This window comes from Elephas maximus, chromosome 10, assembly GCF_024166365.1.
Source record: "Elephas maximus indicus isolate mEleMax1 chromosome 10, mEleMax1 primary haplotype, whole genome shotgun sequence".
In the NCBI taxonomy this organism is placed as follows: Eukaryota; Metazoa; Chordata; class Mammalia; order Proboscidea; family Elephantidae; genus Elephas; species Elephas maximus.
In genome coordinates, this window is record NC_064828.1 from 52,279,962 (window position 1) to 52,352,050 (window position 72,089).

Sequence of the window (72,089 nt, forward strand, 5' to 3'; positions counted from 1 at the left end):
CAGATACTGATCTGCCTGGCCTAAAACATATTTGTCTTCATTTCCATTCCCCATCTTTCATGCCTTGCTTGGAAAATACATGTCATAATTATCTTGTAGTAATTTATTCAGCCTTGTACTTTGTTTGAAATGCTAAGTATTCTTCTAGAGATTTTTGTTTAGTGGAAATACAATTAGTCTTCTATTTTCTCCTTATTTATATTTATAATGTATTAAAAGATAGTTAAATACTTAGAATCCAATAATTGTTGAGTCTGCATATTTCAGATTTGACAGTTCAGTTTTTTGTAGGATATTTGTATCCTGTCCAGAAAGTAAGTAAAAGAGATAAAGAGATTGATTATGATGATTTTTAGGCCATGGTAATGAGAGAATCAAACGGATTATGGTGCTCTTCTTTTTCCTGGTATAGCTCTGAAAAAATCCGTTGGCTCTTGTTGAAACAGTATATGACTTTGTAGGCAGCCACAGTAGAAATTTGTTGTGCAGACACAGAAGATATCTAGGGATAGAATATAAATTCTTCTGTAGGAGAGGAAAGAAAAACTCTTAGTTGTTTGCCTACATTTTCTCCACCCCGACAAAGTTTACAAAGACTTGTTGGTTAGACTATCATTATCTTCGTTATCTTCAAAGTACAATGTTGCATGGCCCTAAAATTGAGGGTTCCATTACTAACTTCACCATTCCCTTCAAATTGATTAAACACTCTCATGCTTAAATATGAATTGAAAGGATACATTCTTCTTCTAAGCTGTGGAACTCTAACTTGGAGATTGGGTAGTATTTCATTTAGTATACACCCTGTCCTCACTTATCGATATGGTTAGTTTCCAAAGACCAGGTTGGTAAGCAAAATAGGTGATATGTGAAAATGGAAGATGACCATATCAGATCACAAATGGAGGATGACCATATCAGATCACAAATGGAGGCTGACATCTTTACACACCGGCCAAATTACACCATTACGTGTCTACCAAATTATACCATTACATAACTGCTAAACATTGAGAATCATGTCCCATCCAAGTTGACACATAACTTTAAACCATCAGAGCCAGCATTATTCTCTACTCACACCTCTGCATTCATTACTGCAAGATATATGTCATTAATGCACGAAATAGTTGGATGGTAGATTTTTTACTATTGTGGTAAATGTGAAATGTTGGAAAATGAGATAGTTGATAACAAGGTAGTTGATAAATGAGAGAAAGGTGTAATTATCTTAAAGGTTGTGCTGGGCACATGAGTCAAATATCACATTAGTCTCATCACCAAGAAGAATTCAGAATCCTAAATATGTAGTCATGTTCTCTGGGTAGGTCAAAGAAATTGCTCTAGTTATTGGGTTATGATGATTATACTTTAAATGGTTATAAACAATAAATTCTCTAATTTCTGTCCATAGAATTATCATATTTTAATGAAAATGCTGTACCAGTTCTAAACTGATGTATGTTGCAGGAAAGAAGGATAAAAATAAGTTAAGCCAAGCATTATAGTGTTCTCCATGATATTCTGTTCTGCCATCAAGTGATGATTATCCTACTTATTTTTTCAACTTTCTCTATTTAAATAATCTACTAAATCTCAGCTAAAAGCATCCCTAAGCGTTATGATAACCTAACAAAATTCTCAAAATATTTAAGGACAAGAGAAGAAAAAAGATACGGGTACAGGGCACTCTTCTTTTTCCTACTGAGTTCAGTCCTCTACTTTTCAGTTTCTGTTCACCAAATGAAGCTGTTTTATTTAGGAAGATAATGACGTAACTGTAATGTATAAATTTAATCAACATTCTGTGAAAACTAATAAACTTGGGGAACCAAGGTCGTTCATTAGACCTTTTTTTCTATAGTAAAGGGGCACTTCTCAAAAGCACCTTAAATGTGTTTTTGTCCTTTGGGGATGGTATTAAAAGGGAGCAGCACCAGAAGGCAGTTGTGTTGACACAAGAAAAGAGGCTGGGAGCAGGACATGTTGAAAATCAACTCGACTTTAGACTGATAGACAATTTAGTTACCATACCGAGATTACTAAAGAAGGGTATCTTAAAATGGATTTCTAAATGTTTTTAACAGCTCACACCGTTGTTTACATTTTATTATTTTCATTGGTGATGGCTTTGTGTTTTTTAAATTATTTTTGCTTGAGAGTTTTTAAAAATCCCAGCGAAGGAACTAACATAAAGGATTCACAAATAGATGCACTGTATTCTAGGGGCTAGGGGTATAGAGCAATAGGTGAAAGTAAGGGAGATAGGTTTGAAATGCCAGTTTAGCAACCAGCAAGCAATGCTGGAAGATATATAAAATAATTCAACAGGCTTAAACTCAAAGCAAATATTTGATAATCTATAGGCATATCTATTGGCTTGGTTATTTGATGAGGGCATCTGTGGCTTTTTGGAATCTAAGTCTACTTCCGTAATGACATTGACCTTAACCTTGTGTTGCTCATATGATCCTTGAAAAACTGATGAAGCTTGTTAAGTTTTCATCTAATACAATGCCCACTGGGGCATCTGTTCACTTTCATCAGGAGCTGTGGGACTGCTTCTATAGAAAGGAAGTGTCCTGTCTGTTTTGTGCTAAGCCAGCAGAAGCATTAGATCCCAGTTAGCCAAGGTCACTCAATGTGATTGGGGTAATTTAAAAGGGCTAGAAGTCTCAGTTTTTTTTTTTTTTTTTTTAATCTTCTGTCTGTATGCTATGTTAAAAAAAATATATAGTTAATGAAAAGAAAAATGTTAAAGAAAATATTACTTTTTGGTCATTTCAATAGAGGAGTATCCTAAAACAGACCTCAAATAGAGAGGTACCTCACTCATCTAGGGATTGGATGCTGAGCAGTTGTTTGCCGTTGGCTTATGCAACCTTGACACTGTGCTGTGCTTATAATTGAAAGTTCATCTTTATGAGATTTCAGCCGAGCCTGGTCAAAGACGTTGGTCATTAAAAGCAGGAAGCACGGCAACTTTAGTAAATATAGTAGAAAGAAATGAAATTTTTTTAGCAAGGTGTTAAGGCGAGAGAGAGCTTTTGAAATTTACCTTAATTTAGCCTTTGAAAGATACGACCTTGTTCCTACATCTTGCTGTGGAGTTGCCTTTTGATGTACTTGCTTTACATGCTAAGGGAGATGACTGGGTTACCTTAATTGAATTTGTGTTCTATTGCTTTTTCGGTAAATTCTATTTTAGTAGCTTATAAATTGACCATAAAAACCCACACTAGACTGAAATTTCAGGGCCCTAGGAGAAAGCTATTTCTTTAATTTAAAAAGACATTTATTTGTAAGATTCAAGGTCATTTAAGTATTAATTTGCTTATTAACTTAGAGTTTAATGTTTTTCCTCTTCAGAAAATAATATTCTGGAACTTTTAGTAAAGAACCCAGATCATTAGCTAGGTAAGCATGAAATATAATATAACAATATAAAAATCTGATTTTAGAATTCTGGAGACCAGAAATACCTTGAGAAACTGAGTAGTACAGCAATCCCCTGGGAGGTGGGGGCTTCCATGGGCCAGGGGTCTGTGGTAAGCACAGAATTTTACTTCAAAGAGATTTAAATAGCAAATTATGAAAGTTGCTCAGCTAGGAACTGAAAATGGTGCAATGAAAAGAGAAAAACATTTCAACCCAGGTGGGTTCCTTTTCTTTTGTTCTTTAAAAATCTCTTATAAAGCTTTTTTTTTTCCTTCTTTTTTGGCTAATGTCCCAGGACATGAAGCTAAGAGGTGCATTGCTTTATTATGCACATTGTCCCATTCCAGGCCTTTCTTTGCGTCTTTGTGAGCCTTCTATTCCACCACTCATCCTTGCCTTATGCCAATATATTGGTTGAAATACACAACTAAATGTTTCTGTGGTCTGCGGGACCAGTGGTTACCAAATGAAGACAAGATACGTTAGAATAAAACACAAGGGCTCTTTTCTGTTGCTCAGGTGTCTAAGCAGTTGAGCACACTGACTAATCTCAGCTAGATAATTGTTTTTTTAATATCCCTTTCATTTTCAAGTTCCTTTTTGGTTGGAACTGACTCTTAGGGGTGTGGTTTTCCCAGGTCTACAATCAATATACTTACAAAAAATATAGACGTGTAAGTATGCTTATAACAAATACACAGGGAGGATCTGACAGACAGAAGAGGAGGAGGCAATGTAAAGACGGAGGCAGAGATTGGAATGATGTGGCCACAAGCCAAGGAAGCCCAAGAAAGCCAACAGAACACCAGAAGCTAGAAGAGACAAGGTAGGATTCTCCACCAGAGACTCCAGAGGGAATACAGTCCTACCAGCACCTTGATTTTGGACTGTGGCCTCCAGAACTTTGAGACACTAAATTTCCATTGTTTTAAGCCACTCCATTTGTGATAATATGTGTGGCAGCCATAGGGAATTAATACATATTTTGATATCAGGAAGTCAGGTATAACAAATGCAAATACCTAATACAAATACCTAAAAATGTGGAAGTGGCTTTGGAATCGGGTAGTGGGTAAAGCTGGAAGAATTTTGAGGTGTGTGATAGAAAACATGTAGATTCTAGTGAGAGATCAGAGAAAGTGAGGAACATGGCAGAGAAAGCTTCTATTGTATCAAAGAACACATACATTGCTCTGAACAGAATAGTGATAAAAGTATGAATGTTAAAGGTGCTTCTGGTGAGACTCAGAAGAAAATGAGGACCATCCTATCGAACACTGAAGGAAAGAAAGGCAATCCTTGTTATAAAGGGACAGGAAATTTGACAGAATTGTGTTCTGCTGAAGGGTAAAAAGTAGAACATCTTAGCAATGAACTTGGATATTTAATCGAAGAAATTTCCAAGCAAAATGTGGAAGGTGTGGCCTGGTTTCTTGCAGTTTATAGTAAAATGTGAAAAGAATGAGATAAACTGAGGAAGGAACTGTTAAACAAAAAGGAACTAGCACCTAATGATTTTTAAAATTCTCAGCTTCTTCAATAGCATAACAGGAGAAGGTATGCTCACCTTATTCAATAGCAAAACAGGAGAAGGTATGTGGCTGGACAATCTTTTGCTGAAGATATTAGGTATTTGACTCATGGATCTGCACAACCATTTCAGCAAAAGTCAGGCATAAAGATTGGGTTGTCCAGGGAAGATCTATGGAAGACTCTGTCATCTAATGGTATGAACCCCCATGACATATACAGAAGACCCATAAGATTTTTGAGAATGTTATGTAAGCAGAAACATTGCCAGCCTGGACTGAAAGCGATAGAGACAGGATGGGAGCAGAGAACTGTGAGCTGCTGTGGACCCAGAATGAGGAGCTGTGGGCTCAGATGGTAGAACCTCGAGTAACAGAGGATTGTTTTCAGACCTTGAAACATAACGGAATTTTCCCTGCTGGATTTCAAACTTGCTTGGAACCCGTGACCCCTTTATTTCGTCCAATATTTTCCTTTTGCAATGGAATGTCTATAGTTGTTATCCTGTGCCTGTTCCAGCATTTTATCTTGGGAACAGATAACTTGTTTTTCTAGTTTCATAGGTTTACAGATGAGGAAGAATTTTGCTGCAGGGTGAATCATATTCAGAGTCTTAACCATACTTGATTTAGAGGATTTAGGTGATGAGATTTGGACTTTTGAGCTGAAGATAGTTAGATGAGAAATTAGACTGATCTGATGTCATGGATTGAGACTTTTGGGAATGTTGGAATGGGCTGAGTATATTTTTGCACATGGGATGAATGTGAATTTTGGGGGGCTAGAGGGAAGGCGATAGTAGGTCAAATGGTGGCCCTAGGAAAAATATGTCCATATCCAAATTCCTACAACTTGTGGATGTTACCTTATTTGGAAAAAGGGTGTTTGCAGATGTAATTAAATGAAGGTTTTTGAGATGAAATCTTCCTGAATTACCAAGGTGGACTCTAAATTCAATGACAGATGCCCATATAAGAAGCACACATAGAGGAGAAGGTGATATGAAGATGGAGGCAGAGATTGGAGTGATGTGGCTACATGCCAAAGAAGCTAAGGAATGTTGATTGCCACCAGAAAGTAGAAGAGGCAAGGAAGGATTCTCCCCAAGTCTCCAGAGTAAGTGTGGTCCTGCCAACATGTTGGTTTTGAACTTCTGGCTCTCGGGACTGTGAGAGAATACATTTCTGTTGTTTTAAGCCAGCCAGTTTGTGGTAATTTGTTACGGCAGCCCTAGGAGATTAATACAGAAAATCATCTTCAACCTATTGAGGGATGGGTTTTAATTCTCCGGGAATTCAGATTTCTGTGTTCCAGGGAGTTTGGGGTTGCCTACTCAAGTCATTGCGCTGAGGTGTTCTTTTGAACCTTGAAACTTGAGGAAACTGGTTTCTTAAAGTCACCTCTAAGTCAAAATATAGCCTAGTAAAGACTATTTTGCCTTTGGCATTATGCTGTTTATTTATTTATTTATTTTGCATTATGCTGTTTTGAAGAATTATCTCTGTGTAGTTAGTTTGGAGACACGAATGCCAAAGGTCAGACTACAGCTATGTTTTAGGGTGAATGAGTAATTATTTTAATTGTTCTTCGAGACAATGCTCTTTGAAATTCTTTCTGACCACAAACTCTTTTTTATTAGTTCTGTTCTGGTCCCTTTTCCACGGCAGCGTTGATACAATGGGATATAAGAATCTTTGGAAGTTCTTTCCCCTCTGCAATGTTCTTGACTTCCTGGTCAGTAGTGTTACCTGATTTGCAAATCATATAGTAAATAAATGTCAATCAATTTCTATAATTAGTTTAATATGGTTTTAGTGTTAACTACTTTCTCTGAGTCTGTTTCTTGGTTGGGGTTCTAGTTTACTTGTTTGTATTCTGGGGATGACCAGGCTGACTTCGTGGCCTCCACTTCGGGTTGGCCAATATCTTCTGGCATTCCCAGAGGAGCTAAGTCCCTATAGAAGGACTAACTTCTTTCTTCCTCTCTAAACCCATTGCTAGTGAGTCAATTCCAACTCATAGCAGCCCTATAGGACAGAGTAGAACTGCTACATAGGGTTTCCTAGGCTGTAATCTTTATGGGAGCAGATCTCCAGGTCTTTCTTCCATGAAGTGGCTGGTGGGTTTAAACTGCTGGCCTTTTGGTTAATAGCCGAGCACTTAACCATTGCGCCACCAGAGCTCCTTTATCCCTCTCTAGTCTGTGTCAAATTCTCTTCTTCCTAGGCTGTTTGAGCACGTTCTGGTTAGCTTATACTTCTTCCACATTTTTTTTCCTGGTTTTCCTTCTCAAAAAGCACATCAGTTTAGTCTAGCATCCACCCCTTTCCTGTCATCTGGCCACAAGGATCGGGCTGTTGCTTCCCATGCGCTCCCCAACTCATTCCTTTTTGTAATGTACCCCTGCAGGAATTCAAACAGGCATTTGCATTTTAATGGAAATATAATTGACTTTCACTGAACATTTAAATAATTAAGACCTCACATTTACATTTTAATCCAGATACTTTATAGCCCCAATTTCCCCCAACTTTTGGGGAAAGAGATGCCTTCTAACAGAAAGTGATTGAAGCTATCATGCTTACAGCACCTACTGTGTGCCAAGCACCATGATAATCAATTTGTAGATGCCACAGAGTTTAATCCTCATATTAGGCTTATTCCATCCCCGTTTTCACAATAGGAAAAAGGCAGAGACGGTAGGTGACCTGAACAAGGTCACATGGCTGAGAGAGCCAGGGTGCAAACTGAGGGACCTGTGATTTTTGCCACAATGGCATTCTGTTCCCTGCTTATGTTTTAGATTTTATATCTTCTGCTTTTATCACCTGTCAGGTAGAGATTTTTTTAAACCTATTTTCTCCCTTTGTGGACCATTAGTGTCTCAAAGATAGAAATAATAGTAACTCGCAGTTAGCTTTTTTGAGCACTTACTATTGTCCAGACTGCTGGACTTCTTACATTCATCATCATATATGATCTTGAATTAGGTGCCTACCAGTAACCTGATTACAGATGAAGGAAATAAATCTCAGAAACATTAAATACTTTATCCAAAATCACACAGCTAGTTTGAAGTAGGACCTATATTTGAACACAGGTAAGTCTAATCTGATTCCATAAAGATTACAGCCAAGAAAACTCTATGGGGCACTTTACTCTGTCACATGGGGTTACTATGAATCAGAATCGGCTTGATGGCACATCGCAACAAAAACAACATGTCTAAATCCAGGGACTGAGCTATTAACTACTATAGAATACAATGTCTGAAGAACTTCAAAGATAAATATAATGTCTTATTACATATGAGATCCCACATTATAACACAATAGCATAACTTTGTAGTAAATAAATTGATGCTCAATAGAGGCTTTCTGTCACACATTTCAGATCAAAATAAACATCAGAATGTTCGGTTTATATATCACAAACTTTTGAAAATCATTTCAGTTTTCAATTTAAAGGTAAAAAAAAAAAAATGCCAACTCCTAACACATGTGTAATAAGGGTCAAGCATTTGGAAACACAATAGAGGAAGTGGCCATTATAGTTATGTAGATACTTGACTGGATAGTCACCACTTAAAAAACACCACTTAGATGTGTGCAAATGTGGAGTGTTCTTATTTGAAACACTCCAAGAACTGTTCTTGGACTGGAATCATTTAATCTTCCTGAAGAAGGAAGCTTGTGTTTTTGCTTCATTCCAATTTAAATATCAGTCCAATCCTGTGATTTTTCTTTTTTAGCTGAATGTTAGCCACTTTCCGATTTACAAGATCCATCTCAAGGTCAACATAGTGTAGATGAATATAAGGGGGCATTTCCTGGAGTTACTCAGCATTACTTTCTCACACTGCTTTCCCATACCTGGCCTAGACTGATGATGTGGCCTGATGTGTGTATAGGGGATGGATGGTTGGTGATACATGCATGCATGTGGCCACAAATCAGTAGGAGGCAAGTTCGCCGTTCACTCCCTTTTAATCACTGTGGCACCTATGTGAAACTGATTGGCCATTGGCTTCTGATTGTGCAGAGCTCATACTCTGACTCTCAGCTCCAGTGCAGTTATTGATCCTATGGGGACTCTGCTCAGCTTTGATGTGTACAGTTCCATAGTAAGTTATCATTTACCAAAGATGAAAACAATGAGAACTCTTGTTTCTAGGGTCCTCATGCTCTGTTGAACACCCACACAACTTCCTCCTGACTGAAGAGAATCTCATAAATCCTAGCCACACCTGCTCTCAGTTTTGCTTACTTTTACCTGCATCTTTCCTGCTATGCTGGCAGCTTCTGTGATTCAGCAAATGGCTTAGCAAATCATGATAAATGTCACCGGTGCCTACATAGTAGTAGGGAACTGAGCAAGTACCTCTACTCTGCCCTCAGCTTAAGGTGTGGGTTAAGTGTCCCCTTATCCACCATAGCAAAATGAAGATTGGGATAGTTGGTGCTCCACCAAAAAGCAGCTTCCCTTTGGCTCTCTAGCCCTTTTGTATAAAAGGAAGATTATGTGCAGACTAAGAATTTACTGCTTGGTACCCACATAGTGGGCTTCTGAATGGTTTTATTCTCAGTTGAAATGATTCCTTCAGCAACCCTAGCACATTCCATTGACTCTTGATCTGTGTGGACTGTATTAGTAGTTCTAAGACCCTGGCTGAATGTTAGACTCACCTGGAAGCATTCAAAAACTGTAACTGCTTGATATCCATCCCAAATCAATGAATCAGAATTTGGGGGAGTATAATTCCAGCATCAGTATTTTTTAACCAGTGGGCTAGAAGGGAAGCATAGTGAAGCTGAATGAACATCCCATCAGTTCATTACAACCTCATAACCTACAGGAGGAAAATATTATACTAATAAACCTCAACTGAAGAAGGCATGGCTGAGAGACAGACCTTAGTTCTTAGCTCCCAGGCTGTCCTAGTCATCTAGTGCTGCTGTAACAGAAATACCACGAGTGGATGACTTGAACAAAGAGAAATTTATTTCCTCATAGTACAGTAGGCTAAAAGTCCAAATTCAGGGCGCCGGCTCCAGGGGAAGGCCTTGTGTCTCCGTCAGCTCTGAAGGAAGATTCCTTGTCATCAATCTTCCCCTGTTCAAGGAGCTTCTTAGGTGCAGGGACCCCCAGGTCCAAAGGTTGCACTCTGCTTCTGGTGCTGCTTTCTTGGTAGTATGAGGTACCTAACTCTCTGCTTGCTTCTCTTTCCTCTTATCTCTTGAGAGATAAAAGGGGGTGCAGGCCACACCCCAGGGAAACTCCTTGTACGTTGGATCAGGGATGAGACCTGGGTAAGGGTGGTGTTACAATCCCACCCAAATCCTCTTTAACATAAATTTACAATCACAAAATGGAGGACAGCCACAGAATACTGGGAATCATGGCCTAACCAAGTTGATACGCACATTTTTTGGGGAACATAATTCAATCCATGACACAGGAAAAGAGAGAAACAGCTTGTACAATATAGCTTTTAATGTCTAATCAAAGGACATGTTAACAGTTGTTCAGGGTTAAAACTTTTTACCCAGATGTCAGGAATTGACTTAATGAGTTTTTATCTAAGAGACATTCAAAGACATGATGGTTAATGTCTTATATAATAATTTTATAATATAAAAATGCTTAGATATATAGTTATTCCTCTAGCTTGCCATCAATAAAAGCTTAGAAATACCATATCATGGTGGAAGAGTTAACAGTATTGTGATGAAATTAACCTTGTCTAATTTTCCTGTGAATACATGGGTTTATAAAAGCTAGGTATGCTGTGTGATCATTGTTTAGGGAACCATGAAAAGACCATGTCTGGAAATGCCACATGCAGCCCAGGCTGACTTGAACAATCCTGAGCACTGCTTTTCCCGCTACACTGGGTTATTTGAAAAACAGCATGAAATATGAATAAGTTGATTAGTTTTAGAACTTGAAAAATTAGGTCAATACCTGCTCTGTAATTTACTAGCTGTGTGATCTTGGAAAAGACACTTGATTTATTTGAGCCTGTTACTCATTTTCAAAATAGCAGTAATAATCTCTCTTTAAATGGCTTAAATGTGAGAGGTACATACATGTAGAGATTCTAGAATAGTGCCTGGCACACAGTAGGTATTCCACAAATGTTAGTGGGGATTATCGTATTGTTTAGAGTAACCCGTTAGGGAAATTATAGTTTTCTTTGGATACTTAAATATTTAAATGATGCTGACTACTGTATTTTCTAGATTCTGACACCAAGCGTTTCCAATGAAGGATAATATCAGAATATAGGATGATGACCTTAAAAATTGAATGCTTGGCGATCTTATTCCATCTGTTTTGCTGTTGGTTTTCTTTTTCTAGAATATGTAAAGACTTTTACTTTTACTAAGAAGGGGAAACTCAGAGCCTTTTTTTTAAACATGTGAAGCAAAGGAAGGATAAAAATGTGTCAGAGTTACTTCTTTAATTTATAATAGGGATAGCCATTGGGGTATTAAGAGTTTGATGTATTATACCACAGTCTATTTCATTATATGGATTTCTTTGTAAAAAAGAAACATTGTTATCTGTTTGTGGGCTTTTACTACCTTTTCAATCTACCAGCCCTGTCACAAACATCGCAACATTGTAACTTCAAAAATATTATTCCCTTGTAGCACAATTCATGCCTCTACAGATTGTGTAGCATTTGGATGCTGTGCCCTTTATGTATCATACCCCTGAGATAGCACAGATGTGGTCAGATTTTCCTTGGCTCCACAGCACTATTATTAATTCTCCTCATGCCATGGCTAGGCTTAGCATTCAAGGGACTAGGAAGATTTTTTTTTTTTTTTCATTCCTTGCAAAAATAGGAACAAGCACACCAAATGTGGGTATTTATTTGTTTTTTTAAAAACATCTGTACAACCCCGGCTAAGCCAGGCCCACAGCTGTCAATCGGTAGAGCAGAAATCAGTCTTCACAATCTCTCTCTCTCTTTAGAGCATACATTTTTATTTGCATAAAGTTCTACTGGTTTATAAAATATATATATATATATATATATATATATATATATATATCTTTTTTTCTTCCAGAGTACTGATAACAAATTTAGAGGAAAGAATTATATGCCTGGTGAAACTTGATATTAAATATAAAAAAAGTTAGCAAAAAATGTGGAGATGAAAACTGTCTTAAAATCAGTATACAGAAATAGCTTGTAGCGATAGCTTGTATCCCAGAACCCGTGTTATTATTAGACCATCTGTATTGTGTATTCTCCACCAACATATGATACCTGACTATAGGAATAAATGTGATTTCCTAGGAAAAAATAATCCCCAATGGAAATATCAATTTCATGTCTTGCTTTCCAAAACTTCACTCTATATAAAGTCATTTATAATTGTCCCCAGCAAAGTCATCATAATTTGTTTTCCTGGTGCCAATGAGCTGGCTGAACCTCTTTTGCTTTTGTGTTTTATATTCACCTTTTCCTGTTTTTTCAGGAGAGTGAGCAAAAGGAACTTGTAAAAGAACATAATATGAGTCATCCTTCAACAAAAGATTTCTCCTGAGATGGTACTTCTGAGTGTAAATTGCCTTCTTTCTCTTCCGCTCAGAATAAGGATTCAGAGTTGTTTATTCTCTCTACTGCTTTGGCTATTGTGCCTGGAATCTCCCTCTCTCTGTTAGTTTAGTGGATGGCAATTATGTATTGTTTCTCTAGGTGGCAATTTTGACTGCCATCTTGCTATCACAGTTGTGGGAGGCAATTGTGTATCCTCTCTGTTGACTAGGGTATATATAATCAGTAATTCTATTACAATGGTAAGTAGGTGTCTAGAGCAGTCTCTCATTTTTCTGAATAAAATGATATATATGTTAGATATCCAGCTGTTAAGTGAATTAGAAACTTAAAAAAGTCTGAAAATCAAATGAGATATTATTTATTTGAAGAATTTTTTGTTGTTATTGACCATAAAGAGCAATATGTAGAATTTATGCTGTAACTCTATAGAAAGACTGACAGATGTACATTTTATGTATGTTGGAAAAATTAAAGAGATATTTATTTTTAGATCAGCAAGCCTGTACATATTGATAAAAATGGGTATTTAAAATTGAAAATAGGTCTTACCACCTTCTACTTATGACTTGACATAGTGTAAGAATAGTTTTTCTTTTTTTTTAAGAAGCCATGTTAACATAGCTCAGTTGTCTATAATTTTGAGGGCACACCAGGAGTACATCACAATATGTTTCAGACTTGTTCTGTACTTAGGCATTGGCTGGTCACTAGAAATGAACATTTTGGAATAGGAAGTCATAAGCACTCCAGATGGTGTGCAGAGTAAGTCACCTAACCTCTCTGAGCTTGAGTTTTCTAATTTCTAGAATGGGGAAAAGAATACCTGCTGCACTGGGTTATCGGGAAGATTAAATGACACCTAGCATATAAAGCACTTAGCCAAGTTTCTGGGGTGTAATTCATACATGCTCTTTATCCTATGTTGGCAATGATGATAATGGTGATGAAATGTGTTAGTTGAAAAGAACTACAAAGATGATTGGCCCCAATTATTTTACAGAGATGTAAGGTTGTGTGGCCAATGTCATTCAGTTGAATGGCAGAGACAAAACCAAAGACTAGGGTTCCAAACTCTTATTTAGATTACAATGCATGGTATTTTGCTATCTTATTCTGAAGGAGTTTCTGTAAGAAACTCAAAATCCCATATTTTGTCATCATAGACAGCACTGGTATTTCATGATTGTTTTGAAAATGGCAATAGCCATGATTGCAATATTTTTGGTCAGAAACAGTAAGGAGAACAAGTGAGAATTTCAAAGAGCAATTGTCTCTGTGGCTCAAATTTCTTCCAATGAATCCCTGGAATTTGACCTATGCTGGGTTCAAAGGCCTGTTAAGATCAATAGCAACTTCAGAGCTGGGGAGAAAGTTCATTCCTTTTAACATTGGGAAGCCTCTCTTCAAGGAGTTGTAAGTTAATACCACTTAATACAGGTACAATAAAAATAGCTTGCAATGCTGAGTGCTTACTATCTGCCAGGGCATTGCATTCATTATTTTGAATAATCTTTACATGAATCCTATGATTATGATAATAATCCTTGTGTTATAGATTAAGAAACTTAGACATAAGAGGCTAAAATAATTTTCAGGTTTAATCAAGATCTGTCAGATTCCTTAGCCTGAATACTGACGTGTATTACTACCCCTGCTAGGAACCTGGCGAAGCATATGCTTTTATGTCATCTGTAAATTTTTTTTTTGTATCATATTAGTAGAGAACTATTTATGTTTCCATTTTAAAAAGGAAATAATTTTATCGACTTTTGAAATCATTAATTTATTATAACTTTGCATCATTATTTTTGTCTCAGTAGTCACTAAAAGGAGCATTGGTGGTGCAGTGCTTTAGCACTCAGCTGATAACTGAAAGGCCTGCGGTTCGAACCTACTAGTCTTTCTGTGGGAGAAAGATGTGGCAGGCTGCTTCTGCAAAGATTACAGCCTTGGACACCCTATGGGGAAGTTCTACTCTGTTCTATAGGGTTGCTGTGAGTCAGAATCAACTCGACAGCAATAAGTCTTTGGGTATAGTCCCTAAAGTTGAAATATTTCAGTGTGGTGATATTGGTATTTTGAAGAGAAGTTCACACCACTGTCTGATGGTTTTGGTTTGTCTGTACTACCTCATGATTGCTACTAAAATAATTTAGTATAGGGGTTTCATCATCCCACAATACTGACTTTCTGCCGTTAAATGAATACTGAGTGGTTTGAAGTGCCACCAGCTGTATCCAAGTTGCGTCACACTAGAGTTTACAATGAAGTAATTTGTATTTAAAAAATATTTAGAGTGTATTATTTGGTTAAAACGTTTCCTACTATATGTATCAGAAAAGCCACAACCCAAAGAGTCTTAAAAACAAGCAATTGACTTTACCATGTAGGGTAGGGCCACTCCAAAGTTGATTAATTAGGGGATACAATGAAGTTATTGAGAACCCAGATTCTCTCCATCTTGTCTCTCTGCCATTTTCATTATGTTGGGCACTTTTCCTCATGGTTATAAGATGGATGCTACAATCTCAGATATCACATGGAGACAGAATGACAACCAGCAGAAGAAGTGGGACTATTTTTTCCTTATGTCTCTTTTTATGACAATGTAAATCTCTTCCAGAAACCTTGCAGTAGACTTTCTTTCATGTCGCATTGGCCAAAATCACATCCCATGTCCACGCCAAAGGGAAACGGAACTCCTGTGATCTACTATACTAATCGCACCTTCCGGGGTCAGGGCTGGCAGTATTGTTCTATGAGGAAGGAGGAAAAGGGCAATGCCTGTTGAAAAGGTAACTGAATGTGTCTAATACATAGAGGGAGCCTGACAGTAAGTGACGGTAAAACCAGTCAAGTCGGGAAAACTCTGAAATCCATAAATAACATTAAAGCTCATCTTTTTAATTTATCTGGAGGAAAAGGAGAAGAAATATAACTTAATTGTGCCATGTAAATGGTTTCTTCTTCTGGTAAATTGTCCTCCTGCTGTTGATGAAGACAATTATTCCATTTGTGTATTAGAGTCCTGCTAGCTTAATAGATCCCTACTGAAATTAGCAGAGAGTTTGTATTTCATTATGCAACTTTACAGACAAAAAAAAATTGTGCTTATTAGAAACACCTACAAGTATTTGCATGCCATGTACTTACATATTTTCAATTTTTTATTATTAGAGACCACTTTGGCATAGTGCCTTTGTTAAAATCTATCCCTTTAAAGAGTCACAAAATACATAGAAGACCGTGGGATTTTTCTAACATTAACTTGGCATTAGTTTCTGGAATTTTTGTTTTTTTCTTTTTTTGTGAGGTCATTATACTAGCAGTGAGAATTTGGAGTCAGAGAATTAGTGCTTTAAAGGAAAGGGACATAGAGTGTGCTTATTAATAATAAAACACAAAGTTTTGTCCCCTAAATACGAAGCCCAAGACATGGGAGGAGGAGCACAGGTACAAAAGAATGAGATATAAGCACTCCACTGAATCTTGACAGTGGAAGAAGAATAGATAGAGACAAGATTGGTTAGAGGAGGAACTAGTTGGCATATACATGTATATGTAGTATGTATATATATATATATATATGTATTATAGTATGTATTACAAAAAACAGCTGTTGTCGAGTTGATCCTGACTCATGGTAGAGTAGAACTGTGCTCATAGTAGAACTGCACTCCTTAGAGTCTTCAATGGCTGTGATCTTTCAGAAGTTGATTGCCAGGCTTTTCTTCTGAGGCACCTTTGAGTGGATTTGAACTGGCAACCTTTCAGTTAGTTCCTGAGTGCTTAATCACTTGTACCACCCAGGGACTCCAGGTGGTACATACTCAATGAGAGGTCAGTGCAGTGATGGCCAGGATGTGAGGAAGAATGAAGAACCAGGAGGAGAGTGTGTTCTTTGGACCCTGCCTGGGTCCCTGCACTGAGAACTACTAAACCTGGGGAAGATTGATGATGAGGACCTTCCCCCAGAACTGACAGAGAGACAAAGTCTTCCTCTGGAGCTAGCACCCTGAATTCAGACTTCTAGCCTCCTAGACTGTGAGAGAATAAATTTCTGTTTGTTAAAACCATCCACTTGTGGTATTTCTGTTATGGCAGCACTAGATAAATAAGACAGGCTGCCTTGGTAACTTTCTTTAGCCAATAGAATGGGGCAGATAGACTTTGTGCCAGTTTGGAGCCTAAGCCTCAGGTGACCTTGCATTTTTCTGCTTTCCAGGAACCCTGCCCATGACTGTGAACATGTTTGGGTTAGTCTGATGGAGGATGAGATACCACGAGGAAGAGAACTCAGTTGTCTCATCTAAGGCCATTTTCAACCAACCTTAGCTGGACAAATACATAACATAGGGCAATATGTGGTACTTTTATAATGCTTGATAAATGTTAGCTATTATTATTTTGTCCCTGTAGATCTTCACACCTAGAACTTCTCTTCATCTTTGACACAATGCACATTTATGATCACTTCTTGGTGGTGTGTCCTTTTAATTCTTTCTGTCATGACTCCTTCATATGTAGATTTCCAAGATTTGGTTGTCAGCCATCTAATTTACCTTTCGTATACCTTATTTCTTAAAAAAAGTTCTACCTTCATGATTCCAATTATTTGCAACATGCACATAACTATGTAAATTTATATATGTACATTAATAACCAGTCTCAATTTATCTGTATATGCAGAATCTACTTAAAAACTTCCAATACTGGATACTTTTTTATTAGCTCAAATTCAACATGGATAATACTTTCTATCCTATTTCTTTTTAAATCAGTCTCTTTCTCTAAGTTTTAAGGCTAAAAACCCTATAGTTAATTTGGGTTTTATCCTCACTTTCCACTAAGACCCATTATTCTCTTGTAATTTTCAGTTATGCAGCCTTATTTATTTTTAGCAAATTTCAGTGAAAAACATTTATGTATTTACATTGTCACCTTTCTGTTTGAGGGCAACTTTCACCTCTTGTGTCTTAATGTATCTCTTTGTTTCTGTTTCTCACACCTCTAGTATATTCTATGTACCACTGCTGTGTCCCCCACATGTCTGCCACTTTGTCATACTGTGGGGGCCAGCATGTTGTTGTGATGCTGAAAACTATGACACTGGTATTCAGATGCCAACAGGGTCACCCATGGTGGAGAGGTTTCAGGTGAGCTTCCAGACTAAGACAGACTAGGGAGAAGGACCCAGTAGTCAACTTCTGAAAGGAATTAGGTGGTAGAAACCTTATGAACAGCAGCGGAATATTGTCTGATATAGTGTCGGAAGATGAGCCCCCTAGGTTGGAAGGCACTCAAAAGACAACTGGAGAAGAGCTGCCTCCTCAAAGTGGAGTCTACCTTAATGATGTGGATGGAGTCAAACTTTCAGGACCTTCATTTGTTGATGTGGCATGACTTAAAATGAGAAGAAACAGCTAAAAACATCCATTAATAATAGGAACATGGAATGTACGAAGCACGAATCTAGGAAAATTGGAAATTGTCAAAAATGAAATGGAACACATAAACATTGATATCCTAAGCATCAGTGAGCTGAAATGGATTGGTAGTGGCCATTTTGAATCGGACAATCATATGGTCTATTATACCGGGAATGACAGCTCAAAGAGGAATGGTGTTGCCTTCATCATCAAAAAGAACATTTCAAGAACTATCCTGTACTACAACACTGTCAGTATTAGGATGATATCCATATGCCTACAAGGAAGACCAATTAATATAACTATAATTCAAATTTACACACCAACCACTAAGGCCAAAGATAAAGAAATTGAAGATTTTTACCAGATTCTGCAGTCTGAAATTGATCGAACATGCGATCAGTATGCGTTGATAATTACTGGTGATTAGAATACAAAAGTTAGAAACAAAGAAGAAGGAGCAGTAGTTGGAAAATATGGGCCTTTGTGATAGAGACGATACTGGAGATCCAATGACAGAATTTTGCAAGACCAACAACTTCTTCATTGCAAATACCTTTTTCTTCTGCAACATAAACTGTGACTATACACGTGGACCCTCCAGATGGAATACACAGGAATCAAATGGACAACATCTATGGGAATAGATAATGAAAAAGCTCAATATCATCAGTCAGAACAAGACCAGAGGCAGACTGAGAAACAGACCATCAATTGCTCATATGCAAGTTCAAGCTGAAACTGAAGAAAATTAGAACAAGTCGATGATAGCCAAAGTATGGCCTTGAGTATATCCCACCTGAATTTAGAGACCATCTCAAGAACAGATTTGGGGCATTGAGTATTGATGACCGAAGACCAGGTGAGTTGTGGAATGACATCAAGGACATCATACATGAAGAAAGAAAGAGGTCATTAACAAGAGAAGAAGGAGAGAAAAGACCAAAATGGATGTCAGAAGAGCCTCTGAAACTTGCTCTTGAATGTTGAGTAGCTAAAACAAAAGGAAGAAATGATGAAGTAAAAGACTTGAACAGAAGATTTCAAAGGTGGCTCGAGAGGACAAAGTATTATAATGACCTGTGCAAAGAGCTGGAGATAGGAAACCAAAAAAGAAGAACACACTTGATGTTTCTCAAGCTGAAAGAACTGAAGAAAAAAATTCAAGCCTCGAGTCGCAATACTGAAGGATTCCATGGGGAAAATATTAAACAACACAGGAGGCATCAAAAGAAGACAGAAAGAATACACAGAGTCATTATACCAAAAGGAATTGGTTGATGTTCAACCATTTCAAAAGATAGCATATGATCAGGAACAGATGGTGCTAAAGGAAGAAGCCCAGGGCTGCACTGAAGGCATCGGCAAAATGCAAGTCTGCAGGAATTGATGGAATTATCAATAGAGATGTTTCAACAAATGGACGCAGTGCTAGAAGTGCTCACTCATCTATGCCAGGAGGTTTGGAAAACAGCTATCTGGCCAACCGACTGGAAGAGATCTATATTTATGCCTATTCCCAAGAAAGGTGATCCAACTGAATGCAGAAATTATCAAACAATATCATTACTATCATACACAAGTAAAATTTTGCTGAAGATCATTCAAAAGCAGCTGCAGCAGTACATTGACAGGGAACTGCCAGAAATTCAAGCCAGATTTAGAAGAGGTTGTGGAACCAGGGATATCATTGATGATGTCAAATGGATCCTGGCTGAAAGCAGAGAATACCAGAAAGATGATTATCTGTGTTTTATTGACTGTATGGATCATAAGAAATTATGGATAACATTGTGAAGAATGGGAGTTCCAGAACACTTTATTGTGCTCATGAGGAACCTATACATGGATCAAGAGGTAGTTGTTTGAGGAGAACGAGGGGATATTGTGTAAAATTTGGAAAGGTGTGAATCAGGGTTGTATCCTTTCACTATACCTATTCAACCTGTATGCTGAGCAAATTATCCGAGAAGCTGGACTGTATGAAGAAGAACGGGCATCAGGATTGGAGGAAGATTCATTAACAACCTGCATTACGCAGATGACACAACCTTGCTTGCTGAAAGTGAGGAGGACTTGAAGCAGTTCCTGATGAAGATCACAGACCACAGCCTTCAGTAAGGATTACACTTCAGCATAAAGAAAACAAAAAGCCTTGCAACTGGACCAATGAGAAAAATTGATGTTGTCAAGGATTTCATTTTACTTGGATCCACAATCAACACCCACGGAAGGAGCAGTCAAGAAATCAAGAAATGCATTGTGTTGGGCAAATCTGCTGTGAGAGACCTCTTTGAAGTGTGGGAAAGCAAAGATGTCACCTTAAAGACTAAGGTGTGCCTGACCAAAGGCATGGTATTTTCAATTACATGTGAAAGCTGGACAATGAATAATGGAGACTGAAAAAGAATTGACACCTTTGAATCACGGTGTTGGTGAAGAATACGAGCTATACCACAGACTGCCAAAAGAATGAATAAATCTGTATTGGAAGAAGTACAACCAGAATGTTCCTTAGAAGCAAGGATGGCAAGACTACTTCTCACATATTTTGGACATGTTATCAGGAGGGATCAGTCCCTGGAGAAGGCCATCATGCTTGGCAAAGTAAAGGGTCAGCAAAAAAGAGGAAGACACTCAACAAGATAGATTGACACAGTGGCTGCAACAATGGGCTGAAGAGTAACGATGATTGTGAGCATGGTGCAGGAACAGGCAGTGTTTCTTTTTGTAGTACATAGGGTCGCTATGAGTCAGAACTGACTCGACAGCACCTAACAACAACAACAACTGCTGTAATATCGCTAATAATCAGGGAGAGGAAGTAACTGATGTTTATTGAGATCCCTACTCTGCAGGAGACACTGGGCTACATGTTTTATTCATTCATTTATTCAGAAATATTTTTGAGTAACTACCAAGGACCGTCATTGCTCTACATAGTGATAGTATGAAGATATGTTGTGTGAAAAATTTATACTTTATACCTTTATAGAGATAATAATTTAGTTTGTGTGTGTATGTGTGTATGAGAGGGAGAGAGAGAGAGAGAGGGTGTGAAAGTAAATACGCAAATAAAAAACACAAATTACATAATGTCTCTTAAAAGATGTTGATATGAGTACGTATGAAAAACTCTTCTATGAAGAAATGGTCAACTTACTGATAATTGGAAAAATACAAACCAAAACAATAATGGGATACCACTTTATACTTGTATGAACAGCAAAACTTAGAAAATGGGATAAATGCCAGCTATCAGTCAGGACATGAGACCTGTAGGAAGCCTCACGAGAATGCAAATTGGGGCAGGCATTCTAGGGGGCAATTCTGCAATACTTTGTCAAATAAACTGACATTTGTTTTGTCCCATAAGACTTTTTTTTTCCCCCAGAGAATCGGGTCCATAAAAAGATGTGAGCCAATATATTTACTGCAGGATTGTGGGGAACTGAAGGCAACAGATAGATCAAATATGATTGAGGCACTCAATGGAATAGTATGCAGCACTTAGAAAAAATGGCTAGGCAAACAGAATAACATACTTGGGTTTTCAACACATGTAGCAGAGAAAAAGCAGTAAGAAATAGAATGAGCTCTACAAGTCAATGCATTTATGTAAATTAAATGTATATAACCATGAAGCAATACTACATGTTTGAAAGGATATATACGATGGACCCCTTTAATTGTATATATCCTTTTAAACAATTAAAGGGGCCCATACCTAATATTAAAATGGTTTGCTGGGGGTGGACAGGGAATAAAGAGGGGCTTGGACAGGAAAGAAAATTAAATAAATAAATAAAACAAGGGGACAGACTCACATAGACCAAAAAATAAAATACAATAAAAATGCTGAGGATTCTTTAAGAGTTAAAAAGAAAGTAATCATTTCCAAGAAATAACAATAAGAGATTAAGAAAATGAGCCAATGCAAGTTTCTGAATATGAAGATGGCATTTGAAATTAAGGAGTACTATGAAGGAATCAAATCATTTGCTGTTATAGATGTTAACAATGGCAGTGTGGGGAGGGGACTATACTCAGATAAAGTGGTCAGAAAAGAGTTCTCTAAGCTGGTGAAGACTGGAGGAGATCCATATTTGTGCCCATTCCAAAGAACAGTATCCAACAGGATGCAGAAATTATCAAACAATGTGATTAAAGATAACTAAAAAATGGTGGCAGCAGTACATAGACAGGAAACTGCCAGAAATTCAAGCTGGATTCAGAAGAGGACATGGAATGAGGGATAGCATTGCTGATGTCAGATGGGTCTTGGGTGAAAACAGAACACCAGAGAGATGTTCATGTGTACTGTACTGAATATGCAAAGGCTTTCATCTATGGATCATAACAAATTCTGGGCATAACATTGCAAAGAATGGGAATTCCAGAACACTTAATTGTGCTCATGGGGAACCTGTCCATAGACTAAGAGGCAGTTGTTTGAACAAAGCAAGGGAATACTGTGTGGTTTAAAATCAGGAAAGATGTGTATCAGAGTTATTTCCTTTCAGCGTACTTATTCAGTCTGTATGCTGTGCAAATAATCTGAGAAGTCAGACTATAAGAAGAATACAGCATCAAGATTGGAGGAAGACTCATTAATAACCTGTGATATGTAGGTGACACAACCTTACTTGCTGAAAGTGAAGAAGGCTTGAAGCACTTACCAATGAAGATCCAAGACTGCATCCTTCAGTATGGATTACATCTCAACATAAAGAAAACAAAAATTCTCATAACTGGACCAATAAGCAACATGGTGATAAATGGAGAAAAGACTGAAGTTGTCAAGGATTTCATTTTACTTGGATCCACAATCCATGCCCACAAAAGCAGCAGTCTATAAATAAAATGATGTATTGCATTGGGCAAACCTTCTGCAAAAGACCTCTTTAAAGTGTTAAAAAGCAAAGATGTCACTTTGAGGACTAAGGTGCACCTGACCCAGGCCTTGGTGTTTTCAACTGCCTCATACGCATGGGAAAGCTGGACAATGAATAAGGAAGACCAAAAAAGAACTGATGCATTTGAATTATAGTGTTGGTGAAGAATATTGACTATACCATGGACTGCCAGAAGAAAGAATAAATCAATCTTGGAATAAGTGCAGCCAGAAATGCTCCTTAAAAGTGAGGATGGCGAGACTTTGTCTCACATACTTTGAACACGTTATCAGGAGGGACCAGTTCCTGGAGAAGGACATCATGCTTGGTAAAGTAGAGGGTCAGCAGAAAAGAGGTAAAGTCTCAATGAGATGGATTGACACAGTGGCTGCAGCAGTGGGCTCAAACATAGCAACGATTGAGTTGAGGGGCGCAGGACTGGTCAGTGTTTCGTTCCTTTGTACATAAGGTCCCCATGAGTCAGAATTGACATGACAGCATCTAACAACAACAACAAGCTGGTGAAATTTAAGCCAAGACTTTTAGCAGCCAACCATGTGAATATCCTTGGGAAGTGCCTCCCAGAAAGAGAGCTTGGCATGTTCTAGGAACTGAAAGAATGCCAGCACAGCTGGTGTGCAGTGAGCAGGCAGTAAGAGGTCTGAGAGGAGATATAATCAGAAGCTAGATCATAAAAGCCTTTGGATTTTATTCCAATTAAAATGGGAAACCTGCAGGGTATTAAGCAGATGTTAACAAGATTTTGTTTACATTTTCACTTTTTAAGAGTTTACTCTGCTGCTTTGAGTAGAGTGGATTGGAGGAGGGAAAAAAAAAGGAACATGAAATTGGTTGGGTGGTATTCCATAAGAAAGACAATGCTGTCATGGACTATAATGGTGGCAATGGAGAGAAATAAACACAGGGAAGACATAATTTGGAAGTAGAATTAACAGCATTTACTGATGTACTTGTCTGGGAAGTGAAGAAGGGAAAGTAAAGGCTTTCTCTCAGGTTCTTGGCTTAAGCAAATAAGTAGAAAGAAGTACCATTCACTGAGAGAGGAAGAATAGGTAAGGGGCTTATTCGGAGGTAAAACTGAGAATTCTGTATCAGCCAGGCTAAGCTGATCATGTTGTGAGACATCCAAATGAAGATGTCAGAAAGATGACATTGGATATAAAAGACTAGACCTCAAAAGAGAGGTTTAAACTGAAGATGTAATTTAGGGAGACAGCTTTATAAGGATCATATTTAGAACAATGGGAAAGAATCAGATCATCCAGACAGAGTGTATAGGGGAGAAAAGGAGTTTAGTACAGAATCTCCAGGAACTCTTCATTTGGGTGTTTGGTATGAGCTGAGGATCTATAAAGGGAGACTGAACAGGGGTGGCCAAAGTGGCAGGAAGAAAATCAGTCTGTTTTTTCCAAAGCCCAGGGTGCAGTGTCTCAGGAGTAAAGAGCTGCTAACTCCACGAAAAGCTGCTGAGAAATAATATGAGACTAGGCAGAAAGAGAAACGCTGGTGGCATAGTAGTTAATTGCTACAGCTGCTAATCAAGAGGTTGTCAGTTCGAATCCTGCAGATTATCCCTGGAAACTCTATGGTACAGTTCTACTCTGTCCTATAGGGTTGGGGTCTCTATGAGTTGGAATCGACTCAACAGCAGTGGGTTTGGTTTTTTTGGTTTTAGGACAGAAAGATGTGGCCATTAATTTGGCAACACGGAAATCATTGGTGGCCTTAATGGAAGTAATTTCATGTTGTGTGAGGGCTAGAGCCCAGAGTGGCATGGATTAAGGAGTAAGCATAAAATGATAAATTGGAGATAACATCTGTAGACAATAACATCTGTAGACAATACATTGAAGAAGTTTGTCTCTGAATAATTGGGGCAATAGATGCAGGGAAGGGGGTTGGTTTCAAAATACAAAGATAAGTCTGTTGTTTAAGGCTCTTTACATTCTGATTCCAAAGTCTAAGTACTTTCCTTATGCCAGCTATATTTGTTCACTCATTCTTACCAGGTTGAATGGTAGCATTTAGTTTCCTCAGGCTGATTATTGAAACTCCCAGGGCAGGTTCATAATTTAGCATCTCACAAAACCAATATTCTTTAAGTATTTGTTCAACATTGTCAGGGATGGTGTCTGCAAAAACAAAGATTTTCTACTCCAAACCAATATTTCCTTCTTCAAGTGAAAGTGGGCCAATCTATATTTTATTGAATATTTAAGAAGTTCAGATTGGATACCTTAGTTCCAAGGCACCATATTTTATTCTGTTTATAATATAATGTCTTTTGTAGAGTGGCACCAGGACAGTTACCTAGATGGCCTATCACTTTAATATAGCTTCTTATCCTAGTTTGTTTGCTCCTGATAATGATATTCCTATCTGTAAGCCCTCGTATTCCATGCTCCCTACTCCCTTTCTATCTGTAGTTTCTTCCAAGTCCAAGTCTTCCAGGCTCTGTTGATGTCTCTTTCCTCTGAACTTCTGCCCAATGTTTCATCTGTAACACCTATTTAGCGATTAATTATACGTGGTTTACTTGCAGTTAAAATTTTTATGTTTTATTTTTATTTACCCAAATGAATGAGTACTTGTATGTGTGTACCCAATAGCATTTGTTGCTTGACTCCTGAGGAATTTGTAGGATTGGTTTATAGGCTTTCTGTGCACATTTCTTCAGGAAGTATGTATAGTATGAGACATCAGACATTAAATAGAAAAGGAGATTTTCTGTAATGCTTCCTTTCCCTGCATCTCCAATTTACATTAAAAGTAAATTAAAGTCAATTTACCTATTTCCCTCTTATATTCAAAATCTATCTCACTGACCTCTTATTAAAAAGAAAGTAAAAACTAATAACTATTTGAAAATCTGATTTCAGATAGACTGGCCTTAGAAGCCCATTTATAAGCTTTTCAGTTGAGGCTGTGTTACTTACTCATTCTGATCCGTTTCCTTCTGCATAACCAACCAGCCAACCAACCAAACAAAAAACCAAACCCACCACCTTTGCGTTGATTGCGACTCATAGTGGCTGTATAAGACTGAGTAGAACTGCCTCATAGGATTCCCAAGGCTGTAATCTTTATGGAAGCAGACTGCCACGTCTTTCTCCCGCAGAGGAGCTAGTGGGTTCAAACTGCCAAACTTTTGGTTAGCAGCTGAGCGCTTTAACCAAAAACATATTTCCTTGTGCTATTTTAATGAGAAAATTGTAAAAAGTACCTAATAAGGGTGATCATCAAGAGTGATTAATTGTCATAAAAACAGTAATAAAACAGCCAGCAATTTTGCCTATCTTAGTTGAAAGTAGGCCCCCAGGTTTCTCCAGAAACTGCTTTATGACTTTGATATAAATCTGAGTGATTTATATCAAAGGAATTATTTGACCTATTTTTCAACTTGGGTAGGAATTTTCTCTCATTTACAAACACAGTGCTTTTCACCACTTGAAGAAATTCAATATGTTTTTGTTGAACTGAATGTCGAGTGATCACTTAGCTTGCAAATGTGTACATACTACCCTGGTTTCAGCATGCCTTCCTCCTGCTGCAGCCCCTTCAGAGATGACTTCTCACTAGAATATTCCAGGAAAAACTTGTTTGTATCCTATCCAGTTTTAAGTCAGTTCAGTGCTACAACTGCCTTCCCACACTGCACTTAGATCTGACTGGTCTAAAATCCCTGGTAGAGCTGGAAACTTCTCAGAGCTCCTTTACTACCACCTTCTTTCCCTTGATGCTGTCACCACATATGAACCCTAAAGAAATAAATGTGGGAAAGCCCATATTTTATCTTTTATTTTTCCTAATTCACTAGTTTACCATTTAGCAAGGCTGTATGATTATAACAGGCTTTATCTGAGAGTTGATTTATGTAATAGAAACTACTATATGGGAGACACGAAAATAAATTTTAATCAAACATTGAAACATCACAGTACTCATAAACCATGGCAAGAGAACAAAAAAGTTAAATTTATTTCAGATGTTTCCTCAAGGATGTGCCTCAAAGCCTTACTATTCTGCTTTCAGGACCATCTCAAAGTGCTTCATTCTTCAAAACTCCTGGATGTAATTCTCTGCCCTGCTTTGGGAAGCCTCCCTACCCTCAAGGGCTCAGTTTTAACATAGGATACATCCCAAACTCTTACATCCTGAACACTTACTATGGGACCTAGAGATCTTCTAGCAGGTTTGGAGGCTAGGCTTTTGCCCTCTATATCTAGTTCCCTTGGATGATTCCTTCCAGCGAGATGCAGCTATTCCTCTCTATTATTTTTTGCAATGTGTTGTACACACATACACAAACACAAACAGTGAAATCTAAATCTATGTTAAAAACAGAAACAGTTTCCTTACGGTGGTGTAGCCTTGCAAACCACCCTTCTCTAAATTAGAAAAAATCCTTTTTGACGTCATAATGCTGAGAGATGTTAGGCTTTCTTTGTTTCTCCTACTGTGTTTAGACTGTGCCTGTCCTTACGGTGCATAAAAATCAGGAGCCATTGAGCCAGTGCACATTATAGCCCTTCCTGACGGACATCTCTTATCTACACAAAATCTCCACAGTAATATTGAGCTTTTAGGGCTTTTTTCTTTATTTTTATGTCAGGTCAAATCTTGGGGTACTATATATGAAAGAAAGCTGAATGAGAATCATTATTTCTCATCTAAGCAAACCCCCAGGAAATTGGAATTATTTTCTAGATCCAGGAGATCCTTTTGGGTCACCCTTTTGTGACTCGATTTTTTCTGATTAATTTTTTGTTGATACTTTGTGTTTTCAGTAAGGGAGGATATGCTGAATCATTGAGTGTGTCTGAAGTTTTGGTAGGTAATATGGGTTTTGTTTTATGCTTCATTCCACAAATCATGCCCTCCGAGTCTAGAAGTACTTATGTGTGCCCCTTGTGAACGCAAATTCTATCCCCGGAGTCCAGAGGTACATATGTGTACCAATTAAAAAAATGTTCAAAATTTGTGTTTTTCCTACCAAAAATTCAATGACTCATCACCACCTCATACAATACCCTATAAAAATAATAATTTGCAGCACAAGCCTGTTTTTTCCACTTCACACTGAAATGATTCCTGTTTGCTGGCAGCACATATTGTCGGTGGAATGGTAGCTTCCCAATGAACCCCAAGGTACGAAAAGTAAGAGGTAGCTATATATACCACTGGTCCTAAAAGGGCTAAAGGGAAATAATCAACTAAAATTTTACCGACTGTAGCCAGAAAAAAAAAAAAAAAATTAAGAATAGAAGTTAGGAATCACATGAATAGATTTCTATAACCGATAAAAAAAAAAAGTGATAAAATTGCCATTCATTGTAGAAAATTGAGAAAATTCTGTTTCTGGGTACATAAAAGAGAAAATAAAAATCAATCAGTCTCACAATGAAGATATAAAAACCACCATCAGTGCTTTGGAGCTCTGGTGGCACAGTGATTAAGAGCCCGCTGCTAACCAAAAGGGCAGCAGTTCAAATCCACCAGCGCTCCTTGGAAACCCTATGGGGCAGTTCTATTTTGTCCTATAGGGTTGCTATGAGTCGGAATCGATTTGACAGCAAAATGTTTGGGCTTTTGGGTTTCTTTTATCAATGTTTTGGTGACTATATATATACTAACCTACCTATAATTTTTGTATTTACTTAGCTGGTTAAAACTGTGATAAAGTATGAATTGCTTTATGATTCAATTATTTAATCTAATATTTAATGTGTCATGATAATTCTTCCATATTATTATTTTTGAAGACTTGATTTTTAATGACTCTAAATGATATTTCCTGATAAGTATGTGCTGTGATTTAATTTTTTTAGCCAATTTTTTACTGTTGTACAATCAGAAAGTTTTCAAAAGGTTGTATTAGTTGGAATCCAATAGACGGTAGAGGGTTTTTTTTTTTTTTTAGTTTTACTTACCAAACAGTGTATTTTCTAGTTCTAATGATCAGTGGAAACCCTGGGGTTGTAGTGGCTAAGAGCTGCTAACCAAAAGATCAGCAGTTCAAATCCACCAGGTGCTCCTTGAAAATCCTATGAGGCAGTTCTACCCTGTCTTATAGGGTCACTATGAGTTGGAATTGACTGATTGCAATGGGTTTTTTGGGGGGGGGAGGTTAATGATCATAGCTGATCTGTTATCTTTGGGTCATTTTCTTGTAAAATAAAAAATTGAAATCTAATAGTTTTTATTCCTTTTGTTAGCAACTAGAGCCTTATGTGATTAAAAAAATCTACATTTATGGCTAAATTCACAGATCTATAACAAACATTTGAAATTAAATCTTAGTTCTTATGAAAATATATTGTTAAAAGAACAACCTCCCCCTCAAGATATTGAAGAAGTACCTACTGTAATTAAAAAACATAATTATAGATAAATAGATAGGTAGTAGTCTGAGGCACATTTAAAAAAAATTTACTGAGAATAAGATCAGTTGCTTTAATTTCCGGAATAATGGAGCATCAAATTTAATGTCTCTTTGGTAGTATGATCCTTTGGCTCTGTTGGTCACTGTGCTGGCATTTCTAGCAGGTGACATTATACTACTGAATCAAGTATCACACCACAGACATTCTTCAAGTAAATGTAGATTTTGGAAAGAAAGGGAAAGTAAATATTTATTGAAGTCTAGTAGGTGCTGGCCCTTTTATATGTGATGACACCTAATGCTGTCTGAGATCTTTGTAGTTAGGTGCTATTTCCGGAATAAGTAAACTGAGGTGAAAAAATTTCAGAAACTTAGTGTTCAAAAGCAAGCACTCAAGAGACCCAGGATAATTATCTAGATGTATGATTCGAGGAAACCCTGGTGGCATAGTGGTTAAGAGCTACAGCTGTTAACCAAAAGGTCGGGAGTTTGAATCCACCAGGCAGTCCTTGGAAACCATATGGGGCAGTTCTCTGCTGTCCTATAGGGTCACTATGAGTCAGAATTGACTTGGCGGCAACAGGTTTGGTTTGGTTTTGGTATGATTCAAAGGCCCTGTGTAGCTGCTATATCTGGAATCTCTGGTATCACAATGAAAATATTTGTTTCATAGGAACAATTTCAAAAGAACAAGTTTGATATTCCCCAGTATTTTTTTCTGGGGAAGAAGTAGACATTTAGAGGGTCTTCTTTTTTTTTTTTTTTAAAGAAAAAATTTCACATTAAAAATAAACACAAGGAAGCAGTTTTGGAATGGTAAGGTAAGCCCAAAAAACCAAAACCCACTGCTGTTGAGTTGATTCTGACTCTTAACGACCCTATAGAACAGAGCAGAACTGTCCCATAGAGTTTCCAAGGAGCAGCTGGTAGAACTGAACTGCTGACCTTTTGGTTAACAGCCGAACTCTTAACCAACAGCACCACCAGTGTAAAGTTCTCTGAAAATCCATTCTTCCAAAAAAGCTATGAGAACATTGGCAAAAATTGTGAAAATCAGCTTTTTCAGAACTCTGGGAATTAGCCACATGCGTGCAACAATCTGAAGAGTGTTTATACAAGAAAAAATTACTAAATGCTGGTAAGTATAGTGAGCTCTGTGACATTATTTTTGTCCTAGTCCTAATCCCTTCTCCTAATGCCATGACAGCCTTCAAAACCAGCAACCTCACAGCTAAAATAGCTTTGAAAACCAGCATCCTAGAGGTCATTAAAATCCAAAAAAAACAAAACCACTGCCATCAAGTAGATTCTGACTCGTAGTGATCCTATAGGATAGAATAGAGCTGCCCCATAAGGTTTCCAAGGAGCAGCTGGAGGATTCAAACTCTTGGCCTCTGTGGTTAGCAGCCACAGCCCTTAAACACTGCATCACCAGGGCTCCCAGAGGTCATTCAAAAAAAAAAAAAAAAAAACAAACCCATTGCTATTGAGTCTGTTCCAACTAATAGCAACACTATGGGACAGGGTAAAACTGCCCCCACAGGGATTAAAAAAAAAAAAAAATTTCGAGGCTGTAAATCTTTCCTGAAGCAGACTGTGAAATCTTTCTCCCAAGGAACATCTAGTGGGTTCAAACTGCTGACCTTTTGGGCAGCAGCCGAGTGCTTAACTACTGCACCACCAGGTCATTAGTGGGGGCAAAGTGGGTTTTAAGATCTTCAAAAATGCTCTTTGTGAGAGAATTGTCAATATTTGACCTGTCTGGCAACCTCTTAGAAAGCCCCATTCATAAGGTTTGTTTATATTTAACCTGACTCAAAGCTCACTCAGTAGAAAAAGTCTTTCCCCCGAGGGGTTTGTCAACAACCATTGGTATCCATTGTTCAGCATCACAGCTACCTGATGCAATGATACCAGTTGGGAGAAACAAGAGACTGCCCAAAAAACTGGCCAGGGGAATAATATGTCCATACGGGGTTTGGAAAGGCTGAAATATATTACTGGGGATCACAAAAGGCACAAGCATGGCAAGACTGTGTGCATGTTCAGGGGAGACCTGAAAAGGTCCCAATCCCTCACCTCTGGGTGATCTTAAAGCTCTGCACAAGCAGGAAGTGAAGGATAAGGCAGCGTTGTAAGCTGCCTGAGCTTTGAAGTTCTGCCCTGATATACACACAGAGCCCCTCCCAAAGAGTAGAAGATTTATTGGTTCAAGGATGTTATGGATTGAATTGTGTTTATCAAAGTTGAAATCCTAACTCCTACCCTGGTGAATGTGACCTTGTTTGGGGAAAATGAGTTTTTCTTTGCAGGCGTTATCAGTTAAGTTAAATGAGGTCATACTGGAGTAGGGTGGGTCCTAAGCTTATACCCTCTAAGTGGAGTTTTATAAAATGAGAGTCACACACAGGGGGAAAATAGCATGTGAGAATCTCTATAAGCCAAGAAATGCCCAAGTCTACAAAAGCTGAAACAGACAAGGAAGTGTTTTCCTCTAGAACTAACAGAGCACATAGTCCTGCTGATGTCCTGAATTTGACCTCTAGTCCTTGAACTGTTATAAAATAAATTTCTAACCATTAAAGCCACTTGCTTTGTGGTATTTGGTTATGGTAGCCCTTGCAAAGTAAGAAAAAGGCATTTAAGGAAATAGCTGTCCAATAATTAGCTGACTGTTAAGCTGAGTAGAAACAGCAGTGGCTGTATACATTAAAATAAAAATTTTGAAGAAACCAGTCCAGACAAGTAGCTAAACAAACAGCAACTACAACAATAGCAACAGAACCCCAACAAACTGACAAAAACAAACGCTAGTGAAAGGGGGAATCTCATTTTCCTTCCAAATGGTAAATATAGGATTACCATATTGGATCCAATAATTTAACTCCTAGGTTTATATGCAAATGTTAATCACTCAGTTACCATAAGTGGATACAGCAATTCCATATATATATATATATATATATATATATATATATATATATATATGGAATCGATTAGATGGCACTGGGTTGGGATGGATATATATATATATATATATATATATATAAACCCAGTGCCGTCAAGTTGATTCCGACTCATAACAACCCTGTAGGACAGAGTATGGTTTCCAAGGAGCGCCTAGTGGATTTGAACTGCCAACCTTTTGGCTAGCAGCCATAGCTCTTAGCTACTATGCTACCAGGGTTTCCATATGTATATGGATAAATAAAATATAGTAGGTACATCCAATAGAATATTATTCATTGATAAAAAGGAATGAAATACTGCTACATAATATGACATGGATGGACCTTGAAAATACTCTCCTAAGTGAAAGAAGCCAGTTACAAAAGACCACATATAATGTTTCCATTGATATGACATGTTTAGAATAGGCAAATCTGTAGAGACAGAAAGTAGATTAGTGGTTGCCTAGGGTTGATGGGTAGAAAGGTGGAAGAGAGAGTGACCGCTAATGGGTATAGGATTTCTTTTTGGAGTAATACAAATGTTTAAAATTAGAGATGGTGATGATTCACAATTCTATGAATATACTAAAACCTACTGAAGTGTATACTTTAAAAGGGTACATTTTATGTTTTGTGAATTATATCTCAAAGAATTGTTATAAAATATATTTAAAAAATGCAGTTTTTCTTTTCAAACATAAAGTGTTTTGACCCTTCAGAGTATACAGGAAGAATATCTACCCTTTATTGGGTACCTTCATTGGTACCTTAGGAACACCATCTAACTGAATGTAATTGCAGTAGTTAGGTATTACCTTTGTCATATTACACATAGGAAATGTCATGTTAGAGGTTAATTACTCTGCATAGGGTCACACACCTAGTGGGTGGTGAAACCAAGCTCTGTCTTCCTATAAAGCCTATATGCTTTTCATCCTTCATTCTGCGGTCCAATAAAAAGATGCTTCATTAGAAACAAGTTCTAGCTTGTTATGCGCACCTCTGTTTTTGCTCTAGAAAAGGGTGATATGGGGGTACTAACTGTCCCATGGTGACTTTGAATATTGGCAAAAACAAGTTGAAAAAAAAAGTCAAATTTCTCTTCTTACAGTAACCACTTTACGAAAAGTTCATTGTAAAGCTGGCTGATCTGTGACATTTTTAACTGATATACTAAATGGGATTGGGAACTGTGTGGACAAATGCTTCTTGTCTGGCTATAGGCTAAAATTTGATTCTAGATTAAGGAAGATGACTATTCTCTAGGGGAGTTTTCTTAATCTAAAAATAGAAGTTTTCCCTGAAATTTCATTTAATAATGTGGGTTTTTGCTTCCACAAAGCAGTTGATATAGTTTTCAAATATATGCATTTGTTTTGAAGTCAGTATTGTTATGTTAAAATTGAGTTGGCTTTGAGAAAATTACATTCGAGTATATGTGGGTTTGTTAACATTTTCAATTGTAAAAAATTAAATATTGAATTCTTTTTAAAAGGCAAACTACCATAATGTATTGATAATGATTCTCTGTAAAGAAATTCATTCATACACAACATTTGAGGAACAAGGTGCTTATTCTCCCTGGGTCTCATTTTCCAAAACGGAGGCACTGTGTTTTCTAGTCCTGAAGGTTCTTTTCAGCTCTTTGATTGTGACACTCTAACTAGCACAGAGACGTACACCTGCAATCCTACCGAGAGTTTCCATGGAATCATTAATGATTATTCATGACAAGGGAACCAGAGGTAACATTTGAAAGCCGATCCTTCTCACTGTAGAAGGGCACTCTTGTGTTATAGTGATTTTGTACATGAGAAATGCCACCTGCCAGTCCTTGAAGGTCTCTGAGCAACAGGGAATTGACTCAGTGCCCTTCTGGTTAAAACATCTCCTGCAAGCCTGACAGTGTACCTGGGGTGAGGGGAGGAGTACGGATGTTCATACTGATGTCTTTTAGAGCTTGTGCTACACATATCCTGCTTGATCTTTGTCTGTTACTGTAAGATTCATGACAAATCTAGGACTTATTTTTTAGTTTGTGACTGTTTTAAACAGAATTTTCTTGAAGTCTTTTAGTGACTATCAGTAAGTGTTCTCTCAGTGCCTTGTGTATATCTTTAATGAAGCTTTACAGTAAAAGAGGAGCCCTGGGTGCACAGTGGTTAGGAACTATGACTGGTAACCAAAAGGTCAGCAGTTCAAATCCATTAGGCACTCCTTGGAAACCCTATGGGGCAGTTCTACTCTGTCCTATCGGGTCTCTATGAGTAGGAATCAACTCGACAGTAATGGGTTTGGTTTTTCACAGTAAAAGAAAAGCAGATTATTTGAAATGGAATAAAATATATGCTAATACTACCTCAATTAGAAAGAAAATTTATAAATGATTCACAAAGCCACAGTTTTTATTCTTGAGCCTTCTTGCCATTGTAGAACATATTCTGCTTAGTAATATTTGTAATACAAGTTAAAAATTATTCATAAATTCTTCACTAGCATCTTAATTAGCAGTCCATAACATTTTTTAACAGGGAAAGGCCTGGCGAGCTACTCTCATAAAGATTACAGCCTAGAAAATCCTATTGGGCAGTTCTACTCTGTCACATGGGATCACTCTGAGTCTGAATTGACTGGATGGCACCTAACAACAACGAAAATATTTTTTTAAAGTTAGAATACTATTTTTAAGTTTAACTTTGTTCTTAATTAGAAAAATGAGATGAACTAAAAACAGATTAAAATACTATTTTTTTTTTTTAAACAAAATTTGCTTGCAACTCTATTCTTTTTATTTTGCTTCTCATGAATAGTTTGGCACAGGACTGGGAGGAGCCGAGGACACCATAACAGTTGAGCAGATTTTCTAGGGCCTAGTCATTTTTGTTGCTAGAAGTACTCTGGGCTAACATATTCTGTTCTAAATTATTTCTACTTATAACTTCAGGAGCTTAAAAGAAACCAGAAACCAATATCAATGAAGAGATGCCATTTTGAACTTTACAATTGCTTGGAATACATACAAAGCCTTTCTCTCCCCATAATCAAATCTTATAATTGATTTTTTTTTTAAGTTTAAGAGTAATATATGTTCAATGTAAAAATTTTAGAAAAGATAAGATATATAAATAAGATGGTAAAAAATAGTTTTTGCTAATATTTCATTCAAACTATGGCAGCATTTTTTTAATGTGATAAACACACATACACAGCAAAACATTTGCCTTTCAACATTTTTACATATGCAATTCAGTGACATTAATTACATACATCATGTGACCATCATCACTATTCATTTCATTTTTTCTGTCTTTCGTATTTTGTATTTGACATGCCTGTAGCATATTCAAGTAAGAGTCAACAATGTTTAGTTAGGCTACAAATGAAGAAATGAAGGGAAAGACCAGAGCTATAGGTTTTCATTTCCACTTAACTGGTAATTGAATTTATAGGCATAGAAGAGATAGCCCAGAAGAAATATAAAATAAGAAGGGAATAGGACCAATAATGGAAGCATGAGGTAACACTAATATTTAAGGTGCAGGAAAACAGGAGAGCAAAGAAAAAGAAACTGAAAAGACCTTAGAAAAACCAAAACCAAAACCAAACCCAGTCCCGTCGAGTTGATTCCGACTCATAGGGACCCTATAGGACAGAGTAGAACTGCTCCATAGAGTTTCCAAGGAGCACCTGGTGGATTTGAACTGCCAACCCTTTAGGTTAGCAGCCGTAGCACTTAACCACTACGGCATCAAGGTTTTCAGACCTAAGAAGGGAATATGAAAATTACGGTGACATGACCAAGAAATAATGAAAAAAAAAAAAAAAAGATGTAATCAAAGAAATTCTAGCATCTGGGTTTCCATGGTGAATTAGAAAATATTAAGGCCATTAGGAACACATTTACAGTAATTATAGTAATTATTCCCATTTTCTGGGAGAATATTCTAGGTTGATTATTGGTGCTTTATGGAGAGGGCTGTCTATTAATACCAGCTTCTTAGGTTTGAATACTTAGTGGAATAGACCAAGTCTTTTCCGTGGAACCATTAACACTGTCCATTTTAGTGGCAAGAATCTTCCTTGTAAGGTATTCATATCACATTTTCATTCATTCAGCATTCAAGAAATATTTATGGAGTGCTCTCCTTATATTGGGAGATGGGATACTTTAGAGAAATAAAAAGGCAAAGACTCCTGCCCTTGAGGAGTTTATATTCAAGAGACAGGAAAAGAAATTAACATAATATGTGACTTTATAAAATGGTGATAAATGCTATGGAAAAACTAAAATAAGACAAATGAGATCAAGAGTACAGTGGGGGAAAGATAGTCAGGGCTGGGCAGGTGGCTATATGAAATAGTGCAGGTAGAGGGGACCCCACTGAGAACTGAGATTGATCAAACATGTTTTAAAGAGGTGACAGAGTTTTTTTTTTTTTTAGAGTTAGCCAAGTGGATACCTGGGGAAAAGAGCATTTCAGGCAGAGGAATAGATAGAGCAAAGGCCAAGGTAAGAGCATGCGTGCCATGTGTCAGGATTTGGGAGAAGACTACTGTGGCTGCAAGCAGAGCGATCAATTAAGAGTATAATAGGAACTGAGGTCAAGTACATTACATAGGGCCTTGTCTGGCAGAAGGAAAATCATTTGCAGGTTTTGATCAAAGGAATAACCTGAACTGACTTGCTTTTTAAAGGCTTATTCTGGCTGTTATCTTAAAAAGAGACTTTGGGGGATGTACAAGTGTAGGAGCAGGAGACCTAGGGAAGGTTTTAGGAATTAATCAGGGAAAAGATGAAAAGGCCTTATTTTGGAATTTTAGCAAGTAATGGGAAATTGATGGATTCTGAGTTTATCGGGAAGATAAAGTGTATAGTATTTCCCTTGTTATGACACAATCTTGAATAACTATGCCAAACGTTTGGAAAACGTGTTGGTGTAGCGGTTAAGTGCTATGGCTGCTAACCAAAAGGTCGGCAGTTTGAATCCACCAGGCGCTCCTTGGAAACTCTATGCAGCAGTTCTGCCCTGTCCTATAGGGTTGCTATGAGTTGGAATTGACTCAACAGAAATAGGGTTTTTTTTTTTTTTAAATACCAAAAATTTAGCAAAAGGACCTTGTAAAAATATTTTGCAAGGTATTTTAATTCCATATTAATGTGGTACGCCAGATTCACTTTCCCCCTAAAACTTATACCCACTGGTCTTGCAATGATTGCTGTGTTGTAAGTCACTGCATAAGGGGCTTGCAAGGATTGGTTGGTTTGCTATCAGCACAAACGGCTTACAGTTACCTAATAAGGCTGGTCAGTTTACAGTCCACCTAAGGGATTCGTCAGTTTACAAAAGCCATGCCTTGAAATTGATAAGGAGTTTTCCTATATAAGCGACAATCTCACAGAGGTTTTTAGGAGGAACCTCCTGATAAACAACTTAGAGAGGAGTCCATGCTCTGGACTTGGGGTCCCTGCATTGAGAACTCCTATATATGTGAGTGAAAGGGCTGTACTGAGCTGGTAACACTGAGCCTGTAACACTGAGGACCAAGAGAAACGGCAGCAAGCACAGCAGACCTTAGTGGCAGAGAAATGGCGGCTGTGGTGCAAGAAGTAGAAATGACAAGATTGACAGATACCAGCAGCGGCTGAGTTAACCCACTGAGTGGAGCTGGGCACCTCTGGGCAGGTGGTTGCAAATGGAGCTGGGCACCCCGTAAAGGATAGCAGCTGCAGTCTGGGCTTGTACAGGTGGGTGCCCAGGCACAGCAAGGGGCAGTGTGGGGGCTGAGCTGGCCTACCTTTGACAGCTGTGCTGAGAGTTGTAACCCTAGGGTCAAGAGGAGACCTGTCAAGAGTCGGCTGAGGAGGACTGTCCAGAGACTTGGGCATATACCTTACAAAAGTTGCTTGTAAAACAGTTTTGCTTTGAGAGATGCTGTAATGCTGGTGTAACACTGGCACTGGCTCAGGGTTGTCGTGAAGCTGCTGGTTGAGAGCTGGAGTAGTAAGTATAGGGGGGCTAAGCCAGCCAAGGAAAGCCATGGAGAGAGAGAGAGAGAATGAACACGACCGCATTGCTTCTGATCTGAGCAGATGACAAGCCTACTGAGGGAGAGAGACAAATACAGACACCTGGCACATGGTGTGCCTGTCCAGTGACACAGAAATGAACTTGCGTGGTTTGGGAAGCGTGAGCAGGTCCCCTTTTAGACATAACTGGCTCCTCTGCTACTGTGCTAAGTAGGGTACTCATGAGAGTGGAGGGGATCAGTTCACCTTCTGTGAGTAATAATAATGGCTTTGACTTGCCAACACTTTTTAAAGTGTCTTTGTGTGTGCAGACCAATAGTATCAGATGGTAGAGTCCTCATCCTAGCTGTTTCATGATTGCTTGGGGTTTAGAATACAGCCTAGATGTATATATGCATGTAAACCTATGTGTGCTACATTGTAGTTTAGAGCACTTTATAAGTACTCTTTGAAATCCATGCTGTCCAAGAGAACTAAAATTTTCTCTTTGAGCAAAAATGTAGTTCTGCAACAATGTTATTTGTCAAATTTAAGTTTTCCTAAACAGACAGCTCTAAAATGCTCTTCCGTTTAGGTTAGATGTGGGCACCACCACTACGTCACCAGGGTTTCCTTTAATTGGGTAATTGTCTTTTTTTTCCAACACTATATTCTGTTTTAGTTGAAAGTTTACACTGCAAATAAGTTTCCCATTCAGTAATTCATACAAAAAATTTTCTGTGACATTGGTTGCTATTCCCACAATGTGTCAGCCCTCTTGCCATTTCCATCCTGCCTTCCCCTGTTTCCATTCCTCCAGCTTCCCTGGCCTTTTTCCCTTCTCATCTTTGCTTTGGGGCAAATGTTGCCAATTAGGTCTCATATAGTTGATTGTTCTAAGGAGCACATTCCTCATGGGAGCTATTGTTTATTTTATAGGCCAATCTGTTATTTGGGTGAAAGGTGACCTCTGGGAGTGGCGTCAGTTCCAGGTTAAAAGGATGTTTTAGGGAAATAGTCTCGGGGTTTCCTCTAGTCTCTGTCAGTTCAGTAAGTCTGGTCATTTTTTTGTGAATTTGAGGTTTGCTCTACATTCTTCTCCCATCCTAATCAGAACCTTCTATTGGTCCCTGGTCCAAGAGAACTGTCCCATAGGGTTTCCAAGGAGCAGTTGGTGGATTTGAACTGCCGACCTTTTGGTTAGCAGCTGTAGCTCTTAACCACTGCACCACCAGGGCTTCTCTCTATTATATGTATGGATATACATGTAGCACATACATATACATATATGTAAATACAAAGACCCACAACTATGTGCACGTGCATGCATTCCCATACACCTCCCACACCTGTATAGCATACATATCTGCCTGTGTAATTACCAACAAAGTTTTGGTTGTTATTACTATTGTTGCAGAATTATATATGTTATAGCATTTACTGTAGTTGTCCTTCATTTTTGCTTACCTCTCGGTGTCATCATTTATCTAGGTTGTCACATTGTGCTGACTTCTCCATACTGTGTGTTGCCTTTCTCTGCACCAGAATTAACATGCGTCTAGAAAGAGATTCTCTCTCCCACTCCCTTCCGTCTCTGGTAACTGTCAAAGAGTGTTGCTCTCCGTGTGTACACCTATTCTTAATTTTTTTTTTATAATTGTGGTCTCATACAATATTTGTCCTTTTGGGATTGACTTATTTCACTCAGCATAATGTCCTCCAGGTTCATCCATGTCGTAAGATGTTTCACAGACTCATGATTATTCTTTACCATTGTGTAGTGCAATTATCTTCAATGACATCCTTGCTATTGGAGTATATTGTGCTGGGTAAAATCAAACAGGTGAGATAAACAAACCTTTAACAAGATAGTCTTTATTTTATTTTACTGAGATAATAAAGCTTTGAAAGTTCTACTTTGGGCTAACATTCTAAAGTGCTGTGATATACAACCAAATAAATTCAGTGCGTATGTGCACACACGTGCACATGTAAACCCTTACACACACACAAAGGTCCATGACACGTAACCATATCATCAGCTGGTGGAACTAAGCTCAATACAGCTATTACTTTTGTGCTCCTTGTGTAATATGGTTTAGTTATATAACAACAGTTAGGTAATGAATTAAAGTGGTTTTCTTTAGTAAACCTATGATTTAAATCTAGCATTTCACTTGAATAATTTGGATATCTGTGTCTGATGAAGGGCATGACAAATGCAGTTTTTTTTTTTTACATTAAAAAATAGTAATTTAAAGGTGGTAAGAGAATAGACAGATCACATCCTGTAACTGTGGTTTATAATAGTATAATAAGCAAAGAGATTATTTTAATTGTTAGCTTAAAGTATACTTCCTGAGACAATTATTGCAATTGTATGTTCGTCAGGGAATTATATTAAAATGTTAACTTTTTGTTAATAAATGCATTTTGTTTGGTTGACAAAAACCTTTCAGAGCAGAGTGAAAAAAACAGTGCTGTTTAAAAAGGACTACGGAAGATCGCTGCTCTGCCTCTAAGGGAGAGGAAGGATTTCTCTCTTAAGTAGACAGACATTTCTTAACGAGACACCTTGCAGGACCTCTTCGTGTTGGAAAGGCAAGAACCCTCTGGGGTATGGTTGGAAGGAGACTGATGACTGAACTGGTCAGCATCAGAAATAAATGGTGACTTGAAGATTTTTTTTTTGAAGATGGGAGTGAACTCAGGAGAGGAAAATAGAGGGTCATAAAACCAAAAACCGAACCAAAACCTGTGGCCGTTGAGTGGATTCCGACTCATAGCGACCCTATATGACAGAGTAGATCTGCCGCATAGAGTTTCCAAGGAGAGCCTGGTATATTTGGACTGCCGACCTTTAGGTTTGCAGCCCTAGCTCTTAACCATTATGCCACTAGGGTTTCCAGAGGGTCATAAACACAATAACAACTGGGGGACAGGAGAGAAATACCAAGAGTAAGAAACTCCTAGGAGAGGATGATTAAAGAACTGTCTAGAAAGAAGTCAAGTTTTTGATATTTTTTATCTTGAGCTATAATTGTCAGCACCTTATTCTATTACACAGACCTTTTGTAAAGTCTATTATATACACTCATTTTGTGACTGATTGGCGTGATGATAAATTCATGAAAAAAATTTGATAAGTTAAACAAATTTAATTTCTTTAAAGAAAATGGTGCCAAACAGAGAGAAGAAAATAAATTCATGGGGTCAAACACAAATAACGATGAGAATTTAGCAGGAGAGAAAATCAGAATTAGAGATGGCAAATGCAAGTTCCCAAGTTTTGACAAAATTATTTCCAAACTCCCCCCTGGATATGAGATAGAGGTAAGAAAAAAATCATAAAGCAGAGGGTGTCCTTAGCTGAATCTGGATTGTATTTGCCTTTGGTTGTCTCCCTGAACCTACACACAACAGACACTTCTTTCATATTCAAAAGTCTTAAACAATTTTAGTTTCAGGGGGGATTGTTCTAGCTCTGTTCATGGAAAATGCTTGCCATTGCTGGGTTCCTTGGAATTTGGAAATATAGTAGAGAGTCCACCAGACATTTCAAACATTTCAAAAGTCTAACGAAAATTGAATAGCTTCTAATGATGAGGTGACATGAGCTAACTAATCTGCTAAATGTCTCTTTTGTTATAGAATTATATCCACTCAGTCGGTAGTTGTGTAATGTTGTCTCATGCTGATCAGAAGCTCTGATTAGCAGTTAGATGTCTTTGATGGAAAAAAAAGGGAAAAACAATTATTAAAAACATCAATTTCTATTTTTGCTCCTCCATCCTGGGCTGAGGCAAGCTCTATCAGTCTGAAGTCAACTGTGTCCCTCAAAGAATGGATAAGACTATAAACTGCAGCTAAGACAGAGGTCCATTGACTCCTAAAACCAATCCCCTCACAGATACCCCTTCACCCTAGTGGACATGACTCAACAGTCTTGTAACTAAAGGCAACTTCTCAAGAAAGTCAGTACAACCCTCAGTGGAGTCATTTACAAATTTAGGGTGGTGGCTGTAGATGCAGAGCCCTTAGCGATTCCTTGAACCTCCTGTTGCAGTTTGAAGAGGAGAGTGTGCTTCAAGTAGGACTGGGAGTGGCCTAAGAGGTCTCTAGGTCTGTTATCCCCTGCTGAGTCACTATCAAAGAAGGCTTGCAGCTGAAACCCAGGATTAAGTCCATCCGTAATCCACTGAGAGAATCTTAGTTTACACTAGTCAACTCTCCTGTTGACTTTATCCTGGGGGAGTTGTGCATTATATGCTGTTTTTGTGTCAGCTCACATTTTTTTTCCAACTAATTTTTTCGTTATTCAAAACTGTAATTCAGAATCTGACTTCTTAATTTTTTAAAAATAATTTTTATTGTGCTTTAAGTGAAAGTTTACAATTCAAATCAGCCTTTCAGACAAAAACCCATTACACCTTGCTACACACTCCCAATTACTCTCTCCCTAATGAGACAGCCCACTCTTGATTATTTTTTAAAATAAAAAGTTTCACCCAGCCATTTTAGTTGTGAGGAAAGAGCTAAAAGTGATATGGTTGATCTAGGGAAGATATTTGGCTCAGTTTCATCATCTGACTTTTACTGAGTATCTACTATGTTCGGAAATGCAAACAGGAGCACACCAGTACTCTTTGAACTCTTTTTACCCTCTAAAATGTGACCCCATTTGAGAATAAACATCATCAAATTTGTATCTCCTTGCCTGATATGGAGAGAGTATTCCATATGTGTGAAATTAATGAGGGGATTTCCTTTTCTCTCTAAGGCTTTAAGGTGCTAGGCTTTGAAGAATGGTTGGGACTTTGAAAGGAAAAGGAGACAAAGGCAAAAACACGTAAGCCTCTGTTAGTGAATCAGTTGTTGGAATGGAGGATTTGGGGAAAGACATGGCCTTTGGATAGGGCCAGGAACAGAGATCTTGGATCTGAGGAAATATCTTCTTTTTTCATGGGTGGAGAATTTGCCACCTCAACTGGGCGCTTTGTACTAACTGTGAGATCTCTTAGTAATGATTCTTGCCAAAATATATGTTGTATACAAAATTGGAAGTACAGTGTCAATGAGTCTCTTATTCTTTTTTGCGAGTACCCTAATAAAGAATCACATTTGATTCCAATTCTTTTTCATTTTTTTTCAGTTTCTATGACAATCTCTTTTAAAATATGGGGCTTATGGAAAAAAAATTCATAAAAATGGTCCTTGAAATGAGCAAATCCTACTTCATCATTAACTAGCAATGTCTGCCCTGACATCTGACTGGAGTTTTAAGGATTAAAAAAAAACATATTAAACATATTAAAGACCTGTAAATTAACATATTAAAGGTTTGTAAATTATAAGGTGATATATAAGTGGAAGGAGCCTTGGTGGCACAGTGCGCAAGTACTCAGCTCCTAACTGAACGGTCAGTGGTTCTAACTCACCAGCCGCTCTGCTGGAGAAAGATGTGACAGTCTGCACACTGTCTTTGGAGATCTGTTAGTCATTTTGGGTATTTGGGATATAAAGTGTATGTTGAGGTGTGTAGTACCTAAGGCTGGATAAGTGGGTAGCTAATGATTTTATATTTCATCCTGTCATCAGTGGAGAGTAACACGAGGTTTATAAGCACTCAGTGGGCTATTTCATTTCTTTTCATGGCTTTAACGAGTACTTCAAGTTAATTAATTCTAATCCTTACGTGCAGTTCTGACTTTTTTCCTAAGCATAATTGTATTTGAAACTGATGACTTACTACTGCACATATCCTCCTGCTTTTACTCAAATGAGTCCAGATCAAATGAACTCATTTAGCCCCTTTAAATTGCTCCTCCATTTGCGCTACCTACCTTGTGTTGTAACGTCACCATTTCTCGACATCAACTGGACTAAACATCTTAGTGCCATCATCGACTCCTTTCTTTATTTTAATTTCCCCACAGTCCTTTGTTCACCAAATCCTACCCATTTTGCTCCCAAGCACCTCACATCCATTTCCCCATTTCTTGTCCTAATGCTATTTCTGTGTGGCTCAAAATCCTATTCCTTCTTGTCTGGACTTTTGCCATGGCCTCATAAATGACCAAGTTATTTTCTCTTTCTCTTTTAATCTACTGCACATAATGGCACCTAAATTTTCTTCCTAAAATACAGATCTCATCACATAAGTCCTATATGATAAAAAACTCTTAATGGCCCCTCACCTCCGACAGAATCAAGTGCAGATTCCCTAGTGCCACATTCAGGGTCCTTGATCATCTAGCTGCATCCTTTCTTTCTAGAAAAACCTCCTTTATCTTTCCTTCTTCTATTTACAATCTCCTTCCTAATAAATTATCTTTGTCAGGAATCTTCATTCTTAATGCCACCAAAATGCCTTTAAAAAAAATCTTGACACATTATATCTTACCTTACATTAAAATTAACTTTATTCTTTAATGGATTACATATTTGAAAGATAGAGTGTATTAGTAACCTATTGCTGTGTAACAAATTAACCCCAAATTTAGTACCTTAAAATAACACACATTTATTATCTCACAGTTTCATTGGGTCAATGGCACAGGTTAACCAGGTTCTCTCCTCAGAGTCTCTCCCATGGTTACAATCAAGGTGTTGGCTGAGCTCACAGTCATCTTTAGGTTCTGGGCAGGATCTCCTTCCAAAATCACTCAGTAGTGACTGTCAAAACTCAATTCTTTATGGCTTGTTGGACTGAAAGCCTCAGTTTCCTGATGACTTTTGGCCAAGACTGTGCTCAGTTTCTTGCCATGGGCTTCTCTATAGGGCAGTTTGCATCATGACATCTTGCTTCATCAACCCGAGCAAGAGAAAGAGAGAGTGAGAGAAACAGAGTCTTTTATGATCTAATCTTGGAAGTGATGTTCCATTACTTTAGCCATATTCCATTTGTCTAGTCCACGCTTGAGAATGGCACAAACACCTGGAGACAGGGATTATTGGCGGTCCTCTTGGAGGCTGGGAATCACACAGAGCAGTTATATTTTACTTCTGTGATTAGCATAATACCTTATGCACTGCATATCTTCAATGGTTATTTGCTCAATTGAATTGGAAAAGCAATGTCCCAGTGTACAACTCAAACATGTGCTATTGTTAATAACTTTAGTATATACACATTTGTTTAAATCAGTCAACCCCTTTGAAATTTTTTATGTAATAAAAAAAATGAGACAAACTAAAAATAAAAGATACTAAGTAGTTCAGTTGGGGCTCTGATGGCACCGTGGTTAAGAGCTTGGCAGCTCAATTCTACTGGCCGTTTCTTGGAAACCCTATGGGGCAGTTCTACTCTGTCCTATATGGTCGCTATGAGTCAAAATTGACTTGACAGCAACGGTTTGATTTTTTGGTTTAAGTGGTTCAGTTGGAGGTAAAACAAACCTCCAACTCATTTGGTGAACATGGTTTCAACATGCTGTGGAGGAAGGGAGAGACGATACCCTCAGGTATCAACCTCTGAATTTCGCTTTTAATCAACAACGTAAATACACAGTAAATCAGTTCCGGGTTATTTCTAATTTTGGTAATATTTTAAACTTATTGTATGTAATTAGATAGCTTCCTTAAGTATTTTAAAATTTAAGGCAGTTGCCAAGATTTGAAGTGATTTTTCCTTTAAGATGTAATATTTGCAGTATCAGTAGTTTTTAAAGTTAATTCTGTTAAAAAAGTTAAAAAAAAAGGATTAATTTACTTTTCTTACATTAGTTTAAAGCAGTTAATTTTGATATTATTTTTATGAGCCAAAGAATATTTTAATAGGTATTATAGGCCCAAATTTTGGGTACCATTATCGTATTATAGCTACTTCATTTTATAATTCAAAAATATCATTCTTTGACTCCACTGAATTATTTTTATATGCTATTTCAATGTTATAAACAGATTAAAAGGACATAATGTGAAGAAGAGAACAAATTCTTTAGAAATATTCCTAGTTTAGCTTAAGGTTTTATTCATTTTTTAGGTCAAAATAACTTTAGCTTGATCTTTAGTATGTGTGTATTACCTGTTTTTGAAATGTTTGAGGCAGAAAGAATAAAAGTCTAGTTCCCGAAAGCAGCCAAATAATTGCTCTTTAAATTTGTAAAATCTTTTCTTTTTTAAGCCTACAACAACAATGAAACATTTGCATTTGAACCTGACAACATGTAAATTTGAAAGTTTGCTAAATGAATAAAATTGTGAATTAAATGGAGAAAAATATTACTTTTTTCAATACTCTATTGGAGCCATTAAATGTGGCTTATAAACCAATTAATGTTTTTAGGCAACACATTGCTTTATTACCTTTTTCAGACCCTTGTAAATTCCTTCAGCTATTTCCTTTGTAAACTTCTCTCATCTTCATGTGTGATGTTTAATAGATATTTTCAGTTCTGTTCAGGAATATACTATCGAGTCTTATAACCAAGCCCAATTACATATTTGCATTTCTTTCCCTTTCCTCAACTTGAGCTTAATGATCAAGCCCATTTGGAATTTAAGAATTTGAAAGGTAGTATAAAAAAATTTAAATTGGTTACCTACAATGCCACTTTTATCACATTTCTAACTCTTTCAATAATCTCCATAATAGGAAATTTAAGTTCATGTCAAGTATGAATTGAATTTTTTCTTTTCATGAAAGTGAAATATTTTCTAAAAGTTATCAATAATTACATGGTATTATGGGCTGAATAGCATCCTCCTAAAAGCAGTGGTGTTACTAGGGTTGATGTCACCCGGTGCAATAACTCATGATATCTATCGCCTTCCTGGTGGGTAGGGCCAGCCAGCCAAGCCCTCGCTCACCCCCAACATGGTGGGTGGAGTGGCCTAGCCCTGTCCTGCTCCAGTGCAGGGCCTAGCACCATGCTGTGTGGCCCGCCCTACCTAGTCCAGCCCCCTCAGCTCCACTCAGGTCCTCCCCTCTCCCACTGTCCAAGGCAGAGACCCTCCTCTTTGCCAGTGGTGGACACTGCAGCCTGCCTGCCCACCAGAACCCTAACTGGTATGTAAGAGGGAGTAGGGGTAAGGGTGGGGGTGGGGGTGGGGAGAGGGGTGGAGAGTGAGGGGTGGGGAAAGGAGTGGAAGGTGGGGGGTGGAGAGGAGATGACAAGTCACCACACTGGGTGACCTGGGTGAGGAGATAGTGACGACAAGAGTTATTGTATTGAGTGATGAATGACACCAACTGTAGTGATGCCACTGCCTTGGCAGCCCCTCCATCTGTGACACTGGCATATTTACTGCTGCTGCCCATGGGGTCACTTTAGTGTCACCCCGTCTGATAGTGCTAAAGGGTGTGGCCCACACCCTTGTAAGCCCCCCCCGCAGTGACATCACTGCCTAAAAGATATGTCCAAGTCCTAACTCCCATTAGCTGAGAATGTGATTTTTATCTGGAAATAGGATCTTTGCAGATGTAATTAAGTTAAGGATCGTGGGATGTTATCATTCTGAATTTAAGGTAGGTCCTAAATCCAATGACTGGTGTCCTTATAATACAAAGGAGAGGGATATTTTAGACAGAGAGGCACACAGAGAATCAGAGAAGAAGGCCATATGAAAATGGAGACTGAGATTGGAGTTATGCTACCGCAAGCCAAAGAATGCTAAGGATTGTTGACAATCATCAGAAGCCAGAAGAGAGGCATAGAATGGATTCTCCCACAGAGCCTCCAGAAGGAACTAATGTTGATGACACCTTGATTTCAGACTTCTGGCCTGCAGAACAGTGAGAGAATGTATTTATGTTGTGTTAATTTGTTGCAGCTGCCCTACGAAACTGATATACATGGTTCCAAAAAAATTTTCAATACTGGCTTTGAGGATACTTTTATTACACACTACATTTTATATAAAATAACTATTATTATTAATTCACCTCTTGACATAAAAAATAATAATTAAAAAAGAAAAGCCACAAAAACATGTCGATTTTTCTTCACAGAACTTACAGTTCAATTGTTCAAGTAGGTTACATTAACTAACAATACCAAAAACAAAACCAAACCCGTTGCCGTTGAGTTGATTCAGACTCATAGCTAACAATTTGTTGCTGTTGTTAGGTGCTGTCCATTTGGTTCCAACTCATAACGATCCTACATATACGACAGAACTAAACACAGGAGGGTTCTGCACCATCCTCGCAGTTGTTATGCTTGAGCCCATTGTTGCAGCCACTGTGTCAGTCCATCTGGCTGAGGGCCTTCCTCTTTTTCACTGACCCTAAACTTTACCAACCATAATGTCCTTCTCTAGGGACTGTTTCCTCCTGATAACATGTCTAAAGTGTATGAGACATTAGTCTCACCATCCTTGTTTCTAAGGAGCATTCTGTACTTCTTCCAAGACAGATGTGTTCGTTCTTTTGGCAGTCCGTGGCATATTCAGCGTTCTTCACCAGCACCACAATTCAAAGGCTTCAACTCTTTGGTCTTCCTTATTCATTGTCCAGCTTTTGCATGCATATGAGGCAGTTGAAAACACCATAATCTTGGGTCAGGCACACCTTAGTCTCCAAGCTGACATCTTTGCTTTTTAACACTTTAAAGAGGTCGTTTTCAGCAGAGTTGCCCAATGCAATGTGTCTTTTGATTTCTTGACTGCTGCTTCCATGGGTGTTGATTGTGGATCCAAGTAAAATTACATCTGTGACAACTTCAATCTTTTCTCTGTTTTGTCATAATGTTGCTTATCGGTCTAGTTGTGAGGATTGTTGTTTTCCTTATGTTGATGTATAATCCATACTGATGGCTCTTTTTGATCTTCATCAGTAAGTGCTTCAAGCCCACTTCACTTTCAGCAAGCAAGATTGTGTCATCTGCATAACACAGGTTGTTAATGAGTCTTTCTCCAAATCTGATCCCCCATTCTTCTTCATATAGTCCAGCTTCTCGGATTATTTGCTTAACATACACATTGAATGGTGAAAGGATACAAACCTAATGAATACCTTTCCTGACTTTAAACCATGAAGTATCCCCTTGTTCTATTTGAATGATTGCCTCTTGATCTATGTAACTAACAGTAGAAAATATAAAAAATGTAAAAGTTTCAAAAACATTGAGTATTTTTTGACAAACATGTAGTTTCTATGTCTTCTTTCATTCTAAGAAGATGTAAACTAATTAATGGTTTTTAAATTTCATTCAATTAAATATGTTCAAATTCATTTCATGATAAGGAAGTCTCATGTAATAAAGCAGCATAAAGCTAGACAAAATAATTCTGTCAAACCCACTTTTAAAATACTGAAATGATTTTCACAGTCCAGTGAATTATAAAAATGGAAAGAATGACTGCAAAACTCAATAGACATTAGTGGTAGACATGAAGAAAAGGACATGCCATGGCAAGACTCTAAAATTATTCACTGTGCTTTAAAGCACTTGCCAGTAGAAGTTATATTATTTGGAATATTCCAAATATGATTATAACCTGTAGGTTTCTATGAGAATTTTGTTATGACAAGAGTTTCTACATGTATACATATTAAAAATGTTAAAGGGTATTCAATTGACATCACCCCATTTCATAAACATGAAAATGATTCTTCTAAAATGTCCCTCTCTGGGGGTAATTTAGTCTTATGAAATATATATCAAAAGAATTATTAATTCACTACCAATTACTGTGTGATCTTGAACATATTACTTGGGATCTCTAAGCCTGTTTTCTCATCTGTAAAAGACAAATAATGACAGCATATCTCTCTTAGAGTAGTTGGGAGAAGTTCATACAATAATCTCTACTTTATGTCTACCATAATGCTTTCTAAAAGCCAGAATTCACTAAATATTGGTTATTATGATTCTTTCCTTCTCTCTTTCCATTTTTCTTCCTTCCACAGCTTTTCTTTCTTTTTTAATTGAGCACTTACATATGCCATGCAGTATTCTAGAAACTGGGATACAGAGATGGACAAAACAGACAAAAATCCCAGCACTCATGTAGCTGATATTCTAGTGATAATGTAAATAGAATGTAAACATATAACTGTGTTAATCAGGGTTATTGAGAGAAACAGAACTAATAGGATATTAGATAGATAGAACAATTTTAAGAAACTTGCTAACACAATAATGGGGCTCAATTCAAAATCCATAGGACAGGAAGGCAGCCTGGAAACTCCAGTAGTCTGGAGTCTGAAATCCGTAGGGCAAGAAGCAGGATTTCTGTTACAGTCTTGAAGAAGAATTTCTTCTCTGGAAAACCTCAATTTTTGCTCTTAAGGCCTTCAATGATTGAATGAGGCCCATTCATGTTATCAGATGTAATCTCCTACATTTATGTTATAAATGCTAATCACATCTACAAAATACCATCACAGAACCATTTAGACTAGTGTTTCCATTCCAAACAACTGGGCACCATGGCCTAGCCAAGTTGACACATAGAATTAACCATCACAGTAACCAAAATAAAGAAGTAAACAACAATGACAACAACAACAACAAAAAAATAGAGTAGATAGTGATAAGTACTACAAGAGAAAACGAGAAGGGGACTAGGAATTATATTGAACAAAACTTGGAATTTTAGGTAGTTTGGCCAGAGAAGGTGTCCCGAGAAGATGACATTTTAGAAAAGACCTAAAGTAGGTGAATGATAAGCCATGAGGTTGTCTGGGAGAAGAGCATTCTAGGGAGAGAGAATGAGCAAGTGTAAAGGTTCTGAGGGCACAATGAGGAGTCTATGTGGAGTGTGCAAAAGTAGAAGAGCAGACGATGATACTTGTGAAGTAATGGGGGCCAGATGGTGTCGTTTTGCCTCAGTGGAGATTATAGTTTACCTTAGTGATGATAATTAATATAGCTTTGAATGTTTCTTTTGTCATTGTCCTCCGAATATGTATCACATTTTAAAATATTCAATAACATCACATTTTCCTTTTTGAAAGAGTATTTGAGTATGAAAATGGACACAGCAGTTGGTCTAATTAGTTAACACCATTTGAGATCTAACTTTCTTTTATCTTTCATTAACTATGAACTCTGTTCCAAAAGGTTATAATATCTTCCAGATTGGAAGAAAATATTGGTATATTTTTCTTAATATTGTCTTTAGAGTACAATAATCATTTTTACTTATATATGACTTCAAAAGATAAGGGAGGATCTCATTACTTTATAGATAAATATACTTTTTATTGATAACAGATATAGAGCCAGTGAACACTGGATGAAATGAGAAAGAAAATCCAGCTTATTTTTGTAAAAATGTACTAAGTACCAAATATGAGACAATCTTGAACTAGGCAATAAGGACTCGGAGATGAGTAAGACAGGGTTACTACCCTCAGAGAGTATGCAGCACGTATATGTGTGCATATGCTTGTGTGTTGTGATGTGGCTTCATGATAGGATGGCAAGTGACATACATATTATCAACTATTAACTCATGTGTGCTAAGTGTTATGATAGAAACAAGCACAGGGTGTTATGAGAATATAGATGAGGAGAAATTCATTGATCTCAGGAATGGGAGAAGGGATAAGGGAAGCTTACCTGGGTGCTGTAATGCTGGAGCTGATCTAAATGATAAATAGGAGTTAGTTAGGCATATGCTTCTATAGGAAGAGTATGCTGAGCTGAGACTGACGTGAGCAAAAACATAGGTATGACATTATACTTCAAAATGATATATATATATATTTTCTACTGCTGCTGTAACAAACAACTTTACAATTTAGTAGCTTAAAACAGCACATGCTTATTATCTTGTTCTGGAAGTCAGAAATTTAAAATCAAGGTGTTGGAAGTTTTGTGTTCCTACTGGAGACTTTGGGGTAGAATCTGTTTTCTCATTTTTTCCAACTTCTAGAGGCTGCCTACATCACTTGGCTGTGCCACCTTCTCCCATCCTCAAAGCCAGTAGCTTATCTTCTCTTTGCTCTGCCTCTGCTCATGTCTTCTCTCTCTGACTCTGTTCCTCCTTCCTCAATCTTGCAGGAATGCTTGTGATCACACTGGGCCCACCTCGACAATCCAGAATGATCTCCTCATCTCAAAATGATCTCCTCATCTCAAAATTGTTGACTTATTGCATTTTCGACGTCTCTTTTACCATGTAACTTAACATATTCACAGGTTTGAGAGATCAGGACTTGACCATCTTTGGGGGTCATTATTTAGTCTGACACAATAAATAATTGAGTTTTGCTGGATAATGACTTTTTAATTTTGAGATATGGGAGAAGTAGGAGATGAGGCTGGGATAGTAAATAGAAATCAGGTTACTAAAATTTTTATAATTATATTGATGATAATAATACCTTAATTAAGAGATGAGTATATAGAGGACACATATCACATGTGTGTTGTACTAAGGCTTGATAGTTACTTGATTATTTAATCCTCGTTACAACTCTGTGAGGTATGTACTACAATATTCTCACTATATGGATGGGGATTTAGGGAGATCATGTAAGTAGCTCAAGGACGTTCAGACCCTAAACTGTAAACCAGCATTCTGAATCTGGTAATCTGGGTCAACATGCCACAGTATCATGCTGTGAAGTTTTGTTCTTTTTCATACTACTGATGGGGTGTATGTGAGTTTGAATCAACTAGGTGGCAATGGGCTTGGGAGCAGGAAGCGTCAGTGATGTGCATGAGAGTGTGCAGGCTTGAAAGGTACCATCCACATGTGAGAGCAAGGCATCTTAGGGGTCAGTTGGTGTAAGGTGCTAAGTTATTGAGGATAGTTCTAGTCATCGCTCTGCCCATCAGCTTACCTGTTCCCCACCTCCATCCCCCAAACAAAGGATTTGGTCCAAATCTGGGGCCTTCATTGGGCAATTTTTATTGTTTCAGGAGTGGATGATGTTACTGTGTGCCAGTTTTCAGTACACGTATATGATGCTTTCTCTTGTGTTCTTTGTCTCTATGAATTACCCAGATAATCAGTGGCAATTGCTTTGGGGAACCCCCTGTCTGACTGCATTTTCTGTTTTCTATGACCTATGGATCCCTGCTGGAGCAGTGGTTAAGAGCTTGGCTGCTAACCAAAAGGTTGACAGTTCAAATCCACCAGGCACTCCTTAGAAACCCTATGGGATAGTTCTACTACGTCCTTCAGCATTGCTATGAGTTGGAATCAACTTGACAGCAACGGGTGTGCTTCTGTAAAAATTTACAGCCTTGGAAACCCTATAGTGCAGTTCTACCCTGTCCTATAGGGTGGCTATGAGTCAGAATCAAATCGACGACAGTGGGTTTGGTTTGGTTTTTTGGTGTATGTGAAACAGGCTCAAGGGTGTTGATGCAGAAAGACTCTCTTAATTCCTTTTCTCTAATATCACATTGGGGACACTGGCTGCCTGCTCAACTGTTACTGAAATGGTATTTTGTTTCCCATTCCATTATTCTCTGTGTACACAACTTCATGATTGGGATCCCTCACGGGATGAGGTGAGTAGTAAGGCTCAGACTCCCGAACTCCTCTGCACTCCCTTAGGCAAGCCTGAAGGGCAGAGCAGGTTTTGCATAATCATGGAAGAATAATGATTTGGAACATGTGTAGTGTGAAAATAGGAGAATGTCCAACCTGATTCTCTCCTAGGCCTGTGGTACTTTGGGTGCTGGAACTGAATAGTCACTGCCTAGGATTGCTGCAAGGGAAGTAAGCAGTGACTTGGTGAATGAACATTTTAGTACAGAACTGGAAACAACAAGCAACTCATTTCAAATAAAATCCAGAGATCACCCTCCCACCTTGCTTACTTTGTTAGGAAGTTGTTATAATTACAGTAAGACTCTAAGTTATATTTTCTAATTACCAACCTATTCTGTATGACATTAATAACATTCTAAAAGTCGAGGTCAAATCACATTAATTTAAACTTAATTTATCAGAGAGTAGTCAAGAAAAGTAAATAATATCTTTTCTTAATGGAAATTTGTTCTTTTAAAGCTTAGGTTGTCTTTACAAGAGACTACCATAAGAACCTGCCATTAATTTGGCTTTCTAACTTGAATAGTAATTGTTAAATCACTTATAAAGTCTTTTGTTACATGCAGGAAGATATAAGAAACATTAAAAAAAGAAGTTAGAACAAGAAGACAAAATGGGAAATAGAATTTGAAATAAGATCAGAGTCTTACACCAAAGTTAGAGATACGGTTTAGTAGAATTCAAATTATTATTATACTCATGTCCTTCATTATGTGAAATGTGTTTGTGTTCCTAAGACATTGTATGTAAAGACACAAACATGATTTAAATTTGAGAACCATTTCCATGGAATAAAAAAAAAAAGAAATTGTAATATTTTTTAATATAAGAAACTTAAAAAGTTTGTAGTTACTTGTTATGCAATAGAAACCGAATACTTGTATCTATAATTATATCTTTATCATGTTTATATCTCTACATGCATCTACATCTCAAAGGCATTCAAGATAGAATCTCCTGAAAGGGATGTGATCTTAAAATCTCTCTGCATGTATGCTGCCTAGATAACAAGGGCTAAATAAATGAATGATGAATGAATGAAGAATCAGATCCTACAAATTAGGATCACTACAAAGAATACTCTGCATTCTAACAAGAGGGAAAGTGATATTTTCTATATAAAAACTGAAATAAATGTTTTCATATAAATATTCGCTTGCAGATACACAGAAATAGATGTTCAAGTAGTTTTGATGTGACTGATTTGTGAGACATAAAATGAAGTCAAAGGAAATATATTTAAGGTCTGTTTTTAAGGACAGTGGCACAAAATAACAATGCCAATTGGAAAGAAAAATAATGTTAAGATAATAGAAATCACTTTAAGTGGGAAAAATACTAAAATACCCTAAATGTGACCAACTAACATATAAAGATGATTACAGAATAATAAGTAAAAGGATATTAAGAGTAAAACCAGAATCGTCAGTACTTAGACCTAAATCTACCTATATATAGGCAGTTCATGATGAGAATTCTCCTAACTTCTGGCTGCTTTGCTTTTGCAGAAACCAGTTTAATCCAGTTAAGTAGGAGGTCAGTGGATCTTGGTCCACTGGAAATTGGGGTTAGGGAATAAGGTTTTCCTGCTCTACACCCAAAGACTAGTATTTCCAGAGTTTTGTTGACACCAGCAATGCTACTGAATAGTAGTTCCCTGAGTACTACCCTACAGAGCTCGGTTTGCCTGTCTTTGGCCTGGATCTGGAGAGTGACTGGGACTTCACAGACCCCTGCTTAGTGTCTACAGCACCAGCTCCTTAAGAGTGCAAGAAGGTGTGGGGTCTCCCTGTCCTAACTTTAGGTGAAAAACCAGTGCCCGTTTAACTTGATTAGTACCAACACTTGCCCAGGGTTCTGCTGCTTCTGTTCAACCTTGTTGTGCAATGAACTCACACTTCTGATTATTTACCTCAACTTCACCTTACTTAGAGCGTCAGTACTGTTTTCCCTTGTCAAAATAAGTCTGTCATAATCATCATATTTGTTAATGCCTTGCTGTAACTGGATTGACTTCAATACTTGAATGGAATTGGTTTCCAATTTTGGGCTCCATTCTGAAGTAGATTGTCCCCAAAAGCTTGGTTTTTCTCCTAGGTCTCTCCTTCTTTACCCAGATATGCTTCATGGCCAGTGATATGTGGTAATATGATCTTAACTCCTCCTGAGAGCCAAGACATGTCTTTAGGGTCATCAAAAAAAAAAAAAAAAAAAAGAATATTTTTGTTTTTCTGAAAATCAGTGGCCCTTACACCTGAAATAATATATACCCCAATAACTTTCTAAATAAAAAACATAAAATTGATTCCCCTGAAGGCATCCTCGGTTTACAATATTTTGCCCTCAAAAATTTTGATAATTACCTATTGTCAATTGCCCAGATATGGTGTAAACTTTTGGGTATTAAAGTTTCTTCTTTCCTTTATGTTGGTGTCTTGGATTGAATTGTGTCCTCCCAAAATATCTGTCAACATGGCTAGGCCATGATTCCCAGTATTGTATGATTGTCTACTATTTTGTCCTCTAATGTGATTTCCCTATGTGTTGTAAATCCTATCACTATGACGTTAATGAGATGGATTAGTGGCAGTTACACTGATGAGATCTATGAGATTAGATAGTGCTTTAATCCAATTTCTTTTGAGATATAAAAGAGAGAAGTGAGCAGAGAGACATGGCAACCTCCTATTGCCAAGAAAGAAGTGATGGGAGCACACTTTGGGCCCAGGGATTCTGCATGGAGAAACTCCTAGTCCAGGGGAAGATTGATGAGAAGGACCTTCCTCCAGTGCTGACAGAGAAAGCCTTCCCCTGGAGCTGACACCCTGAATTTGGACTTCTAGCCTACTAGACTGTGAGAGAATAAACTTCTGTTTGTTAAAACCATCTACTTGTGGCATTTCTGTTATAGCAGCACTAGATAACTAAGACATTTGGTGAAAGATACTTATTTGTTAAAAGAGTAAAACTTGAGAAAGCCTGTATTAGTGTTCCCAATTTTTATTTCTATTTTTCTTTTTATTTATACCCCTGCGAAATCCAAAGTTTTGGGAACTTCTGATCTAGAGTGTTTGAATATTCCAAGATCACCAGTCAAAAGGGTTGAAGGGTTCTGTTGAAACTAGTAATGTGAAAAAAATGAATAGTAAATTGATATCAGCTCTAGCATAGCTACTAACTAGTTGTGCAATGCCGGCCTCAGCCACGTGCAATTCAAATAAATACACCTGTCTCAATCACCTTTCAAGGTAGTTGTGAGATCCAAGTGAGTAACTAAATCATGAAGCTTTTTTTGTTTGTTTTCGTTGTTGTTAGGTGCCTTTGAGTTTGCCCCCAACTCATGGAAATCCCATGCACAATAAAGCAAAATGCTGCTGGTCCTGCGCCATCCCTGTAATTATTTGCTGATTGAACTGTTGAGATCTACAGGGGTTTTGTTGACTGATTTTCTTCCCAGTCCAACTTTTTATGTTTTTAGTGAAGTTTAAATGCCAGGGACTATTCATTATTCATTGCTACTGCTTTTTTGTGTCTTTAGTATTGATTGTTTTTTTCAAAGCCCTTTATTAGTAGCCCAGGAATAAGTCCATGCCATTCCTAGGATCTGAATTACAAATTTTTCCTCATCCTTCTAGTAACATTGATTTGATTATATATCGTAAACTGTCGAGCAGGATTTTTACTGTCAGTTTAAAATGAAATAGTGCCAACATCAGAATGCCAGTGGTAGATATTTTTATAAGTGATTCTAGCTTAGAGGGTACACTGGCACTATTTAATTTTTTGGTAGGTTCTGGTTGGGCGAAGGGTGAACTTTAAGTCTGAATCATCGTGATGAGGATATTCTACATGAAGAATTATGTCTGCAATACAAAATCACCTTTTACTTTGCATGAATCAAAATCAAATCAAATGAAAGTGATTGCATTAATTTCCTGAGTGATTGCACATCTACTCTTTGGGAAGACATGTTGCCAAAATACTGCACTGCAGGAGTGCTTGTAAACCTGAGAGTAGATTAGGGTTAAAGCTGGGAGGATGAAATTGGTTATTCATTCCTCTCTTTATCATTGCCATAAAAAAAGAAAAAAAAGGCATTGCACAGGCCACACACAACATTTTAGAGTTGATGAAATTTGTCTTTTCCCCTTCTATCCTCCTTTAAAGGAGACCTGTGGCACAGTGGTGAAGCACTCATCTGCTAACCAAAATATCAGTGGTTTGAACCCATCACCAGACTGCCACGTCTTTCTCTGTAAAGATTATTACAGCTTTGGAAACACTATGAGGAAGTTCTAGCCTGTCCTATAGGGTCATTATGAGTCAGAATCAACACAATGGGTTTCAGTGGGATCCTCCTTTAATGTCTTAATGCAGTTTCATATAAGCAGTATGTATTTCCATTTTTCATAGCTCAGGCTCAGTGACCTTTGTTGCTCTCTGTCTTTGTGTTGTTGCTGTTGGTAGGTGCCATCGAGTCAGTTCCAATTCATAGGGATCCTACATACAACAGAACAAAACATTGCCCGGCCCTGTGCCATCCTCACAATCATTGCTATGTTTAGACGATTGTTGCAGCCACTCTGTCAATCTATTTCATAGAGGATCTTTTTCGTTTTAACTGACCCTCTACTTTAGCAGGCATGATGCCCTTCTCCAGGGACTGGTCCCTCCTGATAACATGTTTAAATTGTGTAAGACAAAGTCTCACCTACAGCCAGGAACACTCTGGCTGTACTTCTGTCAAGACAGATTTGTTTGTTCTTCTGGCAGCCCATGTTGTATTCAATATTGTTCGTCAATATCATAGTTCTTCTGTGGTCTTCCTTATTCATGGTCCAGCTGCATTTGAGGAGATTGAAAATACCATGGCTTGGGTCAAGTGCACCTTAGTTCTCAAAGTAACATCTTTGCTTTTTAACACTTTAAAGAGATCTTTTTCATCAGATTTGCCAAATGCAATACATTGTTTGAATTCTTGACTACCGCTTCCATGGGCATTGATTGTGGATCCAAACTTCAAAATTTTCTCCATTTATCATGATGTTGCTTACTGGTTCAGTTGTGAGAATTTTTGTTTCCTTTGTGTTGAAATGTCATCCATACTGAAGGCTACAGCCTTTGATCTTCATCAATAAATGCTTCAAGTCTTCTTCACTTTCAGCAAACAAGGATGCGTCATCTGTGTACTCCAGGTTGTTAATGAACCTTCCTCCAATCCTGATGCCATGTTCTTATTCATATAGTCGAGCTTCTTGGATTATTTGCTCAGCATACAGAATGAGTAAGTATGGTGAAAGGATGCAACTCTGACGCATACCTTTCCTGATTTTAAACCACAAAGTATCGCCTTGTTCTGTTCAAATGACTGCCACTTGGTCTTTGTACAGGTTCTGTATGAGCACAGTTAAGTGTTCTGGAATTCCCATTCATGTCAATGTTATACATAATCTATTATGATTCACATAGTTGAGTACTTTTACGTAGTCACTAAAACACAGGTAAACATCCTTTTTGGTATTCTCTCCTTTTAGCCAAGATCCATCTAACTTCAGAAATGATATCCCTTGCTCAACATCCTCTTCTGAATCCAGCTTGAATTTCTGGCAGTTCCCTATAGATGTACTGCTGCAACTGTTTTTGAATTATCTGCAGCAAAATTTTACTTTCCTGTGATATTAATGATATTGTTTGATAACTTCTACCTTCTCTTAGGTCACCTTTCTTTGGAATGGGCTTAAATATGGATCTCTTCTAGTCAGTTGGCCAGGTAGCTGTCTTCCAAGCGTCTTGGCATCGATGAGTGGGCACTTCTAGCTTTGCATCCATTTGTTAAAACATCTCAATTGGTATTTGATCAATTCTTGGAGCCTTGCTTTTCACCAGTGCCTTCAGTGAAGCTTTGCCTTCTTTGTTCAATACCATCAATTCTTGGTCATGTGCTACCTCCTGAAATGGTTGAATGTCGACCAATTCTTTTGGTACGGTGACTCTGTATTCCTTCCATCTTCTTTTGATGCTTCCTAAGTCTTTCAATATTTCTTCCATAGAATTCTTCAGAATTGCAACTCAAGCCTTGAATTTTTTCTTCAGTTCTTTCAGCTTCAGAAATGCCGAGTGTGTTCTTCCCCTTTGGTTTTCTAATGCCAGGTCTTTGCGTATTTCATTATCATAATGTGCTTTGTCTTCTCGAGCTGCCCTTTGAAATCTTCTGTTCAGCTCTTTTACGTCATTATTTCTTCCATTCATTTTAGCTACTCTGTGTTGAAAAGCAAGTTTCAGAGTCTCTTGTGATATACATTTTGGTCTTTTCTTTCTTTCCTATCTTTTTCTTGACCTTTTGCTTTCTTCCTGTATGATAACCTTGATATCATCCCACAACTCATGTATTCTTCAGTCATCAGTGTTCAGTGTATGAAATCTATTTTGAGATGGCCTCTAAATTCAGACAAGATATATTCAAGGTCATACTTTGGCTCTCGTGGACTTGTTTTCATTTCATACAGCTTCACCTTAAATTTGCATACAAGTAATCGATGGCCTGTTGTACATTTGGCCCCTGGCCTTCTGACTGATGATGTTGAGCTTCTCCATCACCTCTTTCTACAAATCTTGTCGATTTGACCCCTGTGTATTCCTTCTGGCGAGATTCACATGTATAGTTGCCATTTATGTTGTTGAAAAAAGGTATTTCCAATGAAAAACCTTTGTAAAATTCTATCTTGAGATCTCTAGTAATGTCATTTCTATCATGAAGTCCACATTTTCCAATTTCTGATCCTTATTTTTTGTTTCCAACTTTTGCATTCTACTCACCAGTAGTTATTAATGCATCTTGACTGCAGAGTTGATCAATTTCAGACTGTAGGAATTGGTAAAATGTTTAATTTCTTCATCTTTGGCATTAGTCATTGGTGCATAAATTTGAATAATAGTCATATTATCTGGTCTTCCATGTAGACTTATGGATATTATCCTATCACCAACAGTATTGTACTTCAGGATAGATCTTGAAGTGTTCTTTTTTTTTTTTTTTTACAATGAGTGCAATATCGTTCCTCTTCAATTTGTCATTCCCAGCATAATAGACCATATGATTGTCTGTCTGATTCAAAATGGCCAATACCAGTCCATTTCAGCTCACAATGCCTAGGATATTGATCTTCAGGCATCCTATTTCATTTTTCTCAATTTCCAATTTTTCTAGATTCATACTTCATACATTCTACATTCCAGTTATTAATGAATGTTTGTAACCATTTTTTTTTCCTTTGGAGTCATGCCACATTAGCAAATGAAGGCCCCAAAGCTTTATTCTATCCATGTCATTGAGGTTGACTCTACTTTGTGGAGGCAACTCTTCCCCACTCATATTTTGAGTACTTTCCAACCAGAGGACTCATCTTCTGGCCCTATATCAGACAATGCTCTGTTGCTATTTATAAGGTTTTCATTGTCCGATTTTTTCAGAAGTAGACTGCCAGATGCTTCTTCTGAGTCTGTCTTAGTCTGGAATCTCTGCTGAAAACTGTCCAGTATGGGCAACCTTGCTAGTATCTGAAATTCCAGTGGCATAGCTTCTATCATCACAGCAACATGCAAACTGCTACAACATGACAAACTGACAGACAAATGGTGGTCTGTCTTCGTACATACTGCTGATGAGATACCACCCCAGGTCTTCTCTCCTGGGAAGTTAGTGTCACAGGCTTCTGAATGGCCTTTGTGCGTTTACATTTTGTCCAGTAAAATCCCACTCTTAAGGAAGTTGATCTCAGGCAGATACTATGAAAAGATCAAGAAAATAAATTCATACTAATTTCCACTGTTAATTGCTGACAGTTGGTTAGGAATCTTGTTTTATTTGGAAGACTGAAAAATGGACTTGAAAATGGCCTCACCAGAAAGAGATTTGGATAGGTATCTTTCCCCAGGCCTCTGAAATCACCCACAAGACATCTGTTGGATTGCACATGAAAAGTGGCCTCTCTTCCTGGATAAAATGTTAATGGATCACTGCATTATAAATAGATTTTTTCTGAATCTAAAGTGAAATTTGTCTATAGAGAAGATCCTTAAACTAGAAGATAAATAGATATCCAACCTGACCTATCAGAAAAGCCTAATGAGACTCTTAACTGAGATTACAAATGATAGTTTGAAACAAGTCCTCAGTCCACATGCACTTAAAACAAGTAATAGAAATGTAACGCTTACAAAAATGGAAAAAGGACAGGAGACTTAATGGTTTCAAAAGTGTGGAGTCCTTATTTATCATTTACTAAACATGAATTAAGCATGTGGCAAGACACTAAGTTTTCAGAAGTGAAAAGCATGATCCATGAACTAAGGAAGCTCACTTTCTAGGCAACAAGTGTGCAAACAGAGAATTACTTTATAGAGTAATAAGTGCTGTGATAGATGTAAGCAGTAAATACGGAAATGAAGAAACCAGAACAGAAATGAGTATGTTGGCACAATATGGAAAATGTAACAGATGTCACTGAACTATATATATATATAGTTCATTAAATGAAAACCTAATTTGCTCTGTAAACTTTCACCAAAAACACAATAACATATTTAAAAACGAAAACAAAGAACAACAACAAAAAAAACTCACTATGAAGCTACAGTAATTAAGACAATGTCATACTGGCATAAGGAGAGACATACACTTCAATGAAATAGAATTAAAAGCCCCAAATTAAACCCTTAACATTTAAAATTGATTTTTGACAAATGTGCCAGGACAACTCAATGGAGAAAGAAGAGTCATTTCAACAAATGGTACTAAGGAAACTGGATATCCACATGCAAAAGAATGTATTTCAACCCTTACCTCACATCATATATATCAATTAACTTGAAATAGATCAGTGGCCCCAAATATAAGAGCTAAAACCATGAGATTAGAAGAAAACCTAGAGGTTAATCTTCATGACCTTGGATTTGGCAATGGATTCTTTGAATGACACTACAATCATGAGAAAACAAAAAAAGCATAGATACACAGGACTTCATAAAAATTAAATCTGTTGTGCATCAAAGAGCATTATCAAGAAAGTGAAATGACAACCTACAGAATAGGAGAAAATATTTAAATTCATATATCTAATAAGGGTTTAATATCTAAAATATGTGAAGAACGTGTACAACTCAATTACAAAAAGATAAATGACCCAATTGAAAAAAATGGTAAAATGACTTGAATAGACATTTTTCCAAAGAAGATATACAAATGACCAATCAGATCCTGAACATAAGTAGTCATTTGGAAAATGAAAATTAAAACCATAATGAGATGCCACTTCACACCTACTTGTATTGCTAACCCAGCAAAGACAAAAAATAGTGAGTGTTGATGAGAATGTGGGGAAACTGGAACTCTCATACATTGTTGATGGAGTTGTAAAATGGTGCTGTCTCATGGAAAATAGTTCAGCAGTTCCCAAAAATGTCGAACATAGATTTACTATATAATACAGCAATTCTACTCTTAGGTATATACCAAAGATAAAGGAAATCATTGTACACTCAAATATTTGCACATGACTGCTTCATAGCCAAAAAGCAGAAACAACCCAAGTATTCACTAACGAATGGATAAATAAAATGTGTATACCCATACAGTGGAATATTATTTGGTAATAAAAATCACTGATACATGCTATAACGTGGATGAACCTGCAAACATTATGCTAAGTAAAAGAAGCTAGTTACAAAAGACCACATCATTTATGATTCTATTGGTATGAAATATTCAGAATAGGCAAATTCATAGTGACAAAAAACAGGTTAGTGATTGCAGAGGCTGGAGGGAGAGGAAAATAAGGATTGAATGCTAATGGGTGGGGGGTTTCTTTTTCAGGTAATGGAAACATTCCAAAATTAGTTGTAATTGCTGCACAATTCTATGAACATACTAAAAGCCACTGAAGTGTATACTATATGGGTGAATTTTATGATATGTGAATTATATCTCAGTAAAACTATTATAAAAACAAAGCAAAGTTAGAATGAAATTACATAGTACTATAACTTGTAAGAGTCTACAAAAATATGTTTATATTCCTTTAATTTTGATATCGATCCTCCTATGGCCCTGTGAGTTTGGACGTCTCATATTATGGGTAAAGAAACATGCTCAAAAAATTTACTTATTCCATTACAAAATTTATTTAATGCGATAGGCAAAGCACATCTTGCAAACCACTAGGCTCCATTTAAGAAGCATAATTTCATGTTTCATTTATATCTTTTACTGTTATTATGTCTAATCATAGACTTAAAAATACATTGTATCTTATTTTTAAGAACTTTAATGAAGCTTCCAAAAAAGCAAAACCAAACCCACTGCCGTCGAGTCGATTCTGACTCACAGCGACCCTATAGGACAGAGTAGAACTGCCCCATAGCGTTTCCAAGGAGTGCCATAGCACTTAACCACTACTCCACCAGGGTTTCCTTAATGAAGCTTAGAGATCACTTAATTCAATCCTTTCATTTTATATATAAGGACACTGAAGCCCGGAGCAATAAGTATCAACATTCAAGTACATAAGCAATGACTTTGGGCCTAAATGCTGGGTATCCCCTTAAGTCCAGTGGATAGAGCCCTGGACTGGGAGAAGAAAAAATATATTGCTCCATTCGTAACACTGAGCTAAATATTTATGAAACGGTTTTATTAAAACAAAACAAAATGCAGATGTAAGTTACCATTATTGTCAAATAGGCAACTTCTAAATCTTAAGTGAAAATGTAACATACAATTGCCAAACTGGTATGTGCTTCTCATCATATGAGTATAACGTAGATATCAATTTTCCCTAATTTATTTGAATTGTGGTACTATCCCTTTTTAGGTAAATGGTCTTTTTGTATTTTAGATAATGATTACTGGTCATTTTCAAACCCTAGTATACTGGCTCTTCATTTTACAGTTGCCTTTGGAATATAGTGATGAGGTCATGTTATAGATGAGCCAAGTCATAATGAGATCCTACTCGTAATAAGGTCTATTCCCTGCAGGACCACTTTATTGAATTTAAATATTATTGTAGATTATATATCCAGGATATATAAATAAAATTCCCAGATCCTTACAGTGGAAAGGATGACATATTGGCTTAAAACCTTATTGTGTAATAAAACTCATTCCATCAGTGTGTGTATGTCCTACCCTAGCAACTTTAGGAGAAAAAGCTTTAATATTCATATGACAATCATAAGTAGAGAAAACAACACGATATAAAAGTAAAAATGGAGTTTGGTTTTCTTTTGAAAATTAAAACACAAATTTCACTTAAATGCTCTGGGCACAGACTTCACTAATAGAGCGACTTTATGGTGAAGATCCCCCTAGGACCAAAATGAAACTTCCTATCCGTAATTTATATATTTAAATTGGAGTGTCCTTCAGAAGCATGTGAAAGAAAGCAAAGGACATGAACATACGAGCAGTGCACTAGGTACTAACATGTTGCTAGAACGATGTAGGCGGTATGAAGACTAATCACTTCATTTTGTAGGGTTCTCTTCTGTAGATTTAGGGCTGGGGTTATGGAAATCTTAGAGGGTTAATTAAGAAAGCAGTGGCCTTTTCAAGTGTTGTGCATGGGTGTGTATATTCTCAGGTATTCGAACACACCTATTTCTTTGAATATTAATTAAACCTATTCATTATGCATTTAAATTGTTAATAGTAAACATTAACGTTAAATGAATGAAGCCACAATAAAACTTTCTAATGAAGTTATTATCATAATTAGAAGTATTTCACTTTTATGCATATGTTAGTATTTTAGAAGCCCTCACAGTTTTCATAAATGAATGATAATACTGGATGTTTACTGAGTTTACCAAAGGGATTAGATATCAAACACTCTCTTAATGTAGGTTATTGCCATTTACTGTTTTGGCTAATTTATGAGTGTTACCATTGCTTGACCCACTAGTTTTTGGAATTGACTGCATTTACCAATTTCTTTTCTATGATGTTGCTATAAATAAATATTGATAAGCACATATATGCAGTTTGCTTTCTATTAATTCATTGCCTCTTTTTCTTTAGTTTCAGTTCTTTGTTGCTGTTATTTTGATTTGCTTCCTCCTCTCACCCTTTTTTATATTGGCTTTCTACTATTTGCAATGGCATTCCCTCTTGAAATATTGCACTAACCAAGTTCCCTAGCGCACATTTATTTCTTTCAGTTTCCTCTTTTTTCAAACCAGCTTGCTTGTGTTCAGTCAGATCAATATACTAAGCCAACCTTCTCAATACCCTTCATTGTCATGGAACTACTGTTTCATTACAGAATTTTTAGCTTACCCCTCTTTTTTACTTTCTTCTCACATGTACACAGAGTTGATACAGTCCTTTCGACAGCTCGCATTTTGAACAAGTGTGTATTGAGAGAGGGGTTTCCTTGGAAACACTAAGCATGAAAAGACTTTACATCTGTCTGCTCTTCAACTAGTGGATTGACAGCTGTTTCTCTGTAAAAATTGTCAGTTCATTTCAGAACACTGTGCACATTGTTAATAGTCCAATAAACAAAATTCAGAATTGCATCATTGAGTCCAATAATGAGGAAGATAAGACTTAATGTGCTTCACAGATGGAATAAAATATTTGTTTTAAAACCATAAGAATTTCTCACTGGATTATGGGCTCTTTCTTGGTTTCTTCATAAAACATTTGTATTTATTTGATGGATTTGATGAAATAAAAAATGGTTTTCTATTTAGTTTTCTTTTATTGTAATTAATTATAAAGTGGTTAATATGATTTTTGCTGATGTTTTAAAAATCGAGTTGTTATTGAAATAAAATACAGCCATAATTCATGTTAGTATGAAAATAGATTATACTTTTCAAGCACTTATGAAATTATCAGCATGTTATAATGGATATGAAATGATTTTAGCTTATCTTCACTCATTTTGTGTAAGATACATGTGATACAAGTGACATTAGCAAACTAGATGGAGTCCCTAGTGTTCATAATAGTATTCCATAGGATTTTTCAAATTATTTGCATTTATTCTATTCTAGTTTCTTATCCCTTTTTGTATTTTTACTAGAAGCTATTGGCTAGACTGTATGCTTTACTTTCATATAAATTTGTAGAAAATACTTTTCGTTTTCTAAATTTATTCTTTTTCTCAAGTTGGAGCAGAATGTTTTCTTTAATATTCTTCACCACAAGTTCCGAACACTGAAGTACACATTCTTTGCCAACCTGGCCAGAATTATGGATCATGTATCTTGGGCCTCAAGGTTCTCAGAAGAAAAAGCACTTGCTTCTTTAAGCAGTTATGCATATGCCCTTTCATCCTGGGAGATTTGTGCAGCTCACCCTCTAGCCTGCCACTCACCTACTTTCCTTAACACTCCCTTCCGGGATCTCTGCAGCTTGGATGTGGGGCCCATTGGTTAGGATCCCCTCAATGCTGAGCAGCTCTCAGGCAGAAAGAGAAGCAACAGTGGTGCAATGCCTACAGTCTGGGCTTCATGAAATACGCAGTGGGATGGTGGCCATCTGGCTTGCAGGTGCAGCATAATGCTAAAATCCATCAACAGGAAATACAGAAACACAGAGGGTCTCTCAGCTACAACATACACAAGCCCAAGCAGGACCTGGGCCACACCAGACATTTCTAAGTCCACCCCCCTTCCCCACCTTACCTTCTTCCGCTGCTTATGGAGTTCACTAGAAGTTTGTGGTATTAGGCACCTCACGAAGCACTAATAGGACCATAATCATTCCATGTCCTTAGGGCTCCCCCACAAACCTGGAGCTTACCTTTATGTAGAGAGATTGAGCTAGCACCATCTTTCTCTGCTCCGGGCAGCCTGAATCTCCTCTTTTCTTGTACTCCTCAGGGGTTAAACTTTTTTTTTCTCCTTTTCTTCCTTTCTTCCCATTCTCTTCCCCTCCCTTCTCCTTCCACTTATCCTTATTTTTCTTCTTATTTCTACTACACATGACCATCCTGGGCCACTCGGGTAAGTGGGATCAATAGAATTGCCTTTAAGTAAATCAGGGCTAACTATGGAACTAAAAGTTGGCAACTTTACTTGATGCACCATACTTGGGCTATGCTGGAGATGGCGTAAAATCAGGAAAGAAAGAATGGTAGAAGGCAACCAACAAAGCACTGAAGAACCTGGCTTGGTACTGGGGAGCTGTTGATGTTTTTCTTTAGGCTTCAGATTTTCCCCCAGGGTCTCCCTGTTATGTTCAAGACACTCCTCAAAATTCTACCCAGGTATTAGTGCTTATTTTTTCTCCACAATGTCCACTGTGTTTAGTATTCTAGTGTTTTAGAAGCTCCTAAAATAGGGTCATAGAGAATAGAAGCATCTATTCTAATTTCATAAACAGATTTTTCTTCAAATAATTGGGTCAGATAGCTTCTGTGACTGGCATTATTTAAGTTTTTGCCTGTTTGTTTCCATTGGTAAAGCACCTAGTGCCTCAGTAATGTTATAATACTTATATTTGCTTAATTAAATGTCATTTTCCATGCAGTATTTTCAACTGTCTGTAATAGATATTTTTTGCATTGTAGCTTTTCAATTATTATGGATCATATCACACTTGAAATAATAAAATTTAAGTATAATACAGACACATGTAGTGATACATGCTCACAAAGCCTACCAGAACTTTAATTATCAAGCAGAATTAAGAAGGCACAGCAATCTTAAAAGCATTTACTATAACTTTAAATTTTATAACTTTATGCTTATATGTTTTGTTTTGTTGTTAGATGCTGCCAAATTGGCTCTGACTTAACGACCCTATGTACAACAGAATGAAATACTCCCCAGTCCTGTGCCATCCTCACAGTCACTGCTATGATTGAGCCCATCGTTGCAGCCACTATGTCAGTCTGTCTCGTTGAGGATCTTCCTCTTTTTCACTGACCCTCTGCTTTACCAGGGCATGATGTCTTTCTCCAGGGATTGAACCCTCCCGATAATATGTCCAGTGTGAGATGGAGTCTTGCCATCCTTGCTTCTACAGAGCATTCTGGCTGTGCTTCTTCCCTGGCAGATTTGTTCGTTCTTCTGGCAGTCCATGGTATATTCAATATTCTTCAAAACCATCATAATTCAAAGGCATCGATTCTTCTTCGGTCTTCCTTATTCATTGCCCAGCTTTTGCATGCATATGCATGGCTTGGGTCAGGTACACCTTAGTCCTCAAAGTGACATTGTTGCTTTTTAACACTTTAAAGAGGTCTTTTGCAGGAGATTTGTCCAATGCAGTGTGTCTTTTGATTTCTTGACTGCTGCTTCCATGAGCATTGAATGTGGATCCAAGTAAAACGAAATCCTTGGCAACATCAATGTTTTCTCTGTTTATCCTTATGTTGCTTATTGGCCCATTTGTGAAGACTTTCATTTCCTTTATGTTGAGGTGTATGTAATCCATCCTGAAGGCTCCAGTCTTTGATCTTCATCAGTAAGTGCTTCAAGCCCCCTTGCTTTCAGCAAGCAAGGTTGTGTCATCTGCATAACACATGTTGTTAATGAGTCTTCCTCCAATCCTGATGCCATGTTCTTCTTCATATAGTCCAGCTTCTTGGATTATTTGCTCAGCATACAGGTTGAATAAGTATGATGAAAGGAAACAGCCCTGATGCATACCTTTCCTGCTTTTAAACCATGCAGTATCCCCTTGTTCTGTTCAAATGTCTTCCTCTTGGTCTTTGTACTGGTTCCACATGAGCACAATTAAGTACTCTGGAATTCCCATTCTTCAAAATGTTATCCATAATTATGATCCACACAGTTGAATGCCTTTGCATAGTCAATAAAACACAGGCAAACATTTTTCTGGTATTGTCTGATTTCAGCCACGATCCATCTGACATCAGCAATGATATCCTTCAATTCATGTCCTCTTCTAAATCCAGCTTGAATTTCTGGCAGTTTCCTGCTAGTGAACTGCTACAATCATTTTTGAATGATCTTCAGTAAAATTTTACTTGCATGCGATATTGATAATATTGTTCAATAATTTCCACATTCTGTTGGATCACCTTTCTTTGGAATGGGCACAAATATTGATCTCTAGTAGTCAGTTGGCCAGACAGCTATCTTCCAAATTTCTTGGTGTAGATGAGTGAGCACTTCCAGCTTTGCATCAGTTTTTTGAAATATCTCAATTGGTATTCTGTCAATTCCTGGAGCCTTGTTTTTTGCCAATGACTTCAGTGCAGCTTTGACTTGTTTCATCAATACCATCGATTCTTGATCATATGCTACCTCCTGAAATGGTTGACCATCAACCAATATATATGCTCATATAGTCTGGGTTTAATTAGTCTCTGGATTTATGGGAAAACTATGATGTTAACTAAACATGATTATCATTCTCCTAACCAAGTGAAATGGTGGTTGGAAACTGGAAATGGCAAGAAAGAAATGTGCAAAGCTTAGCAAAAGAGGGGATAGAAAAGACAGGCTTTATTATAGCTGAAAAGAAAAGTATAACTGCATGGTATTTCCAAATGGCTTTGCTCTCTTTTTTACTTGCTATTCACTTACTTCTCAGCAATACTTATTTCTGATATTTATAATTTTTTTTTTCAGTTGGAAAACTTTGGTTACTGGAGTAAAAAGATTCTTATTATTGTAGTATAGCATTAAAACGGATTATCATAATCCCTTTCTTTATTATAGGTATCTGTGTGGAAGCCAATGGCAATAAAAGGATTTGCTGTTTGTAGAAATCAAATATCTAAAATGACTAACAAATTCTATTTGCAAATTTAAACTAAAACTGAAACCAATCTTTTTTGTCCAGTAACTTATGTTTATACTTAAAATGTCTTGCATTCTGCTTTTGCCAACTGAATAATTCTAAAGAAATTCTTCACCCCTTGATTGGTACTCCTCCCATGGTTTTGCAGTGAAATCAGTTTTTTTTTTTTTTTTCCCCTAAGGTGTAGTCAAACTCTATGAGAAAATTCAGAGAAACAAACATCAAATCCAGGGAGACAGAGCATTAAGACAAGATGAATTAATTGTTGTGATCAACCAAAACTCTCATAGACTTTTCTGACATATAATCATATATAATACTCATTTTTCTGAAAAGTAATGAGTAAAAAAATTATGTTGTTTGAAAATGATTTGATTCAGTATTACTTTTAAACCATTGAATCAATTTAGAATTAATTTTATATTTCTATTACCTAGGTCATTTATTTCTAGAAATAGTGCTATGTTAAAAGTTTTACCTGGTTCAATGTACTGTTATCCAATGTTCTCTTTCTATCTCTATCTCTACTTTTCTGTGTCTCTCTGGTCTCATACTTTTGTAATCTCATATCTTTCATTTTTTCTTTTTTTTCATCTTTCTCTCTCTATTGAAGCTTTCAACTTCTCTCATGTGAGATTCCTGAGTACTGGTCCAGCTGCTCCCAGCTCTACACTTGAACATGAAATAGACATAAATGTTTTCTGGGAGCTGAACTTAGGATAAAAGCCAGAACTTGGGTCAATTGGCTGTGTACGGCCAGCCCAAGGGTACCAGCCCAAAAGGTACAATTTTGACAGAAGATGTGAATCTTGAGCAAGATGTTAAAACCAGAGCTGGATTTAGGGATAGGACAAAACCAAAAATCCAAAGCCATCGAGTCAATTCTGACTCAAAGCAATCCAATAGGACAGAGTAGAACTGCCCCATAGGGCTTCTGAGGAGCTGCTGGTGGATTTGAACTACCAACTTTTGGTTAGCAGCTGAGCTCTTAAGCAGCACTTGTTCATAGTACCAGTCTATAAGAGATATTGGAACATTACTGAAATGAACAGAGTTGTTTAAGCCAAGTTTCCACAACTGTTTATGCAACTGGAAAAATGTAAATTGGCCGCACTCCTGCCAAAGTAGATGTTGTTGTTGCTAGGTGCCATCAACTTGGTTCCAACTCATAGTGACTTTGTGCACAACAGAACAAAACACTGCCCAGTCCTGCGCCATCTCCAAGTCACTGCACATGTCATCATAATACTTTACTTTGTCTTCTTGACATCTTCTGTTAGCTCTTTTACTTCATCATTTATTTCTTTTGTCTTAGCTACTCGATGTTCAAAAGCAAGTTTCAGAGGCTCTTCTGACATCCATTTAGGTCTTTTCTTTCTCTCCTGTCTTTTTAATAACCTCTTGCTTTCTTCATGTATGATGTCCTTCATGTCTTCCCACAACTCGTCTGGTCTTCGGTCATTAGTGTTCAAGGGGCCAAATCTACTCTTGAGGTGGTCTCTAAATTCAGGTGGGGTATACTCAAGGTCGGACTTTGGCTCTTATGGATTCATTCTAATTTTCTTCAGTTTCAACTTGAACTTGCATATGAGAAATTGATGGTCTGATCCACAGTCAG